Genomic DNA, 72,089 nt, shown 5'->3' with positions numbered 1-72,089 from the left:
AGTGAAAAGAAAGGCCATCTGTACCCCAATGTTTATAGCAGCAATGGCCACGGTCGCCAAACTGTGGAAAGAACCAAGATGCCCTTCAACGGATGAATGGATAAGGAAGATGTGGTCCATATACACTATGGAGTATTATGCCTCCATCAGAAAGGACAAACACCCAACTTTTGTAGCAACATGGACGGAACTGGAAGAGATTATGCTGAGTGAAATAAGTCAAGCAGAGAGAGTCAAGTATCATATGGTTTCACTTATTTGTGAAGCAGAACAAATAATATGGAGGACAAGGGTAGATGGAGAGGAGAAGGGAGTTGAGGGAAATGGAAGGGGAGGTGAACCATGAGAGACTATGGACTCTGAAAAACAACCTGAGGGTTTTGAAGGGGAGGGGGGTGGGAGGTTGGGGGAACCAGGTGGTGGCTATTAGGGAGGGCACAGATTGCATGGAGCACTGGGTGTGGTGAAAAAACAATGAATACTGTTACGCTGAAAATAAATAAAAAATTTTAAAAAAAAGGTAACATGATTTCAATAAAAACGTATCTATCAATAATCACTCTCAATGTGAATGGCCTAAATGTGCGCATAAAACAACACAGGGTTGCAGATTGGATAAAACGACAGGACCCATCCATATGTTGTCTACAAGAGACCCATTTGAACCTAAATATACATCCAGACTGAAAGTGAAGGGATGGAGAAGCATCTTTCATGCCAATGGGCCTCAAAAGAAGGCCAGGGCAGCGATTCTCATATCAGATAAATTAGATTTTAAACTAAAGACTGTAGTCAGAGATACAGAAGGACACTACATAATTCTTAAAGGGATTATCCACCAAGATGATCTAACAATTGTAAATATCTATGCCCCCAATATGGGAGCAGCCAATTACATAAGAAAACTATTAATCAAGATAAAGAGTCATATTGATATGAATACCTTAATAGTAGGAGATCTTAACATGCCTCTCTCAGAAATAGACAGATCATCGAAGCAGAAAATCAATAAAGTAACAAGAGCATTGAATGACACATTGGGCCAGGTGGACCTCATAGATATATACAGAATATTCCACCCTAAAACAACAGAATACTCATTCTTCTCAAGTGCACCTGGAACATTCTCCAGAATAGACCACACACTGGGTCACAAATCAGGACTCAACTGATACCAAAAGACTGAGATTATTCCCTGTATATTCTCAGACCACAATGCTTTGAAACTGGAGCTCAATCACAAGGAAAAGTTTGGAAGGAACTCAAACACCTGGAAGCTAAAGTCCACCTTCCTTAAGAATGCTTGGATCAACCAGGAGATCAAAGAAGAACTTAAACAATTTATGGAAACCAATGAGAAAAAAGACACTTTGGCCCAAAACCTATGGAATACAGCAAAGGCGGTCATAAGGGGGAAATACATAGCCATCCAAGCCTCCCTCAAAAAAATTGAAAAATCCAGAATACACCAGCTGTCTCTACACCTTAAAGAACTGGAGAATCAACAACAAATCAAACCAACTCCACACATAAGAAGGAAATAATCAAGATTAGAGCAGAGTTCAATGAGGTAGAAACCAGAGATACAGTAGAACGTATCAGTGAAACTAGAAGCTGGTTTTTTGAAAGAATCAATAAGATCAATAAACCATTGGCCACACTAATCCAAAAGAAAAGAGAGAAAGCCCAAATTAATAAAATTATGAATGAAAAGGCAGAGATCACAACTAACACCAAGGAAGTAGAAACAATCATCAGAAGCTATTATCAACAGTTATATGCCAACAAGCTAAGCAACCTAGATGAAATGGATGCATTCCTCTAAAACTATAAACTCCCAAAATTGAACCAGGAAGAAATTGACAACCTGAATAGACCGATGCCTAGTAAAGAGATTGAAGCAGTGATCAAAAGCCTCCCAAAAAACAAGAGCCCAGGACCTGACGGATTCCCTGGGGAATTCTACCAAACTTTCAAAGAAGAAATAACACCTATTCTCCTGAAGCTGTTTCAGAAAATTGAAGCAGAAGGAAAACTTCCAGACTCTTTTTATGAAGCCAGCGTTACCCTGATCCCCAAACCAGGCAAAGACCCTACCAAAAAGGAGAATTTCAGACCAATATCACTGATGAATATGGATGCTAAGATTCTCAACAAGATCCTAGCAAACAGGATCCAACAGCACATTAAAAAGATTATCCACCATGACCAGGTGGGATTCATCCCTGGGTTACAAGGATGGTTCAACATTCGCAAATCAATCAATGTGATAGAACAAATCAAAAAGAGAAGAGAGAAGAACCACATGGTCCTCTCCATTGATGCAGAAAAAAGCATTTGACAAAATCCAGCATCTGTTCCTGATTAAAACGCTTCAAAGTATAGGGATAGAGGGAACATTCCTGAACTTCATCAAATCTATCTATGAAAGACCCACAGCAAATATCATCCTCAATGGAAAAAGCTTGCAGCCTTCCCGTTGAGATCAGGAACACGACAAGGATGCCCACTCTCACCACTCTTGTTCAACATAGTATTAGAAGTCCTAGCAATAGCAATCATACAACAAAGAGAAATAAAAGGTATCCAAATTGGCAAGGAAGAAGTCAAACTCTCTCTCTTTGCAGATGACATGATTCTTTATATGGAAAACCCGAAAGACTCCTCCCCCAAACTTCTAGAACTCATACAGCAATTCAGTAACGTGGCAGGATACAAAGTCAATGTCCATAAATCAGTGGCTTTCTTATACACTAACAATGAAAATACAGAAAGGAAAATTAGAGAATCGATTCCATTTACTATAGCACCAAGAACCATAAGATACCTCGGAATAAACCTAACCAAAGAGGTTAAGGATCTGTACTCGAGGAACTACAGAACACTCCTAAAAGAAATTGAAGACACAAAAAGATGGAAGGCCATTCCATGCTCTTGGATCAGAAGAATAAACACTGTTAAAATGTCTATACTTCCCAGAGCAATCTATACTTTTAATGCCATTCCGATCAAAATTCCACCGGTATTTTTCAAAGAGCTGGAGCAAATAATCCTAAAATTTGTATGGAATCAGAAGAGACCCCAAATTGCTAAGGAAATGTTGAAAAACAAAAATAAAACTGGCGGCATCACGTTACCTGATTTCAAGCTTTACTACAAAGCTGTGATCACCAAGACAGCATGGTACTGGCATAAAAACAGACACATAGACTAGTGAAACAGAGTACAGAGCCCAGATATGGACCCTCAACTCTATGGTCAAATAATCTTCGACAAAACAGGAAAAAATATCCAGTGGAAAAAAGACAGTCTCTTCAATAAATGGTGCTGGGAAAACTGGACAGCTATATGTACAAGAATGAAACTTGACCATTCTCTTACACCATACACAAAGATAAACTCGAAATGCATAAAAGACCTCAACGTGAGACAGGAATCCATCAGAATCCTCGAGGAGAACATAGGCAGTAACCTCTTCGATATCAGCCACAGCAACTTCTTTCAAGATATGTCTCCAAAGGCGAAGGAAACAAAAGTGAAAATGAGCTTTTGGGACTTCATCAAGATCAAAGCTTCTGCACAGCAAAGAAAACAGTCAGCAAAACAAAGAGGCAACCCACGGAATGGGAGAAGATATTTGCAAATGACAGTATAGACAAAAGGTTGATATCCAGGATCTATAAAGAACTCCTCAAACTCAACACACAGAAAACAGACAATCATATCAAAAAATGGGCAGAAGATATGAACAGACACTTCTCCAATGAAGACATACAAATGACTATCAGACACATGAAAAAATGTTCATCATCACTAGCCATCAGGGAGATTCCAATTAAAACCACATTGAGATACCACCTTACACCAGTTAGAATGGCCAAGATTAGCAAGCCAGGAAACAACGTGTGTTGGAGAGGATGTGGAGAAGGGGGAACCCTCTTACACTGTTGGTGGGAATGCAAGTTGGTGCAGCCACTTTGGAGAACAGTGTGGAGATTCCTCAAGAAGTTAAAAATAGAGCTTCCCTATGACCCTGCAATTGCACTACTGGGTATTTACCCCAAAGATACAGATGTAGTGAAAAGAAGGGCCACCTGTACCCCAATGTTTATAGCAGCAATGGCCACGGTCGCCAAACTGTGGAAAGAACCAAGATGCCCTTCAACGGATGAATGGATAAGGAAGATGTGGTCCATATACACTATGGAGTATTATGCCTCCACCAGAAAGGACAAACACCCAACTTTTGTAGCAACATGGACGGAACTGGAAGAGATTATGCTGAGTGAAATAAGTCAAGCAGAGAGAGTCAAGTATCATATGGTTTCACTTATTTGTGAAGCAGAACAAATAATATGGAGGACAAGGGTAGATGGAGAGGAGAAGGGAGTTGAGGGAAATGGAAGGGGAGGTGAACCATGAGAGACTATGGACTCTGAAAAACAACCTGAGGGTTTTGAAGGGGTGGGGGGTGGGAGGTTGGGGGAACCAGGTGGTGGGTACTAGGGAGGGCACGGATTGCATGGAGCACCGGCTGTGGTGAAAAAACAATGAATACTGTTATGCTGAAAATAAAAAAATAAAAAAATAAACTAAATAGAAATTAAAAGGAAAAAAAAAAGATTTTATTTATTTGTCAGAGAGAGAGAAAGTGAGCACAAGCAGAGGGAGCAGCAGGCAGAGGGAGAAGCAGGCTCCCTGCCAAGCAAGGAGCCCAATGTGGGACTCAACCCCAGGACCCAATGATCATGATCTGAGCCACCCAGTCATCCCAGATATATTTTCTTTTTTATCAGTATCATAATTTTGTGCTTCCTCTTTGTCCTACTTATTCATGGGCTTTCCCCCCTCCTTTCTAGCTTTTTCTGTATCTATTTTTCCAATCTATGTTTTCTTCCCTAATTTTTGAAGTTATATTTTCCATCCTGTCAGCATTTACTTTAGAATTTGATGCACATGTACTCAAATTATCAGTGTCTGAAATTGATCATTAGCTTTACACTCTTCCAAAACAGTCTATGGTCTCCCAAAGTATACACTTTTGTGATGAAGTTTAAGTCTATTGACCAAAGATGAGGGCAGGGGCCCCTGTGGTCACTGTGGTGTGAATATATCAAAGCATACATTAGCTGAAAATAAAACACTTTATTCTTTCTAATGATAAAAATAAATGATGTTCAACAATCACACAAAAGTGGAAAACCACATATGTAAACTGAAAATTTATCAAGTTAGTCACTTAAATATTATTACATTACAATCTTAAATTACCAGTTTGAACATGTATTATTGTATTAGAAACATGTGCATAACATTTGTTTTTCTACAAAATATAATATAAAATCATATTATGAAATACTTTTGACTTTTCACCACTTAATGTATTATGGAATATTACCTATATCAGTATTTGAAGAATTCTCTTATTTATATTTAATGACTGTACAAGCTTTACTGTAGGAAGACATAATAATTCATTTAATTATTTAATATACTGATAGTTAAATTGTTCTTTTTACTTTTTTAAACAAAACATTCACTGGTCACTTGAAAAATTAGGAAGTTATGAATACTTATGTTTATAGTTACATTGAGGAACCAGGGTTGTATCATTTTCATTTTCTATAGGATATATTCTAGTATCTTTTCAATTATTTGTAATGAGTATGGATACTTATAACTATAAAAAAGATATTTCCCAAAATCAGCATCTGTCACAATCTTATTCAAATACAATATATCACTTATTTTCATAAATGTTTTAGTCTTTATTGTTTATTCATTCTTTTCAAAAAATATAGCAGAGAAGAAATTATTATGGTTAAAATAATTTTAAACATTCTTTGGGAATAAAGATGTGTTTTATTATGCATAGAACAAGAGCAAATTTAATCTATAGAGACTGCATTACATTGCCTTTTACTTTCTTAAGTGGAGAAAGTAGTTTACATATTAAAGTTAGAGTAAACATCCTGTCTGATGATGCGATGTTGAGATCTGCTTTCTAGATTCTGTCTCATTCCAGCCGTCTGCTCATCATCTGACCTGTGCCGTCTGAACTAAACTATGGAACCAGACACATCAGCACCGTCCAGCCCCTATCTTGATCGTCACCCTTCACCAGTGGAAGTTCACGAAATAAATACAGGTAAAATCAGATACTGCCGTTATTGCTAAGTAGTCCCTTTATTTAACGAGAAAATAATATTGTAAATAACAAAGTTCATAGCCAGATACTTCGGAGGAGGAGTTGAAAATATTTTCTCTGTATGAGTCAACTTAAGATTTTCCAATTGAAGATGATTTAAATTTCAGACAATCATCATTTGATAAGTAAATATTTACAATGGCATTAGAGTTAATATCATTCAAAAAAAAGTTACTGACTTGGTGGCTGAGTTCTACTTCACTTGTACAAAGGCGTACATGCAATATATTGCAAAGAGAATTTATCTACCAAATGAAAATGAGATGAATTTTTTCATGCTCTTTTAATTCAGATTAAATTCAACTATAAGGAGTGGCAAGATAGACATTTAGGTTAAGTTTTATGTTTCTACTCTTGCTTCTGCAACCAGTCTTACTCTTAATGCTACTCCCCGTTATATTCTTACAATTACTATTCTACACTGCTCCTATTAGTACTTCTATAATAGTAAGACCTATTACATGATTTTTTTCATCATATACCTTTGTACATGATTGTTTCAAACACTATACTATTGACTTTATATACGTTTAGTTAATTGCCACGATATATCTATGAATGAATACTGTTACCTTTATTTTATTAAGAAACTAAGAATTAAAAAAGAAAAAGAATTGTGATATTTCACAAAGCAGCTACATGATTGAGCAAATTTTAATACTTTCTCATAAACATAAAATGGGGTAATTTTTGTTCATAATTTTTAGCATGCTTTTCCATTATATGTCTATGTATCAGATATGTATATACACATACATATATTAATTATATATAAATAGTGGTTATGAATTTTTCTTACATATTTTCTAGAGTTTTGTGACAAAAATGTAATGTACTCAGAAGTCAAAGTACGTAGCTCTTCAAATATTAAGAGAAAAACAACTAAGAATTCGAAGATAAATGGTAAAAAACATTTAAAATTCTAGATTCTCCTTTTTTGCTTGAATATTTTAATGACCCAATTATAAAAACAAGTATTTTTGGACAAACCTCTGAATTAGAGTTCATTTCCCATATCAACACTTTTTAAATGGTCATAGTGAGAGGAGGGCTATATTGAGAGCCAACGACAATGAACAATTGATGGCCACATGGCTTAGAATAATGTACCACAGCCAGAGAATAATAATTTAAAAAAATGTTTCATATATACCTAATCAGGTATATATGAAATTAAATTAGTCTTGCAAATTGTCCCTTTATAGTATTTCTATTAAAAAATGAAACTTGTGAGATATCTCATGATAAATGGACTTTTATCAAAACTGTCACAGAACATCAGTCTAGACCAATAGCTAATGCAAGAATTTTATTCTTAATCTAGATCTACTATAAAAAGAAAGAAGTCATTTTTTAAAAATTCTGAATAGGATTTCTGGAGTATTCATTTGTAGTTTGCAAAAGACTTCTTTAATAGGTCAACTTGTTAGTCCATAGCCCATTCCTATATAAAAATGTTCATATATTCTCTGACTGTCTCTAAATCTGCAAAATAAGTTTGAGAGTTCCCCCTCTCAGGCTGGGGTTTATTGTCCACAACTTGGTCCTCTCATAAGCTTAGCTTTCAGTTCAATTCAAGTGAGTTGAGTATTCTTGCCTAAAATTCTTTCTAATCCCAACTGCAGAATCTTATTTCCATCGATCATCATAGTAGCTCATTTCTCTCTCTTTGGACAGAGTCTCCATGGTGCCTTGCTGCAATAATATTTGCCTGCCTTTATCTTATTTTTCTGGGACTAGCTGCGGTTATGACAGCTAAGGGTAAGCATTTTTTAAAGCTATTTCATTAATTTGTTTTAAATTACTAGAATATAGTTTTAAAGGCCTTTAAATTGATTGCAAGAATTTCCTGAAGATATTTTCTTACATTATATATTTTGATTATATGAGTATTTTATCAAGTCAGTGGTTTGTTGAATTATCAATAGCAAAGGCCCAAGTGATCTTATCAAAGATGTCAGTGAATGGTTGGGTATTTTTTTTTAAAGATTTTATTTATTTATTTGACAGAGAGAGAGATCACAAGTAGGCAGAGAGACAGGCAGAGAGAGAGGGGGAAGCAGGCTTCCCGCTGAGCAGAGAGCCCGATGAGGAGAGAGCCCAATGAGGGGCTCGATCCCAGGACCCCGAGATCATGACCTGAGCTGACGGCAGAGGCTTTAACCCACTGAGCCACCTAGGCGCCCCAAATAGTTGGGTATTCTAATAAAAGTGGAAAATAATAGCAGCATTCTATATTTTGTAATATCATAATGATATTAGATTCACCAACTGTGAGATGTAATAAAAAGTGAAAACAGTTATAGAATTATAGGTAATATTAGCAGGCCAGAAATGTGAAATTTTTCATCAAATGTAGAAAATAAGATAAATAAGATTTATAAGTCAGAGAAAACAGCAACTCAAAACACATAGCAAAGAAATTTATTTAAAAAGCATAATTACACCTAAAACAATTATAATCTCAAAGTGAATTGTTTCATAATAAAGCAGAATATATAACTTTTAATAATAAACATGAAAAACTTGTTTAAATGTATGATTTCCTGCAAAGACACATGATAAAAAGGTCCAAGATAATGTAGAAAGATTGAATAAAATAACTATATTCTATAGATAAATATATTCTATATTCTGTAGATAAATAATCAGTGATGTACCTCCAAGTATATACCTGACTGATAACTTTTAAAGGACGAATTTGAAAATATCTTAATAACTAATGTGACTCCTAAATAAACTGGTTATAAACTGACAAAAAAGAAAAGTGCCACCCAGGTCAGGAAGAGAAGCATAGCACTATTCCAAATTATCTCCATTCACAGGAAAATATTTTAGGACAACACCCCTGACAAACATTGGTGTAAAAAATCCTACATACAAGAGCTAACATAATCCACTAAAAGGATACTATGTGACAACCAAATTCTGGTTAAAATCAGGGATGAGTTTGTACATTTATCAAGAAATTTGTCATATTGAGGAGAAAGAGAAATACCTACAAGTAGAAGGAAATGTATTTAATTTGATTCATAAGATGAATAGTATCTTTCATAGTAAAAATTTAGACTCATTTTCAATAGAATCAGGAAGATAAGGATGACTGATAGAACTACTATCTTTCAACATTTCTTTGATGTCCTGGCAAAAGAAAAGCAAAATACAGAAGAAACTATTTAGATATAATATAAATATTACAAAGGAAATACTGAAATTATCTCCAGATGATGTGCATTCTTACCCAGATATTACAAAAAAACTATTGAAAAATATCAGGATAAAAGAACACTTCAATAAGGAAGCTAGATACAAAGTTAATTAGTGTTACTATGTACAAGCAAGAACTAAGGTCCAATATCTAGGTCCTGATTTTAAGTCTCTTACTAAGATTTCTTCTGAGATATCTTTAAAAACAACTAGCACACTATATTTCCAAACAGACTATCTCCCAACCTGGATCCTTACCAACATCAAGGAAAAAATCAGATACTTTAATACTACTATCTTTCTTGGTGCTTGATGTCTAGTGAAAAGAACCTAGGAGTCATCTTCTCTGTTTCTAACTGCCACGAATTATCTCAACGTAGTGAATTAATACACTTCTCTACATTTGCATTACTACCCATCTAATCCAAGACAATCTCTTTCCTCCCTTACCCTCTCCCTCCCTGTCTTTCTCCCTTCCTCTCTCTTTCTACTCTGTAAGCTGCCAAGTGATCTAACTACATTCACTCATGACTTCTAATCAATTTCCAGAGTAACCTCCTCAAAATATAAATTTATAAACTCATTATACTTTTACTATTAGCTTCTTAATATTCTAAATTCAATATAATCTAAAAATCCTTAACATGGGTTATAAAGCCCATTTTATCCTTTGCGTTTGAATATTATATTAACACTAAGTGAACTTAATGTTCTTAGTGTACTTAGTGAACACTTGATTAAATAAATAAGCAAATTTTGATTTAATTAATTTATTTCTTATTTATTTTAATTAATTTATTTATATATGTTAAGTATATGTTTAATATTTTTAATTTATTATTTAATTTAATAAATGAATTTGATTAAATAAACAAATAAAACACTTGATTAAATAAATTCATATACCTAATAAAGTATATGAGATTATAATACTTATACTAATAAATATATGAGATTATAATACTAAAAGGCATCAAGAAGGGCGTTAATGAATTGAGTAACTATTAAATGTTCCTTGGTAGGAAGATTAATAGTGTGAAAATGATAATACTCGTCTAAATTCATCTAAGATTTATGTGATTCCAATGCAAATATATTATCATGATAAATAAATTAATTAATATTATACATAGAAGTAAAAGTGTATAAGATTAACACAATACCGATTGAAATATATTGACAAGAAAGGTAGGGATCTAGCTTTATCAGTTATCAAAATAGTCTATAAAGCTATTAAGCTATAAGTAACATTATAGTTCTGGTATAAAATAAATATATCAAAATAAGAGAAAACAACCTAATGATAAAATCACATGCATGCTCATACCTGTGGCATATATATATTTAGTATATAATACAGTAGGCTTTTCAAAATGACATATTTAACAATAGGTTTGGGTTAATATATGGACAGTAAACCCCCCTGTATACATTTTTTTTCTCATATACATTTGATGTATGAAATTATCAAGCTTATTTTGAAAAAAAATAAGGTTGAAGTATACATGCATACATAAAAACAATACACCTATATAAATTCACACAAAGAAATCAGGAAGATATACAATGATCCATTAATATGGAAACAATTATTACTATGAAAGCAAGCAATAGCCTATTTATATGGAAGATGGAAATATTAAAGAGTAGACATGTAAACAATTTGAAAACAATCAGACCGATATGTATAAAGTTATTTACAGTAATTGTCTTACTTCAGTAAGTGGTATTGCGATTGTGAAAGGGACTCATTTCTACTCTTTGCAGTGTATACAGCTTCTCACATTTTTTGTAAAATAAAATAAATTCATGTATTACTTGTATAAAAGAGAAAATAATTCAAAAAGAAAAACTCTATATTCTAGAAATGAAGAAGTTGTATTTGGGTATGACAGACATAGGGTAGTAAATATAAAAATAAGGTGTAACTAGGATTCTGATGGGTACTCATCTAAGATACGTACTTTTAAAGCCTGTTTTAAAATTATCACTAAGTATAGAAGACTATTTTTTTTAAAATATATTTTATTTATTTATTTCACAGAGATCACAAGTAGGCAGAGAGGCAGGCAGAGAGGGAGGGGGAAGCAGGCTCCCCGCAGAGCAGAGAGCCGGATGCGGGGCTCAATTCCAGGACCCTGAGATCATGACCCGAGCCGAAGGCAGAGGCTTTAACCCACTGAGCCACCCAGGTGCCCCTATAGAAGACTATTTTATTGTGAGGACCAAGCTGTGCTTTGTAGTAATTGCACATATTATTTTGATCAGCATATCCCAGAAAATTCATGAAAACACCAACATGATTTAGGTATGGAATACTAACTTGTGAATGAAATAAAAAAAATGAATATGTGAAATATCCTAATAAACACAGCTTTTTCTTCTGTTTTACTTTAGTTAACTTTGGCTTAATAAGCGAGAGAGAAGAGAAAAGCAGTTGCACTAGCAGAAGTATTTCCCTGTGTCAAATAGCTAATCTTATCAGTGAATTACCAATCAGGAGGAAAATCTTCCAGGATACTTAGGCTTTAGTATATAAACGAACTACACATGAATAAACATATGGCAGAAATGGAGGGACAACTTTGTAAACAAACAAGAATGTGCTTGGTGGAAAATTTAGTTAAGCATGGCTTGCTTATTCAATTGATAAGATTTAGCTTAATTATTTGGCTTCTCACTTTAAACAAGAAAGAAAAGTTGTAGGTCTGTATTCAACTAACATCACATTAGTGACTAGCAGCGTCTTTCACAAGAGAATATGTGTAAAATATGTAATAGTTCAGTTTAGGAAACAAATATGAAAGATGCGAGATTGAGGGAATGGAAAGTTGATGATAATACTTTCTTCTTTATCCATTGAACTGACATAGGAAAAATACTCAGCTTTAATACTCTAAGTGGTCTGATGAGGGAATGACCCGCGATATTTATTACATTAATTCCCACGTGTCTGGAAATGCATTTAGGACTGAAGCTGATAATATGGTCCAGAGAACGTTAAGTCATGGCAATATAATAATGCACGTGACTAAGTTGAAGCCCCATGTCCAGCAAGTTTCATGTTTTTGTAACTGAACTGGAATCAAATCTGGGTAAGGCGAGCATGCAGGAAGATTTTCTCTATAATTTGTGTGAAGTCTCCAAAATCTGTTAGAAGTAACCATAAGCCATTCGGACTAAAATACATTTAAGGTAGGAACATTCCATTCACTCTTATTATTATTATTATTATTATTATTTTTAATTCAAGTCATGCCATCTGGAACGCCAGATCCTTCAAAATAAAACAAAGCACATCAATGTGAAATAATGCTGGTGAAAAGTTTCATATTTGGAGATAGTTTGACATGGAGCTGTGAAGAAAAATGATAACAATTTTGTAAACTTTTCATTTTAGTGAGTTTGAATTTTAACATTTAAACAATTGATAGTCTCTGCAGATGGTTGAAAAGGTAGCAGGGGCACCTGGGTGGCTCAGTTGATTAAGCAGCTGCCTTCGGCTCAGGTCATGATTCCAGGGCCCTGGAATCAGCCCCACATGGGGCTCCCTGCTCAGCGGAGAGCCTGCTTCTGTCTCTCCCTCCACCTGCCACTCTGCTCACTTATACTCTCTATCTCTCTGTCAAATAAATAAATAAAAATCTTTAAAAAAAAAAAAAAAAGAAGGAAAGAAAGGGTAGCAGAATTCAAGCTATGCATGGGAGATGTTAACCCTAGGGGCATTTTGAAGAAAATAGTGACAAGGAAGCACTAGAAGGAGAGATAGAAACAGTGTAGAGTATTATAATAGCTCAATACAAAAATAATGAAAATCTGAATAGGAAAAAGATTATGATACTGTGAAGAAGGGAACAGGTACATGAAGCAATGTCGTGATAGAATAAATAGTACTTTGTGGCTGACTGGATGTGGGCTATGTCAAAGGTGTTTGCTTCAAATACAGCTTAGGTCATTATGTCCTGACTGTCCAGATTTACTAACTACTTAGAATGGCATCAATCAGATGTAGAAACTTAAAATTATCGAAGCACCAGTCATTAACCTGTAAGTATGTGCCGTAAGGAAAAGTTCATACTTTAAGATCAGCTACTTGCCAATGATAATTCATAATTCATTCCTCAGTTAATAATAAAAAATGAATGGATAAGTGTATTGAAGAAATGCTAGATTTCTATTTTATTTGCAACACTGTTTGAAAATGATAATAATCTTAAAATATAATTTCCTTTGCAAATTTTATGAATTTCAGTTCGTTGTCTAGAAGGGATTCTGATGACAGAGGAAAACCTTAAGCAAAATGGCACTACATACTGCAAAATAATATAGCAAAGCAGAGGTATGTATTGGATTGCAATGGAAATCTTGGCATCACATATAAACTGTTTAAATCCAGATGTATATATGCAATTAATAAATATAACATCAAAGTTAGATGACCATGGCATAATTGTCAGGAAAAAAGTCTCAGAAAACTCTTGAAATTAGGGAGCATAATTGAAAATAATAATACAAAAATTATAATACATTGAACAAACATGGTGATGAAGTTATCCTCATGCATGCACTTTTTGTTTTTCAAGGGAATTGGTCTTTCTGTGAAGAAAATTGACATTTTATTTCTGCTGAAAAATAAAATCTTGGCAACAAGGAAATTGTTTTGAAGTACTGAGCTCCAGTCTTATCAAGGAAAGGGCAAAGAAGAATTGGAAGTGTATGGCATGATATTAATTTCCATATTTTCTTATATAGAAGAAAGTTATAAATAGATTTTTTAATATGTTGTGTGCTTTCAAGCATGCTCAGCTCAACATATTATAAGCAGAGATCTCAAACTGGAAATGCTAAAAAATGGACTTAAAATGTTTGTGTGATTTAAAAATTTAAAATATTTAAATTAAAATTTTAAATATATTTGCATGTATACTAAGATATATACTTTATATATACTAATATAAAAATTTCAGATCTTAGTAAATAAATGGGGGGAACAGAAATCACATAAGGCATATAAACTAAAGGGAGTCTGGTCATAATTGCAACTAAAAAATAGCTAATATTTATTCATTGCTTCTAATATTCCTAGTAATACTTGATTGATTATGTATATTAAAGCAGGTAATCCTATGAGATATCATTACTGTTGTCGTATTATAAAGAAACGGAAGCCCAGTGAGGATGAGAAATTTTTCCAAGATTATGTAGCTAGTAAGAATTAGAAACAAAATTTAAGCCATGATAATCTCACTCTAGAGATCATCATTAGCCAAATCATTATGCTGTGTTAATCCCATAACAAAAAATCGTATTAAACCAAGTAGTAAGAATATTGTTTTTATTGGAAATAGTCAAATCTGCTTCTACAAGCAGATTTACATTTTTCTCCCGTGGATGTATCTTTCAGAAAGGAACAAATAAGAAAAAGAACTTTCAAGAATCAAATATCATAATGGTTGTCCATGAGCAGTGACATTTTATACTAATTATTCCTTGGAATATGAAAAAAAAAGATTAATAAAAGGGATTTTTCCCCTAGTAGACACTAGCAAGCCTGAAGAATATCGACCTCTGTTATTTTTAGTTCTTCTCCAATATGTGGCTGTTGCCCTTATATTGTTGCTTCTTTTGCACTGTATTCAGGTTCTGTTACTGTCTTTAATAAAGACTTCAGTCTACACTCGTGACGGTAAATCTGTGGCATATATGCTGACAATTTCTATATGGTGCTCTTGGGAATGCACGTCCATAATTAAAACACTCTTCCTTACTGAGGCTAAACTCCACTTTGAGTAATCCTCAACAAAGCACACCTCAGTGTTCCCTAGTTGCGATGTTCTCATCTCATCTACACATTATGCTTTAAACTGAAGTTGTATACAACAAACATCAGTGAACTCCCTCAAGAAAAACACATAAAAATGTATATAGAGAGTAATGAGTTTGCTAAGGTAATGTCTCCTAAAGGTCTATTATCTCAAAATTCGCTTTTGTAAATCAGTTTACCTCTAACTTAGAGTAAAAGAGAGAATGTCTGTGACTATTCCAGAACTGACAGAAGACATCAAATTATATATTGACAAAGTCTTATGAACCCCAGGAAGGTGAACAAAGTGGGTATCATGTAAATTGCTGAAAATCAAAGACAGGAAAAGGTTGAAAAGCAGTCAGAGGAAAATAGAATTTACCTTCAAATGAGCAATTGGCAGCCAACTTTTAAAGGCAAAGATGGTGCAAGTGTGGCTCAGTTGGTTAAGCGTCTGCATTCAGCTCAGGTCATGATCCCAGGGTCCTGGGATCAAGTCCCATGTTGGGCTCCCTTCTCAGCAACAAATCTGCTTCTTTCTTTCTCTCTGTCCCTCCTCCCCACTCCTTCTCTCCTTCTCTCAAATAAATAATTTTTTAAAAAATAATAAATAAATAACATGAAAGCCACATACTTATTGGAAGACAAGTGCCATGCTAAAATTCTATTTCCAGAGGAAATTTCTAAAAATATAAGAATCATATGGGTACATAATTATATTTCATAGATGAAATAAAGGTAATTAAAGACAGAGAAAGAAGAATTTATGACCTTAGGTCTGCACTAAGAATATAAACTATAACGTGTTCTTTAGGTATAAGACAATTATTCCAAATGGAACCTTGAAGATTCAGGATAAAGCGCAGTGAAATAGGTAAATGTGGGTATAATTTGAAACAGCGATTATATAAAACCATAATATTTAATGTCTATGGTTTAAAATTGCATAAAATTACAGTACATTGCAAGTTGAGGCATCTGGGTGACTCAGTCGGTTTAACATCTGACTCTTGATTTTGGTTCAGGTCACGATCTCAGGGTCATGAGGTTGAGCTCTGCATCAGGCTCTTTTGCAGTATTTCCTCCCTTTGAGACATAATTGTTTTCTAAAGAGCAGTTTGTCTCTATGTGGAACTGGTAGCAATTGACTCTTCCAACAGTTTCAATGGCTGAGATCTGAAGCATACTTATTATCTTAATTTCTATTTTCAATAGATCTTCTGAGCCAGGATTCTGTAGTCGCCAGACATAATTCCTGTTATCATTTTATCACTGACTATCCTATTTAGGCTGAATGCCTCACCTTTGTTCCCTCAAAAGAAGATGCTTCTCACCCCAAAGTTGTTGGACAGAATTTGCTCCACTCCCAAAAGGCCATTATTTTGGAAAAGAGTCGTTTATGTCTCATGATGGAAAAAAAATTATCTAGTAATTCAATAGGACAAACACCACAAATGACTCATGAAACAAGGCACAAGAAAACTAATGATAATACATGGTATCACAGCCTTTGGTCAGACCAAAGAAAGATGAACTTGGGCTGAGCATCACTGAACACACTATAGATTGCACAACAGGAAAGGACTTCTGATTTCCTTCAGATTCATGTGTTTATAGAGGGAATGAGAGCGGCAGGGATCATCTGACCTGAGCTAGATTCACCAAGTCATCTAGCAAGTTAAAAACTTCTTTCTCCACAACCATAAAAATACTTATAATGTAAGGTAGAGAAAGATTTTAAAAAGTATTTTGGTCACAGATAAAAAATATATCTATATATACATCACAAAAAATTGGAGGGAGTTGGAGTGATGTCAACAAAAAAGCAGACTAGGAAGTTTGAGGCCCTTGTTTCCCCCATAAAAAATATTGAAAGTGATGATTAAAGACCAGCTAAAATTACTGTATAAGTGCTCTAGGAAACAGTCAAAGACCTTCAGAATGTCCAATTAAAAAAAAAAAAGCCACATTCAAAACAGTAGGACATTTTGTGGCATTTTTGCTTGCCATTGTTCCACAGTCTCCCTGATAAAGCATGGCCTTGGTCTGGTGGGAGTGGCAACTCAGACATTGAGCTCAAAATTTCAACCTCCTGGGCTTATCTTTTTCCTTTATCACTTTGGCCAGTGACATTAGGAGCAACCGGTCAACATCATTATAATTAACAGTTTCCCAAAGTGTTTGAAAGTATCATGTACAGAGTTACTCAGCACCTTGATTCTTCTAAGTCATTGCTTAGAAATCTCCAATGCAGATATTTTGCATATCTCTATCACCTGACCATGGACTATCAGTGCTCTCCTTATTACTAAAAATACTATCCAGGCATCTTTAAACTGAATCAGGTTACAGAACCAAATCTAGTAACCCCAAAACCAATTCAGAAAAACTCATCCTTAAAATCCTATTCCTCTAGAACCACACTTGCTACCAGAATCTGTATTAGTCAGTGTTCTCCAGAAAAACATAATAGGATAGTATTATCACAAAGTAGGATAGAACCAGTAGGATGGGAATTGGCTTATGATATCACAGAACCTGAAACCTGCAAGCTGGAGAAGTGAGATCCATCTAAGATCTTGTCATGATCTGCCATCTACAAGCTGGAGACCCAGGAGAGACAGTGGGTGTAGTTCTAGTCCAAGTATGAAAACATACACACCAGATGAGCCAATAATGTAAATCTCAGGCTAAGGCCAAAAGAAGACCAATGTTCCATCTGAAATAGGCAGGCAGGAGAGGAATGAGTCCTTTCTTCTTCCACTCGTTGTTCTAACCAGGACCTCACGAGACAGGATGATAACCATCCGCAATTTGGAAGGAAATCTACTTTACAGAGCTCACAGATTCATATGCTAAACTCATCCAGAAATTCACCTTCCCAGATATACCCAGAAATAATGTTTAATCTGGCACGCCATGACCCAATCAAGTTGGCACATAAAATTAAACATCACAAACCCTCAAGAAATACTAGCAAACCAAATTCAGTGGTATATTAAAAAGATTATACACCATTGTCCATGTAAGATTTATTCATGGAAAGCAAGAATGGGTCTACATGTGAAAATCAATTAACATGACACATCAAATTAACAGACTGAAGGGAGGAAAAAAAAAACATGATCATCTCAATTTATGCAAAAAAAAAGTCATTTGACAAAATTCTACATCCCTTCATGATGAAGAAGTTGACAAACTAGAAATAGAAGGAAATACATGAAAATTCATATATGAAAAGCCCACAGCTAATAAACTCAAAGCTTTTCCTTTAAGACTCAAAACAAGAGAAAGATGCCCATTTTTGCCACTTCTATTTACCATAGTGTGGGGAAGTTCTAGCTCAAACATTTAGGGAGAAAGAAAAAGAGAGGGAGAAGGCATCCAAAAAAGAAAAAAAAAAAAGGTCACTGGAAAAAAAGATATAATAGATGACATGATCTTATATAGAGAAAACCAAAGATCTTCCACCCCCAACACACACAACACACACACAGAACTGTAAGACCTAATAAAGAAACTTAGTGAATTGCATAATACAAACTCAAAATACAAAATTGGGATGTGTTTCTGTATACTAGCAATGAATAATCTGAAACAGAAATTAAGAAAGAAGTCATATTTACCAATAGAATCAAAAAGAATAAGATACTTAGGAATAAACATAAGCAAGGAGGTAAAAGATTTATATAGAGAGAATTATAAAACATCACTGAAACAAAGACATAAACAATTGGAAAGGTATCCTGTTTATGTTTATGGATAAGAAAACTTAACACTTAACAACTCACTCTGAATTTATAGAGATTGTATTGAATCTGTGGCTTACTTTGTATGAGTGAGTTGTTTTTTGTTTTTTGGGTCTTTTGTTTTTTGGGTTTTTTTTTTTTTTGGTAAAAAATAGAAAAAGCTATCCTAAAACTCATATCGAATCTCAAGATGCCTTGCCCACTTTTAATTTGGAATATTTTTCTGCTACTGAGTTGTAGGAGTTCTTTATACATTTTGGGTATTAACTCCTTGCCAGATTGTGGTTTGCAAATATTTTAATAAGATTGATAAATCCCTGCCCAGACTTATCAAAAAGAAAAGAGAAAGGACCCAAATAAATAAAACCATGAATGAAAGAGGAGAGATCATAATCAACACTGAAGAAATACAAACAATTATAAGAACATATTATAAGCAACAATATGCCAACAAATTGGGCAGTCTAGAAGAAATGGATGCATTCCTAGAGACATATAAACTACCAAAATTGAAACAGGAAGAAATAGAAAACCTGAACACCTGAACCAGCAAGGAAATTGAAGCAGTAATCAAAAAATCTCCCAACAAACAAGAATCCAGAGCTGGATGGCTTCCCAGGGGAATTCTACCAAATATATATATATGTGTATATATATATATACATATATATATATTTAAGATTTTATTTATTTGTTTGACAGGGAGAGAGCAACAGGGGGAGAGTGAATAGAAACAGGGGAAGTGGGAGAGGGAAAAGCAGGCTTCCCCCTGAGCAGGGAGCCCGATGTGGGGCTCCGGGGATCATGACCTGAGCCAAAGGCAGACACTTAATGACTGAGCCACCCAGGTGCCCCCTACCAAACTTCTAAAGAAGAACTAATAACTATTCTTCCGAAAATGTTGGGAAGAAAACTTCCAAACTCATTGTATGAGGCCAGCATTACCTTGATCCCCAAACCAGACAAGGACTCCACCATAAAGGAGAATTACAGACCAATCATTTGGAATCAATCAACCTATCATTCTTCAGACATTATGCATTAGTTCAATACACTCAGTGAGTTCAATACAGTGTGTCCAACATGGATGGCTAACAAATCATACGGTACAGTAGAGAATACTTCTGATTGCAGAGTCATTGCTGCTTGAAACATTTAATACCTACACAGGTCTTATGAGGACGAGGTGAAGGGAACAGAAATTTCTGTTTTATGTTTTTTGTTAATTTTCTTTTATTTTTTTCAGTGTTCCAAGATTCATTGTTTACGCACCACACCCAGGGCTCTGATTAAAAGAACAAGAAGCAACTGAAAAATACACTAGGAATCAAAGCAGTGCACCTGGCCAAGGAACAGAAGATAAAACTTAAGGAGGAGAAGAGACCCAAAACTGAGGTGTGCAAGCCTGAATGTGGGTGGTCATTATCACTTTAACACCATTGTTTGTGTTGTTATCATTCTGTTTAAGAGTGACCACAAGAAACAATGCTAAATTCAGAATGACAGCATTTACCCACTAAGAGAGGAGGATGGAAAAATAAAGAACCAAACACAGAAAACAACAGCTGGTGTCTGAGAACTGATTGGTTGTATGGGGGTGGGGGGGGGGGAACCACACACTTTGGAATGTTAGGTGCAGAGTCATTAATATGGTCTGAAATGCCTAAAACTTTCTTCTGATGTAGATCTTGTTTAGCTTTACAGACCCAAGACACCTTACATTATTACCCTAAATACTCATTCTAAGAGTATTATCTGATTTTGAAGCCGCTTCTTACTGGCGTGTTTCAACATATAATGGATGAATAATCAGGGGTTGTAGCAAATGTGAATTGAAGGTGACATTTTAAAAGTTAACTGATAAATTAATAGCCAAGCCTTATCGAAGTTAAGTAGGAAAGTTTGGGACAATGCAAAATGAGAGAAGATGCCTCTGGCTTTCTCTTCATCTATGAGCAAACCCAGGATAGGCTCTCAATAGGAAATGTAGAGATTACAATAGGGGCTTTGGATGATTTTTAATATGTTAAAATTTGGGGGCCAAAAAAATAAGCAGTGCTTTTGCCTTTGCTCACCCTTTATTAGCTTCCAGCACCATTCAGAGGGACTGGAATAAGACCGTCTAAAACGGAAAGCAGAAAGTTATCACACCTTGGAACTTGACACAGCCTTGAGAAGAGAGCTTGAGGAGATGGGGATGTTTCCTTCTAGGCTGACAGTCCAATTCACCAGCATAGAAATAGGCTGAGACTCAGAGTGGAAGTTTAAACCCCAAGGAACCTGAGCATGATGGACAAGGTCTATACAACAAGGAATCCCAAAAGTTGGCTTGTACAAAACATGAAGACTGACACCCTCTTCATTTCCGAAGAGTTGAGAGCCAAAAAGACAGAGCAGCGGCAGCTCTTCTGAGTTCAGATGCAACCACAAAGAAAGTCATTGAGTCAAGGAGGTCATTATAACCACCGTGACACAGCCCCACGCCCCTGCCCAGCAGAGTTCAAAGTAAATGGCCTTTCTGGGTGAAAGGCGCTGTCACATCCCACAGTCAAGACACCCACTCACCACGTATATGTGATACATGTGGGAGGAGACTCATTATTTGTTCTTTGTAGAAAATCAAGTGTGAAATGATTTTATCCATTTTCAAGTTTTTTCAAGGTTGCTTCTCAATAAATAAAAGATCTCTTTTTTTTTTTTTCAATTTTCTATGCTGGTTCCAAGCTCTCTCTTTAACTTTCTTGGAAGTGTTTCGATGTTGTGATTAAGAGCACAACTTTGGCATCAGAGAAGGCAAACTATTAATTCCATTTGTGCATTCAAACTTGTATATTTTTGGTCCAGCTGACCTCACTAATTCAATATTTCCATATTGGTAAAAAGAAGAGAAAAAGAGTACCTTTATCAAAGGGTTCTTCTAGGTATTAATGAAATAACATGAACTATTGCTACTGTCCTTTGTTTAATTCAATACCTTTTTTTTTCCTTTTGCGTAAGTTTTACTACATTTTTTTTTTCTTTCTGGGAACATTTTATATAGTAAGGGCCTCAGGATTTGCCATCAAGAATTGCCTCAGTTGTCAAATGTAAGAAATGTTACCAGCTCCAATTTCTCCCCCTTTATGCCCAATTTAGAACTTTCTCCACTAGTTTGGTGATGTTAATGGTTCCATGCTTAAAGATACGCTTACTTTATGGCAAGGATAATAAGAGTATACATTCTCAGTCATGTATGTCTTACTATATGTGAATTTATACCTGATAATTAGTGATGCAAATGGCATTCAAAATTAGTATTTTCAAGTATGAAAGTGTTAAAAAGTTTTCTATTGTAACATAACAATAACGATGTTCTATTAAAGTTCATGTTTCAAATAAATTTGTATCTTCAATAAGAAAATATATTTAAATATCATAATTCATTTCAAAAATAAAACATATATAAAATAAAATCTTAAAGTAGTTGATTACTGTCAGTAAAGTAAATGGAATGTATTTATTGTCATCAGAATTGTTCTCAACAGAATATTGACCTCCGCGCTCCTAAAAACAAGAATCTTACAGCATTTCTTAAAAGAGTGCCCTCTACTGTCTGTAAAGATTTTCTTCCTAGCTTGTGACACTCATTATTCAAGCTTTATGCTAATAATTACTTGATCTGTGAAAATTTTGTCAAAGTTGTCTGTAAAAATTTCATAGAAAAAAAAGAGGTTTTATATTCCATTCTTGAATGGTGCTTAAGCAGTCTGTTGACAAAAATATACAGGACAACCAATGTGTATAACTTATTTGAAGTATGGACACTATTACCAGCAATGATGAAGGTCAAGTTATGTGCACACAATTACAAAGAGAGAACATATTTCTTCTGCCCCACAGTGATTATAAGACTCCAGATATTTTAAGAGGTATCCTGATTTCACTCAGGAAACAAACTGAGGGTTGCTGGAGTGGAGGGGGGTGGGAGGGATGGGAGGTTGGGTGATGGACACACTGGGGAGGGTATGTGCTATGGTGAGCACTTTGAATTGTGTAAGATTGATGAATCACAGACCTGTACCCCTGAAACAAATAATACATTATATGTTAATAAAAAGAAAAAAAAAGTGGTATCCCAATTTCAGAGAAAAACAACATATCTTATAGAATGTACAAAAAATTGTACATTCTATAAATGATTTGATAAATGTAATGTTCTTTCCTTATTTCATTTAGTCAACCAGGATGACTATGCATAATACCCAAAGTTTGGTTCTATGAATGAATCAACTATATTTAAAAAGCCAAGGAGTATACAGAATATAGATCATTTCTAAGTTTTCTTTTCTGTTTTTCTATACTTTTACCTTTAAAGAGAATATATTCATATTAAATTCACAAACTGTAATCTTTATTAAACACCAGCAAATACACTTTGGGGATATCCAAAGTCTATAGGGCAAATTCAATTTAGGAGATGGCATGGAAGGCTTTTTCAACAAGCCACAGATTGTTTCCTACATTATTTCTGAAGCAGTCAGGGAGCAGTTTAAGCTGGTGACATAGGACTATCCTGAGCTCAGCTCCTCCCATGGACACACTAGATCTACAGCTACATATGGAGCAATCCCTTCTGAAAAAGAACCAAAAATTAGCTGATGGTCTCTCTTCCAATCAGCCTGAAACTAGGTGCTAACTGAGATCCCTCCCTTGGAACACTGACAGGTCTTCCCACATCCTCAACAACAGGGATCAATCAAGACTAAATCAATAAAATGAAGTTGAAATTGTTGGGGGGGGACTAAATCAAGCTGCTTAAACAATCACAAAAGTTGGAGAGCAGATCAAGAGCGAGGGCAAGGTCGAACAGCAAGATTTACCTCCTCCACAAGACCACTCTTTTGAGACCGGGAGGGTAGTTGTTTCACCTAACAGTTGGAAACAAATACAGAATCACATCAAATGAGGAAATAAGAGTATGTCCCAAATAAAAAAACAAAACTTCAGAAAAGACCTTAATGGAACGGAGGTAAGTAATCTAAGTGATAAATGATAGACTTCAAGGTTATGGTTAAAAAGATGCTCACCAAACTTGGAAAAGAATGGATGAACACTGGAGAATTTCTGCAAAGAGATTAAAGAGGGTGTGTAATATGATGGGCACTGGGTGATATACTCAACTAATGAGTCATTGAACATTATATAAAAAACTAATGATGTACTCTACCTTAACTAATTGAATTTAAGTTAAAAAAATACAAGTGGGTACTCTATGGTGACTAACGTGACATAATAAAACATAACATAACAAAACAAAACAAAAAAAAATAAAATAAAATAAAATAAAGAAGATGAAGCCATAAGAGAGGGAGCCAAACCATAAGAGACTCTTAATCTCAGGAAAAAAACTGAGGGTTGCTGGAGGGGAGAGGGTGGTAGGAATGGGGTGGCTGGGTGATGGATATTGGGGAGGGTATGTGCCATGGGGAGCGCTGTGACTGTGTAACACTGATGATGCACAGACCTACAGCCCTAAAACAAATAATACATTATATGTTAATAAAAAATTTATGAAATACAATAAAATACAGATTTTAAAAAGTAAAATACAAGGAGATAAATATAAGAAAGTACCAAACAGAAGTCACTGAGCTAAAGAATACAATAACTGAACTGCAAAACTACACTAGAGGGTTCCAACAGCAGGCTGGATGAAGCAGTCGGGGTGAGGCAAGAGGGGTGATTTGAACACTCCAGTGACTGTATGTCAGGCCCACCTCTTCTACATCATTTTACTACAACGCATTATGACTGGTGTGTGTTTATTACTTTTTCTGCTGGACTGAGCTCTTAAAAAAGAGATACCATATGTTGCCATAATTTTACCCCCTTGGTCATTTTATGTTTACTGGAACATTGTAAACATAAAACTCATCTATATTGAATGGAAAATTCCTTACCATATCTTCATTCAGACTATAGTGACAACTTTGCACTTACATCTTTCCAGTAGAGTTTCCTCCTTACACACCTGTAGACACACATACACATAACTGAAAGAGGGAGCAACGTACAGTTGAGGGGGGGAAAAAAAGTTAACTTCAAATAAATTCTAAGGAAATCACAAATTTGGCCCACTCAATAGCAATACAATAATAAGGTGAAATGTATTATGTCAAAAAGTCTCACAAAATTCTATGTAAAGAAAGGGAGAGTTGATTATTTTTCAAGTAAGTATATACTCCTTAAAGGACAGAACACCTGGGAAGAAAGAAACTGGGAAATAAGTCATGCAATGAAAACGTGTCAACACGTCTAAAACTACTTTGGTTCTAGCCAAGGTTTCATTATATGCCCAAATTTATATTTTGGCTCAATGAGAACAGGTAGATAGTACGTGGACAAGTATATGTACAGCAACTGATGATTAAATATTCAATATACATGTAATATGTACATGCTTGTTTATACAGCCAAGTGCAACCAGAAAGCTCCAAAATTGCTGGGATAATTGAGGCGAAAAGAAACTGGATTTTAATGTAATTATGCATATTGCCTTTCTGTGTGCCTATCAACCTGGAGTGCAACAAACATTTCTTAGACGATGAATTTACAATTTACTGACTTGCAATTTACTAGCTTGATGAAGTTGAGCATGTTAATGTTTACCTCTCAGTGTCTTCATATGTAAAATACAGAGAGCGAAAGTGATCTACCTCATTCTATCATGACAAAGATCATCTGAACTGATGCAGGCAAATGCTTAATACAAAGCCAGGCACACAGGGAACATCAATCAGCGTTAACTATCACTGGAGGTTATATTTAAATTAAACCAATGCGATTAAAATTTTGCTGAAAGAGCATGGACTCCTTCAATGTAATTGACTTTCTTGGTAATCTGTCCTTTTCCATCATCTTTATTTGTGGGTTTGTTTCTGGTCTCTGGTGCTTGAGACCCCATAAACTGACTGAGAGTGGTAAGTAAGTGGATGATTTGCTGAGCCTGAGGGGTACTAATTGAATAATTAAGTTCTAGTTTTTAGTCCTGAAGTTGTTCCCTGATCTTTCTTCAGGCATTTGCATGTTTGTTTGTTTGTTTTCTTAACACTCAAGTTTTAACAGCAAAATCATAGACTACAAAGTTTTATGAAACAGATTTTCCCTTAAATCTCCTGGCTTGGGGAACCAAGTTCAGAACCATTTCCCCGATGCTTAGTTAATTGTTGGAGCTTCTGGCCACAGAGTAGTAACTTAATTGCCACAATTGTTTGACTCCGTCAGTGTGAGAAAACTGAAGCCCACCAACAGCTCACCCAGAGCAGTGGTTTTCTGCAAGATGCCACAGCGGCAGGGGAGCGCTTTGAAGTTCTCGCCTGAGGTATTGACACCTTATTTTAGCTGCACATACTTACAGTAAGTGATTAGTGAATCACATGTTTATCAAAATCAACACGGAAACACTGTATTTTGAAATCATGTTCTTCTCAGCTCTGGTTTATAAACCCTCTTCTGATGAGAATTCCTAACAGACCAACGTTCCTCGTGATAGCATCCAGAAGGGCACATCTCTTCTCCTGGGGGGATGTCTCACTCTGTGAGGTTGTCACTCAACAGTGTCAAGCACTGATAAGGAAAATGGCCATGCCCAGATCTCACACATTGTTCCACATCCTTCATTTGATTTGAGTAACTGATTCTTTATCCACCAGAGAGTGTGGACTGGATAACATTTTGGCTGGTTTGTGAGAAGAGGGATTGAATGTGTTTTCTTGTTTCTGTTCAAAGATGAGGTTGAGGCAAGTGAAAATTACTTTGTGTAATGTGTTTTAGTTCATATTTATGGATGATTTTGTTAATGTCACTATAAAACAAAACTGTAAACTTATTCTACACTAGTAAAAGAAAATCAGCACAGCACTGACATTCCAAATGCAGCTGCAAATACGACGGTGGATCCTCTAGAGGATGTATCAAAATGGGGAGTTGAACAAGGAATTAAAGTCATCACTTTTCTCCCATTTTCTCATTGCTTCCATTTGACTAGAGGTTGTGAGATGATCACTCTTCCAGACTATAGGTCTCTGCCCCTCCCCAACCCATCACCTCCCTCACACTCTCTCTCAAAAAGAAAATAAATAAATAAATAAATTCTTTTCCACAACAGAAGGTTAAAGAATACAGAAACACATTTCTCTCCATTGGTCACTGGGTACAGAGAACATGTTTGAGGGGTGCTCAGCTATATGGCGTAGCACACAACACCATCATGACAGGCATCTGAGCAACAAGAGTGAGGGGAAAAGACACTCAGAAAGTAGAAACAAGCATTCTAGAACACCTTGAAGCTTCACCCTGAAGCTTCACCCTTGGTAATTTTCTTCTAGAGCAAATTAGTGGTGAAGCTCAGCAAAGAAATTCAGCCTTAGGCAGAAGGTGTTAAGAAAGAGAAGATGGAGCAGAAAGACCCAATTACAAGTGGAAAACAGGGGCGCCTGGGTGGCTCAGTGGGTTGGTCCTCTGCCTTCACCTCAGGTCATGATCTCAGGGTCCTGGGGATCGAGCGCGCAGGGCTTTCTCATCAGCAGGGAGCCTGCTTCCCTTCCTTTCTCTCTGCCCCACTGCTTACTTGTGATCTCTGCCTGCCAAGTAAATAAATAAAATCTTAAAAAAAAAAAAAGTGGAATACATAATATTAGAAATGATATCGGTTGTGTATTTTCCAAGTGGCAAACACTTTTCATGTAGTAAAATACTTAACCCCCACAAATACTCTAAGAAGCAGATGCCCTAGTTATCCCCATTTGTCAGATGGAACACACCGAAATGCTGAGAGGATGTATAGGTATATTTTGCCCAAAGTTTTACAGCTAGTAAGTGGAAGAGCTGGGATTTGAACACAAGCAGCTTGGCTTTGGAACCTTCATACATAACCTCAACTATACCAGCTGTGGTCTCCATAGAAGAGGTTGGACCCAGCTGGCAGACCCCTCAGTACTCCTCTCTGACTGTATATTTCCCATTCCAGAGCCTTGGATCAGGGTGTCTAATGGCATGTCCAGAGCTGATCAGAGCCTCCATGGTCAATTCGCAGGGTAGATAAATGGCACACAAGAAACACCGGTGGTGGATTGCTTCCATGACTATGTGATTTCACAGTGTTCATGGAAGCAAATTAATTCACTGAAAATTGACAAAATTAAAATAAAAGCTTTATTACAGAAGTTGCATCACAGTAATGGAGAAGGTCAGGGAGATGGTGGATCAGCTAGCACCATCGGAACCCATGATGGCACTGCCAAATGGACGAGAAATGGGGGAGCTGAATTGGCATCACCTCCAGAGAGCAGGTCATGACTTTAGGGTCTTTTGCGTGGACAGAGAAAGGAATTCTCCAGTTATCTCCATAGTACCCCGGGGCTCTTAGAACTCACATGCCTAGACACTGGTTATTTAAGTGCCTCTGTTTAAGACCAAGCTTGCTTGCTATATAACACACGTTCTTTGAGTGTGTTAGCTGTCCTGTACTCCCCTGCCTGTCCTTGGCCATTGGCCCAGAAGAAGCCTATTTTAGGCACATGCTACTAAATAAGTATTTCTGGATCTTGTTCAATTATGCTAAAAGTGAAGTGACAAGCTACAGCAAAAACAACAGGAATAAAATAACAGAAAGTCTTTGGCAATGACTCATCTGCCTGGTCAGGCATTCCAGAGTCCCTGAGCTTCTTGAACAATAATGAGGGAGTGCCCGAGACTCATTTTCGAAGTTCTGAACGCCTGAACAGGGGGGTGAACTGTAAAATTCTCAGGCCCAGAGACCACGAATGTGAATTTCAAACCACTCATTGTTACCCTTTGTCAGATGTAAAGAAAGGGAAAGGTCACTATAATCATATGTTAAGGTTAGAAAATCCCCCTAATTTTGACCCCAAAAGGACTGGCTCTGTCTAATTTCAATAAATTTCAACTCATCACTAACGTTGGTTAAACAAATGTACGCTAGATTATTTTGGTTCTCGGCTACAATGTATCTTGTTCTGTGGTATGTATTCTACATAGATAAATCATTAGGTCAATTAATTGTTCTCCTTTTTCATATATTCATCTTATTTAAAAGATATATCTATTAAATTTCTTTCTCATTGAGATTCAAGTGAAATTATCCGCTTAGGTTAAATTCAAGAGTGTAAACTCTTACTATTTGTTTCTCAATTCATATAAAGAAAATTTTAAAAGGGAGCATTCCTCCTAAAGAGATATTGTTACTTATTTAATGAATATTTACTGTTTGCTTGTCAGCATAGTACTTAGTAGGCACAAATTAAATATTCATGTAACAATGTATGAATGAAAAACAGACATGGCCTCTGTCTTCAGGGAGACTATATTATTCCTAATGAAAGAAATTACAGGGGTGCCTGTGTGGCTCAGTCAGTTAAGTGTCTGACTGTTGGTTTCAGCTGAGGTCATGATTTTTAGGGTCCTGGAATTGAGCCCATGCTGGCTTCCCGCTCAGTGCAGAGTCTGCTTCTCTCTCTCGCTCTCGCTCTCTCTCGCTCTCTCTCTCTCTCTCACCCTCTCTCTGCTCATTCTCTCTAAGATAAATAAATAAATCTTTTAAAAAAATTACAAAATCTAAGTTAAAGGCAAAAAAAAAAATACATGTTCCAATCAGTGTTATAAATGAAGCAAAAAAGAGTTTGACCTTCAGAGCAATAGTAGCGGGAAAGGACAATCACTAATTGGGTGATCAGAGATTGTAATAATTAAGCTAAGACAAAATGTAAGAATGAGGGGGACATGCAGAGAGCCAGGAGAGAGCAATTCAGCAAAACATACCAGCATGTGCAGAGTCCTTAGACAGGAAATTGCTTAGTCTATTTCCAGAAACAGATGCAAGACCGCTGTGGTTTAAGATTAATTAACGAGAGGGCAATTGTCATATAATGCATGCTGTTGGAGAGATAAGCAGAGGGCTACAGCTGTATACATGAGATCTCTTTAGATTTGGACATTGTGAAGAACATTACTTAGGTTTATAGTTTGTGACTGCAGAAGTCTTTTTATTTTTGTTGTTGTTGTTTGCCTTTTTTTTTTTCTTTTTTAAGGCAATACCAAAATGTGGTTCTGGTCTTTTTATCTTTACACGAAAGCTCAATTTCTAAACAAACAAGGAGTAGAGGACCTTTGGGGAAAAAGATACAAAAATGTTTCTTTTTCCTTTCTCTTCTTTCCCAGCCTCACCCTCTGCCAGCCACCTTAGCATTGGAAATTCTTCATTAACTTGTAACCCTCGATAGGTGGGGGAAATGAGGGCAAAGTCCGTTCCAGAAGACATTTAAAAGAATTTGTAATTGGCACCCGCTTTTTGAATTGTCACGATAGCCTACAAAAAAAAAAACTTCACATTTTGCAGAGGCAAATACTTTCAGAGGTGTAAACATCAGAGATGAAACCAAGCGTTTTGCTTTACCCCTTATAAATCTTTCTTTGGTCTTCCACTTTTTTCCTACCTCTTACATAGCTCAAACAAAACCACTGAGGGAACAAATTAATGTGACATTATTTCCTTTTTATTAGGCCTCTATTTCCTTCAGCCATTGAGTTCTTAGCTATACGTTACTGTTAATTTTTTCAGCAGAAGCATTTCCATGTGTTTGAGATAAGAGTGTTAGTATTTATCCAGATTCTGAAAGAGATACCAAAGTTGGAATAACAATGAAAAATGGATACTGCACCTCCCTCCCTTGGGAAAAGATTTATTTTAAAAGTTGACAGTAAATGAGCAAGATGATCTCTCATATTTCTGTCTAGTGCTAAGATTATATGGCCTTTGATTACAGTAAAGTGGCACATTCTCTTATTAGTGACAAATGGGAAATGATAGCCTCCACCTTTGGCGAGTGACTGCATTGTTATTAAGTGGATCTGGCCTGCCACCTTGTGGCCATAAGTGTTCAATACATATAAGCACTTGTCAAGTGTTTCAGAAACCTAGACCCCCTAGCTGTGATAGAGTTGGTGATCAAGATACCTTGCGAGTTAGTTCATCTAAGATCACACTAGCATCAAAGCCACTGCTGACAGAAAACAGGTGGCTTATTTTCTTAAAGATGTGCAAGAAGCCTCATGCCTATAGCCTCTACTCATCTGCAGCAGAAATCAAATTCACTAACTAAAATTGTCTTAAGGTCTGCAGCACCGCAAGACTTGGAGAAGGAAATGGATCCTTCTCCATCCAGGAAAAATAAGATCTGGCAAGAATTCTGTCTGTTGCATAGAAGAAAAATTAAGCAAATTCAGGAGAGAATATCCTAGTTTCAGAACTGATACTGATGTGTTGTTCATCAAAAGCAGCCCAATAAATTGCTCATAACCCTAACTGGAGATCACTTGAGGGGCTTGTAAAAAGTAAAGATGCTTAGACTCTCCCCCCGTCCTTCCCAGGAGTAATGGTGAAGTGGGGCCCTGGTATCAGTGGTTTTTAAATGCTTGCCACTTATGCTAATGGGTAACCAGAAATGGAAACACCATATCCCTTAACCCCATTCAGTAGGATGGATGATATAAAGCCACAGGTCATTTTGTTCCATGAGATACAAACAAAACCCCTTATATTACAGCAGATTATCACACACCAATATTATCTGAGTTTTTTAAAAGGGTTAGACAATGAAAAGAAACCCAAAATAAATTTTTTTAGAACTTCCTTGGAGACACTCCAAGCAATCTGTTCTACAAAGAAAGTATCCCAAATGAGTCTCCTGGTCTTCATTCCTTTGGGGCCCTAGATACTGTATTGTGGACATTATTATACTAATTGTGAATTTCTTTCATTCTCTGGCAAACGTGACACTTAACCTAGAGGTTCCTGAGATTCTATCTACATACATAAAGCCTTGTTTAAAATGCAGCTTTCTGTATTTACCCCTCAGAAATTCACATTAGTAAGTTTGGAGTAATAAGGAGAAATCTCTCTTTACTTAACAAGCAATCCAGAGACGGATCTCAGAGAGGCATGGCTTAGCCATATTGCAACTTACTAATTTACCAAGGGCTTGGGAGTGTATAAGATAAGGTAAGAGATGTTTTTATGTTTCATTTCTACTACAGTAGTTTTCAAAGTGTGGTCCTTAGACCAGTAACATCAGCACCACCTGGGAACTTCTTGCAGAAACACAAATTTTGGGTGCCTTGGGGACTCAGTCCTTAAGCATCTGCCTTTGGCTCAGGTCATGATCCCAGGGTACTGGGATCCAGCCCTGCATCGCGCTCCCTGCTCAGCCCAGTGGGACTCGTGCTTCTCCTTCTCCCACTACCCCTTGCTTGTGTTTCCTCTCTAGCTGTGTCTGTCTCTGTCACATATATAAATAAAATCTTTAAAAATAAAAAAAATTCAAATCCTAGTCCCCCTCTAGACTTATGGAATCAGAAACTCATGGTGAGGCCCCCAAAATGTATTTTAACCAGCCCTTTCAGTGATTCTGATATATTCTTAAATTTGGGAACGACTAGCCAAACTATCCCATCCTCCTTTATGGCTTTTTGGTGTAGCTTCTCCTTGTTCTTTGAATTTTTTTTCTCATCCTCCTAACACATCGTTAGGAAGGAAGCATGTGTATGAACATGCTGTGTATGAACATGTGAGGAAATGTATCATATTTGAAATCACAAGACCTGGATGGGAATCCTACCTCTTGTCAATTACTAGGAATAAAAGCATGCATAAATTGTTTTAATCTCAGAGTGATTTCCTCATTAAACATTAGAAAGGAAGGGAACATTTATCCAGCAGAGTCAAGAATTTTGCTTGAAGCATAAACTCCTTTGTCAGCTGCAATTGGCATTACTTGTAATTTAATAAATGAGAAAACCGAGACAAAGATGACGCAGAAAGGTGAACGTGCTTGCCTAACCCAGACCCATGAGACACAAACCCTTTGGCAGTGTTTCTTTATCTCCAGAATGTGGACAAAGACTCTGTGAGTTTGTGGTTAAGGGTTAAATAAGGTGCTGGAATTTGAAAAGGTTCATAAAAGGTAAATATTATGTTTGTATATTTATCTTAGTAGTGTCGTAGGTTGGGTGGAATCAGCACACTCAGATCTTCCGCTGAGAAAAATCAATAGCTAATAAAAGAAAAGATGAAACCGAGGCTCCAGCCGGCCAGGCGACTGGGTGACTTGACGACCCAGAATTCTCTCCTGACTCAGGCATCCCAGGTGACCCGGAGCGGAACACGTGCAGTTCTGCTGGGCAAAGGGGGAGGCTAGAGGACTTGCCTAGAGAGGAGCACAGAGATGCCATTTCTGTCTTTTGCCCTGAAGGGTCTAGAACAACCAGTACAAAGAACAGTCTTCAATTTCCAGATGAGCCTTCCTGATGAGAATCCTGCAGCTATTTTCAGAAGCTTTGAAAAAAAATAATAATAATACTTTCTGCCTGCTGCTCTCTCTACTGAATGTCATGCTGAGGTCCAAAGCAGATGAGTGCTAGATGTGCTAGACAGGCCAGCACTGCCTGCAGGACATGTGACAAGTGTCCTTCTGGGCTGTAGTTAACAGGATTGGATCCCTGCGAGAAAGACTTGCAGCTGTGTCTCACCAGAAAAAGCCAAGGGTCTTCTCCATCATCCTAAGAGGAAATAACAGAGCCATACAAACTTCTGTCGGCACTGTTGCAAATGCTACCTTTTTTTTCTTTTTCCTATTGGGTGTTCCCTGATATACTATTCTTGCAAATGACTGAATTTCTAATTTTATGCTTCGAGAAGACAAGGGAGTAAAACCAGATGATAAAACCCATGGTTAATATTTTGACTCTTCATGTTTGTTTGAGGGACAAATTATGAAGAACAAGTAGGATCTGTGTAAGTACTTGAATATCTTGTAAAGAAATGTGTATCTCTCTATATTTAAGCCTATTGGTTCTGCTTCTTCAGAGAAACGTGACTAATATAGAGGGATAGATACCTTAGATGAATCTTTGGAAGGTCTTGGGCACTTTGGTGGCTCAGTCAGTTATCTGCCTTCAGCTAAGGTCCTGATCCCAGGGTCCTGGGATGGAACTCCGCATGGGGGTCCCCGCTTAGAGGGAAGCCTGCTTCTCCCTCTCCCACTCCCCCAGCTTGTGTTCCCTCTCTCACTGTGTCTCTCTCTGTCAAATAAATAAAATCTTTAAAAGAGTAAAACAAAATAAAGATTCATGATATTGATTCCAGCTCGATCAAGCTGAAAAATGGTCTAGCTATTCTGTTCCACGTCTATGTTTTACTGCGTGCTGTGGAAAAGACCCACAGTCCTGAGGATAAATGGAAGCTAAGTGGCAGCTACTGTTGTCAAGAAAATAAATCCTCAAGGAGAGTTTAACAGAAAGGAAAAAAAAAAGAAAAAAAACAAAAAAACCCAAAAACCCTGTCTGTGGTGTTTCCACCGTCTAAGAGCTGTCTTTACAGACACGCAGCTAAATATAGGTGGCTTCATTTTGAATCATGCCATATCCGGTAATTGTCAATGAACGCCAATAAAACAACGAAAACCTAAATTGTTCTGCCAGCTAGCCTCTTATTGTCATTATAGATAAAATATATTCCAAATAGGCAATAATGCTATTTAGTGGTTTGCAAAGGACTTATTCAGTATTAACAACCTAAGATGTAATTATTGCTATAGCTGAGAGAAAAGGAAGTCAGAATTTCATGTGAATGGAAGACAGATTGGCCCCTGTCCGAGACCTAGTGAAGTGGCAGCACTGAGATTCAAGCCGTATTTCCGGGCTCCAGATCTCCTAGTAAATTCCAAGGGGCTCCCAGAGTTCCTTGAGTGGCCCTTTTCTAATCTGCGCTTTTAGGGTTAATTTGGTTCTTAACAAAATTACCTAGTCCTGGAACTGAGACCTTCTGTGTTATCAGAAGCTACTGTTCTTTCACGACTTTTGAGCATAAATTATATGTCAGCATGGTTCTCCCCAGTTCATGTGAATCAGTGAAGAAAACAAAGTTGCTGCCTTTGTGGAACTTACTATCTAGTGAGAAGACGTGAATAAAAAAAAAGTTAAAGTGCAGTCAGTTAAGCACCAGACTTTTGATTTCAGTTCAGGTCCAGATCTCAGGGTCATGAGGTCAAGCCCCACCTCAGGCTCCAGGCTGAGCACAGAGTTTGCTCAGAGTTTCTCCTTCTCCCTCTGCCCTTCCCCTCCCCCACCCCATTCCTCCACTCCCATTTGTGTGTGCATGTGCTCTTTCTAAAACAAATCTTGAAAAAAAAAAAAAAAAAGTAATCTGTGTCAGGTGAAGAAACAAGCATGGTCGGAATGAGTGGGAGAGCAGCGAGTAGGTGCAGATTGCTAAAATACATCTCAGCGTGGTCCTGAGATGACAGGGGAAAAAGACTTAGAGGGAGTTAGCTAATGTCAGCCCTTAAAATACAGCTTACTTGCAGCTTCTGAACGCCCAGCAGGAGGCAACCAGCACACTTTCACTGAATTATCTGGGATAATATTGAACCTACTTAGAAGTGCAAAAAATAGAAAATGCACTTCAGCCCTCCACTCAAGATCTCAAGATCACTTTATTCAAGTTTAAGGTGCTTTAGTACCTCTCAAACAAAGTCATAAAGATCTTCAACACCCTGCCAGGTTGCAAACAGAACGGTCAAAATAAATGGTCCAACACGCTGCTGGACCCACGCCAGAATGACCTGGGGCTTCTTAGTCACAGTTCGAACAATGGCATATTGAATTGTCATCCTGACCCCTTCTAGGGGTGTTCATTTCCCGCTACTTCAAACCTGGAAAATAATCTGCACGTATTTTTATGAAGTACCGAAGTGCCCACAACTATAATATAGTAATAGAAAGTGGGAAAAAATGGTCCTATGATATACAGGCGATCAGGCTCACATCACCACAGCCTGTCACATCCTTTGCAACAGGGACTCTCTTATTTGTGTTTCTGAGTTTTTGGTTTTTATTATTATTATTATTATTATTATTATTATTTTTAAACATGTACCAAAGTGAGAAAAACAAGCTCCATGGCCCCGAGTTACCCACAAGACCATGTGCTGCAGTCCAGAGCTGACTGAACTTCACACCTCACACAGGTGTGAGAGAGGGGCGGGTGAAGAGGTGTGTGGCAGGCAAGGGACAGGAAGGACATACTTGGTTACTCAGGGCTGCACTGAAGGGACAACCTGGCCTTAGAGCCACCTCGGCCAAAATGGTCCAGTTTCTGAAGATAATTGGTGGTTTCATACATGGGGTTAAAAAACAAAAACAAAAACAACAATGAATGCTCAGAGTTTGTTCAAATCTATCAGAGTAAAAAAAGATCCAAAAGAAAACACAGCTATGAATAGTTGATCAACACAGAATGGAATCAATGTACTAACTCGTTTCTTTCCCAGAAGTAACTGGCTTTGTTCTTTACAGCAGACTTGATTCCATACATGTACATTTCAAGTGTGTATCACCACCCCCAGCCCAGACACAACATATCAAAATCATCCCATACCTGCATTTGCTTAATGATAAAAAGATGCAGAACGACTTAATAAATGTAGTATTTCCATAGCAACCGGCAATAAAACACTGTGTTCGAAGGTAACAGCCAGAGGACTGTGCAGCAACCACTTTGGGGACACCGTTCACATGTGGCCACAAAGGCGTACCTGGGAGTGACGCGAGGCAGTGCCCATGCTTCCCTAGCCACCACTATGCTTTTAAGTGCACAGTGCTTTAAAGGAAGAGGACAAGTCTGCACTGAGGAAGAAAAAAATGGAACAAAGCCGTCCACTCTGCCATTCCGAAGCGGCATTTTTTCTCGATGTCCCCCACACAGAGCTGTACTGGGGCATGCTATGTTGGATGGCACAGGTGTTCTCTTGATGGGAGTAGAAACTTCCTTTTTTTTTTTTTTTTTTTTTAAACTTAGTATAAGGAGTAGAACCATACGTTTTGTCCACTGGGAAACTTGTGACAGTGAAGTAAGGAACCATTAATAAATCAGGACAATGGGCATGAACCAAGGCTATCCTTGGGAAAGCGAGATCCAGGCCCGGCCGACATACTAGCATGAGACCTTTCTACCAGAATACAACAAAGGACTCACTCAGCTCTGCTGCTAAGTCACACTGGCCTCCAAGGAAAGAGTGGGCTTTTGACACACCATTCAACCGTGATCTCCAGAAGGAAGCATCAGAGTAAGTCAATATTACCTGTGACATGAGGCCAAGGTTAATGAAAAGGATATTTCCTAATATGTTTTTAGTTCAAGACTGACACAACGGCCTGAGGATACAAAGTGGCTTTCAAGCCTCATTAGCAGAAAACACAGGAGACAGGCTTGGAAGATACTGTTCACAAAAGAGCATCATACCCAAATCACAGGATTCAAGTATCTGGTATGGCTCTGACCTTAGCTAAGTTCTGCAACTTTATGGGGACACTTGCATGGCTCAGTCAAGCAAATGTCTATCTTTGGCTCAGGTCCTGATCTGAGGATCCTGGAATAGAGTCCCACTTCATGCTCCCTGCTCAGCAGGGAGTCTGCTTCTCCCTCTGCCTGCTGCTCCCTCTCTTTGTGCCCTGACAAAATGTTTTTAAAAAAAGTTATTCAACTTTATGGATCTATAAAACTAGAAGGCTGATCTAAAATAGTGTGAAACGTCCCACCCAAGGGGCATTCCCCCACCAGGAGTATCCAGAGGTAAGGACGACAGAAATAAAAAGCCGCCTCGGGGAGAACCTCCAAACTCAAGTTTGGCTTAGCAATGACTGGTCTCCTGTGCTACGGGGACTGTCTCCAACATGCAGGGAGCTGGGATCTGCCATGCATGTTAGCTTCTAAACATTCACCTAATCTCATTCCTAACTACTGGGTTAAGTCTACTCATTGCAGAATAGTTTGTATTGTCAACTCAAATATTAGCTTCTACTTGACTGTATCAGAAACACCCCCCTGAGGTTTTTCTGTCAGTACCAACAAGGTGTTCATTTTTAAGGCTTTGATGTCAAAAACCCAAATTCCTGTGAGCTTTCCATAATTCTCTGCTTGCTGGGCTTCAGCTTCTTCCTTCTCTCAAACCTGACTTAACTTTTTCCATCAGTGCACTGGGCATGGTTTGGTGGTGGGTGGAATCCCGCCATGGGTCTTTTGTAACCACCTGTTTCTCTCCATCCGGTGACTGTGATATTGTCCATAAGTCTGCAGAGACAGACACCGCTTGGACAATGGCTTGCAAGAGATTAAAGAGGATTAGAAATAGCTTTTAAGATTAAAAAAGGAGTTTCTACTACTTCCTTGGTTTTTCATTGTCTCATAACTTGCACCCTCACTGCCCACCTACCTTTTGGTCCCAAATGAATAAATGAGAGACTCATATGGTCAGAAGACATCAAGCTTGTTCTAACCCCAGAAGCCTTACCTCTGTGCCATTTATTCCTCTGGGAGATGGTGGCCTCATGACCGAGATGTGAGAGAACAGGTTTGGCTGGGACTCAGACTAAAACCAGGTAGAAAGAGCAATGCCTCTCCACCTTGAGCATGCACCAGAAATCAGGAGCTGGTTAACAGCACAGATGCCTCCGCTGAGATTCTGAGTCCGCTAAACCTGGAACGAGGCCCAGATATCTGCACTTCAATGAGCACACCCCTGCCTTACCCCTTATAGTCTCACCCAGGCAGTGTTCCAGCCTCAGCTTGGAGAAACACAGAAAGCAATGACAAGGCATTATCTGTGGAGCAGAGAATCACACACACGTCACCCAGGCACCAGGCACACTGCCCCACCACACTCACCTCTGAACTTTAAAGGCTAAGTAAACCTGTCTGTGTCTGACCACACGGGAGCATTCACTTCTAACAGCCGCCCTCACTCAAAGCTTTCTGCTCCTAGTCCACATGCCATCTACTCACATGTACAGTCCAAAAAAGCAACATTTCTGAACACACAGTTGGTTTTCAAGGTATGCAATTATTTTATTTCCTTGGCCTGACAGCATAAACTTCATTACACAAAAATCTGCAGCTGACAGAACGGACACAGATTTCTCCCACAGGAAGGACCCTTTTCATTAGCAGAGATGAACTGAAATGTCATGTCTTGAGTGCGATTCCTGCTCCCCACCCCCACCCACACAACCCCGAAAGTGAAAATAATCAGAATCCTTAGAATCCCTGTGTGAAGTATTACATCATCCCCTCACACCTGTCTAACTAGCAGCTGCAGTACATGAAAACCTAAATCAGGAGGCAGCTGGCCATCACTTAGCAATTCTGTGTGCCTGGGACTGAGGGACAGCAACAAGGGAGCAAGAATCCAGGCTGAGTGAGAGGCACAGACAACCTGTCTCACCTCATAACTGCCCCTTCCACACATAAGACATCTCTGTCCCTATACATGGAGCGAAGTTTGGGAAATGCTGAAGGAGTGGTTTTAGCCCATAACTGGAAATGGCTGTGGCTCACTGCAGTCCCACAGAGGTGTGGGATAAGGGGCACCAGAGAGAGAGAGAGCAGGTTAGACAGAGATGCTCAACTTAGTCAATTCCAGTTTAATGCTACCAAAACTATCTTCAAAACCGTACCGTCCCTCATGCCTGGCCCCCATCTTCCAGTGCTGAGTGCGCCATCTCAATGTCTGCCTAATGTCTATCAGCATCACTGGGTGGCACTGTGATGTCTGGCTGTGGGATTATGAATGGGATGGGGGGGGGGCGTGGAGATAGGTCAGGGTCACAATGCTCTAATTACAATGGGCTTCTTTTGGTCCCTAGGAATGATCTACTACCAGTAGTCCTAAAACATTCTCATCCCCTTTCCCTACCTATCTTGTGCAAATGTCAAAAATAGAATCTCTGCCCAAAGAGGAAGGAGAGCAGGAAGTTACTGGTGGTCCACAATCATCTCTGGCCCCAACTTGCCCGCCTCCTGCCTCTTCTGTGAAGTCACACAAAAATTAATTCACAGGAAGGTTGTGAAATTAAATCATCTTCATTCCTCTATCAAAGCCAATCCAACACCTCTGTCCTGACAAGCTTTCTCCCTGGGCTGAGGAAGCAGCAAAAAATATCAACTGAGCGTGTGAAAATATGATGACGGTGTGTGCGGTATAGTGTTTCCAGATGTCTTCCCCTCTGTCTCCTCCATGGTGGGAGCCCTCCCTCTCTTTCCCCAAGTCCCACACACACCCCTCCCCCTACCCCCAAGTCCAGGTGCTCCCATCTGCTGGGCTTCCACCACTCACTTCCCATAGACACTCTCGTCACTGTAGGCCACATACAGAAAATAGTCTTCCTCGTGGTTGTCCTGAGGGAAGAGACAAGAGGAAAACATCACATTCATTATCTTCAGGATTCTAAGCCTCACACAAGGTAGGTAGGTATGCAAGGCATCACTAGCCTCCACTGAGAAAAGAATAAAGAATACGCAGAAGTGACTGGAATTCAACTTTTGAGTTCACAAAGAATCTTCAAGGAGAACATCAGTACATACAGATTATCAGAGATAAGAACATGACCCTTAAGAAAGCTCATTCCAGCAAGGGAACACAGATACAAAAATATATATATATACTACAATATACACTAACAGAGAATATATGCTATAGAATAAAAATGAGATTAAGAGATTATTAGAACAAGTTTACACATCTCACAGGGCACAATAAGAAGAAGTACCATATGAAATCCTTTAAGGAATAACACAGCCACAAAATTGGGTGATAGAGCATGAGCAAGTCCTTTACAATAGTTTTTTCTTTAGATTCTGAACAGTGTACCGATTAAAACAAATGAAGTCAGCAAATTATTGTCTCCAACTCAGTTTATCTGTTAAGACAAATGAAACAATTTAAAGGCTTCACCTTGTACTTTAAAATTTCATTTTATTTGGAATTTGCAATCAGAAACAATTTCTTGCTGTTTCAATAAAGACAATCCAAGATGACAACCCTAGAATAAGGCAAAACTGAGAATTTAAAAAGAATCAATCTAGTAGGCTGCTCAATCCCTAGAGGGCAAGTGACATCTAACCGCCCACAGCTGTACACTGCAGTGTGTAAGAGGATACAGGGAAGTAACACCTCTTGCCCTACTTCCTAGGGGTGTTATCAGCAGACCCTGGAACAAAGGCTGGAGAACACAAGCCTGCATGGTATTGTTGTGACCAGGACACTTACCTCATACAGCTGGCCCATGGTAGCGCTAGTGGGAGGGATAGTGTTGTTGACAAAGAAGAATAAGGCGTCCTCGGGCCTCAGGTGGATCCTCTTCCGGATTAAGAAGTAGAACTGGCCAACTGGAAAAAGGAAGAAGGTTTCAGTAAAGGATTACGTAAGGGGAAGGGTTGAGGGGGATGGATGGGACGGACACAGGACTCTACTGCACCTGCGCCCTTTAAAGTAGCAACTTTAAAGTAGTAAACAGAATCTCAGCAGAATCAAATACTGTCCTGTAACTTTAGAAATGGAATTACAGCTCAAAGAAGCCTCTATATTCCCTGATGTGCCACCAAGAAGTTTACCCTTCAACCCTTTCCCGCTTTACTCAATTTCAGACATCATGTCAGTACCTCCACTCAAAGCCCGAGGAGACTCTGAGGGAATCCTATGTACAGCCAGACCATCATTGTCTAAATGGGATCTGAAAGGCACTTCCATCCCCATTCCCACCTTATGACAAACAAGTTATAGCAAGAGCTCTACTGGACTCCAGTAATCTCAGCATGGTCACTCATCCCAAAGTCTGGGCAGTAAGTGGAGTTCGGTTCAACACTGCACCTTCTATCGAACATACTGAAAAAGTTCTCGAACACTGACATTCAAATCTAACAACTCTGGGGCAAACACATCTTCAAAATCTTTCCAGGGTTTTCTGGATTCACTGGTTATTACATTAAGAATCATTAAGGTGAAGAATATAGTCTTTGTAACCCCCAACAGTATCTACAAAACATATTCCCACAAACAGTAGCTTAAGGAGACAGAGTATTCAGCTGAGAATCTCTAAAATGTGATCCTCCCTCTGACTTTCCTTTTGGAGTAAACTGTTAGCACAGTAACAAAGCAGATTCTAAAACACAGGCATCTGGTCATTGCTTTCAATGTTGCGCCTTCTGCTGTATCTAAATCACACAAGCCACTGTGATGGGAAATGAGTAAGGTAACTGGCAAAGGAGAACTGTTTGAGTCCCCTCTCTCGGGAGAATCCCACCCACTTTCTTCAACTCTACTTCCTCTCAATCCCACAATTTCACACACACAGGAGGGACCAAAGAGGCTCTTCCATGGGAAGGAGGGTCTGAGGAGGGAGAAAGCATTACCGGTGAGGTCAGAGGGCACCAGGTACTTCCTTTTGTCCAGATCAGGCACCCTGGCCTTGGGAGCCTTCTCCACAATCACCTGGGAGAGAGGAGGGGGAGAATGAAAAATACAGGACTCAATCTAATATTTTTCCTTCCACATTCTACAGTTACCCTATTTGAGGTACGTTTGTCTAGACCCAATAAAATGTTCCCAGTTTTCATCCCCCTTTACCTCTTAGAAAACCTATGGGAACATGGGCTTCCATAGTAAGGTTATAGTTCTATTACTGCAATAAGAAGAGAATAGAAGGAGAGTGCCAAAATGTAAACAGAACCTTGAGTTTAAATAATTACAAGCTACCTGTCAGGTACAGATCTGTACTTCCCGGTATTTAATGAGAGCATAAAGAGGACTGTGGAATGTTCAGGAATAGCATAGAGGACATTAGAAGCAGAAAGGGAAAAATGAAGGGGAGGAATCAGGGGGAGATGAACCATGAGAGACTATGGACTCCAGGAAACAAACTGAGGGTTGCAGAGGGGAGGAGGATGAGGGGATGGGTAAATCTGGTGATGGGGATTAAGGAGGGATGGACTGCATGGAGCACTGGGTGTTATACGCAAACAATGAATCATGGAACACTACATCAAAAACTAACGATGTACTGTATGGTGACTAACATAACACAATAAAAAGAGGGGGAGGTGGGGGAAAAAAGGGAAAAAGAAAAAAAAAAAAGAGGACTGTGCATTTCTTCCAAAGCTCCCGAGTACCTACTAGTTTTATTCTTTCTAGTGAATGCTGCTTATTAAAGGTATAGATAAAATGTGGTTTCAATTTTATACTTTATTAAAATTTTCAAGAGTGACTGCCAAAAAATGTTCTAGACACATTTTAAGTGAAAGAAAGTACCAAATCATACTTAAGAGTATGAGATCCTGTATTATGATGTCACTTCCAATAACCCATTTATCAACATTGATTAGGTGTTAGTATTTTAAAGGGATTTCGATGTCTACATTAAATATTTCTAGATTACTTCAAATTTTACAGATCATATATTTCTGTTAACAAAAAAGAAAAAAAATATATACAAAAATTAAAGATTTTAGGCATAAAATTTTAAATATTCATTTAATAACATTTATATTTATGGAATAATTACAAAAATATGCTTAGCATTTATAGCTTACATAATAGAAATCATAAACATTTAAAATGTTTTGTTAAACCATTAGCTTTAGATTTTTAGTTTAGAAAATACAATCATTCCTATCAAACACATGGAGAGTTACAGAAGTAGAAGTAACACTAGGCAAGTATCCTGAGGAACTGTGTGAGCTTCAACAGGTCACTTAACTTCTCTGAGCCACAGCATTCCAGTAAGACAGTAACTCTCCAACACATCTTTTATTGTTGGGGTTAATGTAGAGGATGGAATCAGCCATAATACCTGGCTTGCTAAAATGTTAACGTGGAGGCTGCTGAGGACAAAGGGGGTTTCTGAGACGGGTGTAGGCCTTGCCTTCGGAATGCCGGGCCTGGGACCACTCGGCCACTAGAATGCCGAATGCCGCGGGGAGTTCCCTGAAGCTTTCTTAGTCCCAACAGCCACCCTGAGATCGAACAGATGTATGCACTGTCCCTTAGGCTAAATTTAGAAGAACTCGTAGAACATGCAGATTAGCATAGCGTATCCTTCCTGTAAACAGATCCTCCTAGGTTCAGTAAGACCCCTAGTCACACATCCTGTGCTTGAGAAACAGTGATAAGGATTTGTGACTATCCTGAAGGACCAACAAAATCAGGAGCAAAGAAGAGCAAAGGGTCTTCCTCCTGGGAGTACTGACCCCTTTGCCTTCTCTTCTCTTTCAGAACGAAGTCTGGAACAAACATTCCTCTTGTCAGTACAGGGATTGTGGGCTATTCCTGGCATTTTACAGTCATGGCACTGCTACAATAACCTTGATCCATGAAATTTTAAGTGAAAATGATTTGTAAATTATAAAGAATTATCTTAATATATGAATTGACTAAAATATATATATATATATATATATGAATTGACTTAAAGGGAGGGACTTGGGGCTTGAAGCTCTTAAGTGAAACACATTAAAATAGTAAAAAACATTATTTTGTTTCTGGACAAAAAGAATACTGAACCAGGAAGACCAGAGGAACATGATCCCACTAAAAATTTAAAAATGAAAACTGGAGAAAAAAATACATGAATCAGAAATTTAAAAGAAAAAGTAAGAAGAGGTTCAGGGAGAGATCAGTGAAAGCCCAACAATGAGGATGGACAGAAGGTAGCAGGTTACTAAAATAAAAGGGAAAAGAGAGGGAGCCTAGCACTGTCTCAAAGGAACCCTGAGAGCTGCCAGCTCCCATCAGTAGGAAGCGATGGAAACAGCAAAAAGAGAGCAAAAAAAAAAAAAAAAAAAAAGCTGGGGGGGGGGGGGATAAAATATACTGCAAGTAAGACATCCAGATAGGAGGGCAGGATTTGGAGAGGAACAGGAAGGGGTTGGGTAATCATTAAGGCCTTGGCTTACCAGCAAATATTTGAGGTTTCCAAGAATCCCACCTCTACCCGTGGGCCCTGGGCTAGATCCCTTTCCTTTTCAGTTCTAAGGTTTTTCTTCTGTGCAATGTGGTCAATATTCCACAGGGCCTTTGACAAAGTTTAAAGGCTAGACAATCTGTTCCTAAATTTCCTGCAGTGTTCCAGGTTTTCAATACATTGTAGCTATTAGGATACTTTAAGATCTCAAGAAAACCTCCCAAGTTACCAGCCCTCTGTTCTTTTCCATGATAGCTAAGAGGTAAGTTGAGGCCAAACGAAATTGAGTTATGTGAGCAGTCAGGGTACTTGACTGCTTTGGTAATACCAATGGTCTAGTTGGAAGGAGCTTTAGAAATCACTTATGCTTAAGCCTCTTTTCTGTAAACTGGACACTTTAGTACAGCAAGGTTAAGGATCCTGCACAGAACTAGAACAAAAATCTCCCAACTCAGAGCAGAGAGATCTTCTTCCTGCATCACAACTACAAAGGTGGTTACAGGCTGAGCACCGGAGCAGCAGCTGGGAGGCTTATAAATTAAAATCCAACTGGAGGAACCATGAGATCTGAGTGATGATTCTAACAGCTTACAAATTATCGCACAGGTAAAACACTTTTTACATCAAACAATAAGCAGGAAAATAGGGAGGATGAGTTGAAACATTCTGGGTGAATTCATGTAAACGACTGAGATGGGAAGGTCTCAGTTGTGAAGAAACACATGGGAATTCTAACTAGATTTAGAAACAGGTACATTTCAAAGTCTGTGACTTAGGCAGAGCTACTGGAACAGAGCCTCATATTTAAGAGAATTCTGAGTAAACGGTAGTCCATGATGTTTTCTGGCATCATATGACTCACATTTTGAGGGCTGTGATGTTTTTTTTCTTGATTCCCAATACCTAACAGTGTGAGGTACACAGTGCCTCCTTAATTAATTGTTTTCTAGAACTGTATTAGAAATTGAGAAACAATACGGCATGGAGAATCCAACAACCAGAGCTGGAATCTCAGCTCTGCCACACACCAGCCCACAGGAAACCTTTAGGAATACTTGATTTCTCTGAGCTACAGATCCTTCATCTGTAGAATGGGATTATAATGGTGTGAGGATTGAACTGAATAAAGTCAGAGCATGTACAATACTGCCAGATACAGAGTTAACTATAAATCAATGAAAGCTATCATTTTAAAATGTTCTAAGAAAGTAGGATTGCTATCCCTACAATTGGGGGAACTTCTGAAGCAGTCACCCAAAGTCCAGAGATTAAACAAGTAGAAGGATCATTTAGTTAGTGGGTAACTGGGCTAGCTCTCCTTTTTACCAGAACACCCTTGTGTGCAATTTCGGGTGAATGGAATAGCCCTAAGGTCTGGCTTCCTTATAAAGCACTGCAGGGGATTTCTACTGCTGGCAGAAGGCCCAAGTGGCTTCCAGTAGCTGTAATACCATGAGAATCAGGTAAGGATTGGAGAAGAGTTCCCAAGAGTACCCCCCCCGCCCCCGCAGGTCAAGAACTGACACCAGATAATCACAATTACTTTACCTGTACATAATATGTAATCTTTATCCTAATAACCCCGCCTGAATATATCACAGTCTGAAAGTCTCTGCTCCTCCATCTTCAAAACCTAAGGGCTGTTGTTCCCCCCACCACACTTAAAAGTCTTCTGCCTTCCAATCCGGATGCGTAGCCTACATTACAGAAAACCAGGCAAGTGGTGGGGGAGGGGGTGACGGGAAAAGCGCCCGGATGCAGAAAGCTACCTTAATGTTTCCTCTGTTCCTCCTGACTACCCGCACTCATTTTAACCACATAAACTAGCTTCCAAAACGTCAAGAAAAAGGCCTCAGTCCTCGTTATTGCGTCCAGGTATAATCTAATAGAATGAGTACCGGAGAGAGGCTGGCTGCATCCACAAATGCCTCCGGAGCCAAGAATGATGAGGCAATCAGGCTGTTGCGCAGAGAACGTGACCTTGTTTTCTGGGCCAGGCCTGTCTTGTGTCGCCCCCCTCCCAGCCCCCCCAACACATACTTTTCTAATTCTTACGGAATAAAAGAAAGGATCCCCTGGTTTCTGAATCTTTCCCTCCCAAACCCAATGTTATGAGGGCCAAAGTCAACTTAAGGGAGAAGCCCCTAAGGCAGAAATGGATGGACGCAAACCTCATCGCATCAAGTTATTTCCAGAAGGTTTTCCCTGGGGTCTTAAAGCGAACAAATACAGGGTCCCAACCCGATCCTTCTCTCACAAAAGGGCCACATTTTGAACACATCGCAACCTGCACATCCTCTGAAGACTGCTGAGTCACTCAAACGTAGGCTCCGCTCTGAAGATGCAGTCAGCTCTAAAGATGACGGGCCCTGGGGAGATGCGTTTTGAAAAATCTGCAGTAAGAACATCCATTCCACGGGCTCTCCTAGCAGTGAAGGGCGTTCAGGGCTCAGTCATCACAGAGACCACCCTTCTTCCTGTGCCTAAGGGCAGCCATCATGACTCCCCCCGTCCCCACAACCCCCGCTCATCCTCCTCCCTCCGTCTCCCCGTTTCCCCTTGCACTCACAGGGACCCTGTCCGGATATTTCTTCCGGATCTTTTCTCCTTCCTTTTTCCGATACTCAAAGGGATGGTCCTCCTTATACTGGAACTTCATGATGGACCGCAGGGTTTCTAAGATCCCCGGACGGGGCCTGCCTTCCTCGCTGATGGTTGCGTGTCTCCCGTCTCCCTTCCCTCCGCCAAATTTCGGGAGGTATGAGAACCGCCTCAGAAATGTCAGCTCCCGTAGCAACGCTGCTTGGCAGAGCTCTCAGAAGAGATGTCGGGGCCCCTCGGACGCAGGACTGACTGGGTCAGGTAGAGAAATCCCGGCGACTTTTCCCAAAAGCCGGGAGCACAAAAACAACACGGTGGCGCGTTGGCATTGTGACGTCATGACGTCCCGCCTCCCCACCCCGCCCCCAGCGTTTGGACCGCGCCGGGTGGGGGGAAGGAACGAACGCGATCTATTTTCGAGAAGTTCTCTTTCAAACTAAACTTTCCTGTATCCAGTTTGTTGCAAACATGAAAAAAATTTTATCTCGAATTCTTATTGTGGCTGTGATATTAAAAAGGGCTTGAGTGCAAAAAATACGTTATAAAGATATGTTCTTCCCTCCTTCTCGCTGTTTCTTGGTTTGATCCAAAAACAAACACAGAGGGCGAAAATCCAGCTTTTTCCTGCTTATTGGGATCTCGAGTGTAGGGAAGGAAGGAATGGGGGGGTCCTGTAATTCCTTTGGCCAGTACAGAACTGCCGGGTGCTTGCATTTTGCCCTGTGCTCCTTCCGTCGCGCCGCCCGCTCCCGGGATGCTAGGCTGGCTCCCTTCGACCCTGACCCCTCCTTCACCACGCTGGCGTCATTTTGTTTGGGTCCTTGCTGCAATTTGCTCCTAGAGCAGCAGCAAAAACAAAGCATGACTCAGGAATTTGAGGAGATGCACTAGGTGAAGGGCAAGCGACGTAATCAAGGTCTGGAGAAATGATGTCAGTCATGACTGCTAAGGGCTTCGCTCATGTTCCAATATAGAAATGATTCACTTTCTCCTAACTCAGAAGTTGGGCCTGTCTCCTGTAAAAGAAAATATCAAGGTTAACTCCATACTCCTTAAACATTTCTGTTTTCTGCAAAAATTCACCAAAGGATGGTACTATTTGTGAAGTCTCCCTAAGGTGAAAATAAAGTGCCACCCGAAGAGCTGGTGGAAAACTGGTGGGCTAGGTGACATCGTTGCCTCTCTCAGACCCTCTCCTCTCCTAAGAATCTAAGGCCTTTCCAACCACTGCTAATTGCAGTGATTCCAGGGACTTGTAGGGCGAGAGCAGCAAAGACGGTAAAAGATACAGAAGAGACAGGAAGGACCGCTTTAGTCTGATCGAGTCCTGGGAGCTCTGAAATATACAATGGCAGCCCCAGTCACCTATCTTCTTTTATCACGGCGTCAGTGTCTAGTTTAAAAAACAAACCCAAAAAGCTAATATATATATATATTATGTATATGTATATTATGTATATGTATATGTATATGTATATATATATGTATATATATACACACATATATGTGTGTATATATATATTTAATATGCTTACATATTTATGTATGTTTCATCATTATATGTATATATAAGTTTCACCATTGAAAAAAGGAAAATGAAAACCATAGCCTTGCTTCTTGATGTTAATTATTGTTCTCTATGGCATCTTTCAGTCCTTTTTTGCATTAAAATCCAGGAACTATTATGTCACATTATATGTTTACCATTTTTAGTCCTTATTTTCAAGTTGAAGTTATTAGCTCATTTCAGTTTTGACCCAAGATAGCCAAGATCTCCTAAAGGAAGTACTTCACAACCAGATGAGAAAGGTAATCATGATGGAGATTAATATTTTGAGGGTGTGGTTCTCTGATCAAATCATAGCTCGTTAAAAATGCTGATTTTAACTTTTATTTCAAAAAATTCCTAAGCACAAGGCAACTTATATGTGAAAAATAGTTTGAAGATAAAATTTAATTAGTATTATTAACTCAAAGTTTCAAACAAGCTAATCTTAGAATACACAATTTGGTATCTTCCAAAGTTTGCTCTCTACCTTTATTATCAGCATAACATTTAAAATATTATGCAAACAGTAATTTTACAAATTAACACATTTAATCAGATAAAATATCCAACATTCATTCTTTTAACCAGAGATTAAAAAAAAAAAAAGCTCACATTTCAGGAATTCTCATTCATTACTGAGAGGAATGGAAAAATGGCATAGCCACTTTGGAAGACAGTTTGGTGGTTTCTTAGAAAACTAAACATACTCTTACAATATGATCCAACAATCATCCTCCTTAGTATTTATGCAAAGAAACTTAAAACTCTGTCCACATGAAAACCTACACACAGATGTTTATAGAAGCTTTATTCATAATTGCCAAAACCTGGAAGCAATCAAGATGCTTTTTGGTAAGTGAATGTGTAAACTGTAGTTCATCCAGACAATGTAATATTATCAGTACCAAAAGAGAATGAACTATCAAGACATGAAAATATCTTAAATACATATATCTAAGTGAAAGAAGTCAATCTAAAAGGCTAAATAGTGTATGATTCCAACCATATATGACCTTCTGAAAAAGGCAAAATTATGGAGACAATAAAAAGTTCAGTGGTTGCCAAGGGTTGGGGGTCGGGTGGGTGACTCAGTGGAAAATAATGAACATTCTCCTACAATGATCATCCTACAATGATGGATACATGTCGTTAAACGTTTGTTCAAATGAGTATAACGTATGACACCAAAACTGAATCCTAATATAAACTTTGGATTTGGGATGATTATGATGTGTCAGTGTAGGTTCCTCAGTTATAACAAATATATCATTCTGGTGGAGAATACCAATTATAGGAGAGATTATAGGGGGAGTAGGTGTATGGGAAATCTCTCTATCTTCCTCCTAATTTTGCTGTGAACCTAAAACTGCTCCAAAAATAATAAGGTCCTGGGGCGTCTGGGTGGCTCAGTCAGTTAAATGTCTGCCTTTGGCTCAGGTCGTTATCCCAGGATCCCGGGATTGAGCCCTGCATGGAGCCCGGCGAGAAGCCCTGCATCCAGCCCCACATCCAGGCCTGCATCCAGCTCCGCATCAAGCCTCCCATGAAGCTGCATCTGGCTCCTGCTTAGCAGGGAGCCCGTTTCTCTATCTGCCCCTCCCCTCTGCTTGTGATCTCTCTCTCTCTCAAATAAATAAAATCTTAAAAAGAAAATAAATAATAGTGTCTTTTTTTTTAAGTCACATTTTCTCGAATATACAATTCAATTTTTTCTTGTAATCTAATTTTTTATATTCTCAAGGGTTAGAATTTTTTTGATCTTTTATGAACATTTTCAAATAGGTAAAAAATTTCAAAAAATAGTATGATGGGGGCGCGTGGGTGGCTCAGTGGGTTAAAGCCTCTGCCTTTGGCTCAGGTCATGATCCCAGGGTCCTGGGATCGAGCCCCGCATCGGGCTCTCTGCTTAGCAGGGAGCCTGCTTGCTCCTCTCTCTCTGCCTGCCTCTCTGTGATTTCCATCTGTCAAATGAATAAGTAAAATCTTTAAAAAAAAATAGTATGATGAACACCTATATACCCACCACCTTGATTTTTTTTCTTGAAAGTAAATACAAACTTCATGACTCTTCACCTCAAAATAGTCAATATAATCTTGCTAAGAATAAGAAATGTTTCAACATAATCATGACACTATTATATCTAAAATAATTACCAATATTTTCCAAAATTAATACAGAGTTTATACTCACATTTTCTCAATTGCTCTTAAAATACTTTTTTATATTTTCCCCTCACACAGTCATCAAAATACAGAAACAGCTGGAATTGACCATATAGGTAGGTCGGATTTCTTTTTTATTCAGGATATTTTTATATTATCACATTTAAACTAATGTGTACCAAAAAACACATGAAAAGATGCTCAATATCACTAATCATTAGGGAAATGCATACTACCTTATACCTGTCAGAAGGGCTAGTATCAAAAAGACGAGAGATAAGTGTTGGTGAGAATGTGGAGAAAGGGACCTGGTGCATCATTGGTGGGAATGTCCCCTGGTGCAGCTGCTATGGAAAACAATATTGAGTTTTCTCAAAAATTAAAAATAGAAATACCATGTGATCCAATAATTCCCCTACTGGCCATTTACCCCAAGAAAATGAAAACACTAATTTGAAGAAATATATGTACCCTTATTTATTGCAGCATTATTTATAATAGCCAAGTTACAGAAGTAACTTAAGTGTCTATCAATAGATAAATGGGTAAAGAAGAGGAGACATATGTGCATACAACAGAATATTATTCAGCTATAAAAAAAGAATGAGATCTTGCCATTTATGACAACATGGATAGACCTAGAAAGTATTACGCTAAAAGGAATAAATCAGACAGAGAAAGACAAATATCATGTGATTCTGGAATTTAGATTTGTATGGAATCAAAAATCCAGAACAAATAAGGAAACAAGAACAGAAACAGAATTATAAATAACAGAGAACAAACTAGTGGTTGCCAGCAGAGAGGGGTTGGAAAGATGAAAAAAATAGGTGAAAGGGATTAAGAGATATAAACTTCCAGTTATAAAATAAATAAGTCACAGGGATGATAAGTACAGCAGAAGGAATAGAATCAATAATATTGTAATAATGGTTATTATGGGGTGCTTGGGTGGTTCAGTTGGTTAAGTATCTGGATCTTGATTTCAGCTCAGTTCACGATCCCGGGTTCGTGAGGCTGACCCACATGTCGAACCCCATGCTGGGCATGGAACCTGCTTAAGAGTCTCTCCCTTCTTCTGCTGCCCCCCCACTCTCTCTCTCCTTAAAAATAATAATAATATTGTATGACAATAATATTGTAATAATGTTGTTTGGTGACCAGTGGTGAGTATACTTAATATGATGATTAGGCTGTAAAGCATAAAATTGCCAAATCACTATGTTGTACCCCTGACCCTAATATAACATTGTATGTCAACTGAACTTTAATAAAAAATAAATTAATAAAACGGAACTCATGTATAAAACCAGAATTTCAGGGTGGGAGGGTGGGGGAACCAGGTGGTGGGTATTGGGGAGGGCACAGATTGCATGGAGCACAAATCTGCCTGATGATGCTCTGTGACTCACAACCTTCTGGAGCCTTCCCCTTCTCTTTTTTCTTCTGCTTAACCACACTTTAAAGTACAGCCTTGGGGCATAACATCCTTGATCTGCTTTGGAGATGCACTATTCTCAAGCCTTTTCCTCCAGGATGGCCTCCCAGCACGTAGTCCCCACTCCCTAGGGCCACAGAAGCAGGTTTCAGGGAGGTGAGACTGCGGAATGTATTACTCATCTGTGGTTGACCAAGACCTTTTTTCTTCATGGAGTCTCACCGTGGGTCTTTCACATAGTGGCTGCAAGTTAGGTAGGCTTTTCCCATAGCAGATGAAGGCTCTCTGAGCAAATTTCGCCCCCCCCCCCAAAATCAGCAGAAAGCACATGGCCGTTGAAACCTCATCTTTTAAGCTCTGATGTGACACTTCTGCCTCATCCTATTCCTCAAGGCAGTCACAATGTCCTGCCCAGGGTCAGAGGGAGAGGACAATCGTACCCTCCTCAGATGGGAAAGTGTTAAAGAATTTATGGACATGCTTGTAAACCACTAATATTACTCAAACCCGTTTTTAATTAGTCTTTAATATCGTCCGAGAGAGAGTGAGAAAGAGAGAGACAGAGAGAGAAAGCTCACTGATACCAGAATAAATGCAATAAAGTCATAGTCATTGCATCAATTCTCTTCTTAATATCATTCAGTGGCCAGAGACTCTCCAAAGTCTTTGGGAAAAGTGGAAATTCCTTAGAAAAATCGACTATTTATGATCTGGTTACTGTTTCTCCCTAAGGCCTCGCGTTCACCCACGGCCTATTTTGCCCTCTGCATTCCAGGCATGCAGACTGACTGACTTAAGCCACTCCTTCCCCTATACTGCCTTTGTTTCTGGCCATTGGATATTCTCAAAGTTCTTCCCATTTTTTTCTGTCTAATTCCTGTAAATCATTCAAGGTTTAGTTCAGGCATCACCTTCCCCAGGAAATTTTTTCATCTCACTTGCCTGGGTTCTCTAACTCTTCAGAGCACTTCCAAAGCCCTGTGTTCTTATCTTGTCTTAGTATTTATAATGATGTACACTAGTTAATACAATGCCCATTACTCCTCATTTGAGGGGGGTGCACATACAGGATATCAGGGGACTCCACCTCCCACACTGAAAACACATAGTTCCCCCAGTGGGGCCCACTAAACTTGATAGCCTTGACTATTTAGAAAGCCCCATGACTTAAACAAGACTAATCAGAATCTTTCCTTAAAGTTTCTCACATATGAACTAAGGGACATGTTAAGAAAAATTCAGAAGAATAACTTTGAAGATATAATTAACTTTATTTGATGATTTTTGAGGCAGGCTATATCCCATCACATCTTAGCAGATAGAACGGAGCTCCAAGGAGCTGTATAAAGTAGAAAGTTTTTATGGCAGAAGGAGGAAGAAAAAGTTTTTTTGCGAAGAGGGGTTAGTGTTAGCAAGGTTGCCTTCCCTTGGGAGAAAGTGGGGGGGTCTATTAGGCAGATTACCTCACTAGTGCTAACCAGGTAGTTCCAGACTGACTGGTGAAAGGTCATATTCCTGGGAGAAGGTGAAACTGCAATTAGGTTACATATTAAGTCTATGGTGATGTGGGCTTAGTACAAGTCACACCATTTGGGGCTTGTCTCTCTCTCTCTCTTTCTCTCTCTCTGTCTTTTTCTTTCCTTTTTTTTTTTTTAAGATTTTATTTGTCAAAGAGAGAGAGCACAAGCAGGGGGTGTGGCAGACAGAGGGAGAACCAGATACCCTGCTGAGCAAGGAGACTGATGTGGGACTTGATCCCAGGACCCAGGGATCATGACCTGAACCAAAGGCAGGTGTTTAACCAACTGAGCCACCAAGGCATCCAGGGCTTGTCACTTTTTTAACAAAGTAAGCTTCTTCTCTGGTGATGAAATTGGATGTTATAAGATCAGAGGCTTACAATAGGCATCGTTTTAGTTTCATGCAGTCCAAATGCACCAGTCAGAGATAAAACAAAGAAAGTGACATTCAGAGACGCAAGGGATATAGAGAGATAAACACAGAATTAGAGGGAGTCCTAATGGCACCTAAATCCTTAGCTCCAGGTCGTCTTTCCCAGTAGAAAAGTGCTATTTGTGCTATTTGTTTTTTGTTTGTTTGTTTGTTTGTTTTTAATTTATTTATTTGGCAGACAGAGATCACAAGTAGGCAGAGAGGCAGGCAGAGAGAGAGAGAGGAAGCAGGCTCCCTGCTGAGCAGAAAGCCGGATGCGGTACTCGATCCCAGGACCCCAAGATGGCGACCTGAGCCGAAGGCAGCGACTTAACCCACTGAGCCACCCAGGCACCCCACTTTGTGCTATTTGATGGCATGTTACTGCTGCCCAGTGAACTAGGGAGACGCCAGGCCTTGGGGCTATCACCCCCCCATCCCAAAGATGTCATGGAATGTTCTTGGTCATGTCACAAGAAAGAATTCAAGAACAGACACAGCACAGTTAACAAGCAACAAAAGTAATAAAATTTATTAAAGCAAAGGTACACTCTTGAGATGCAAGAATAGGGAAGTTCAAGAGAAGAGAGAGAGAGAGAGAGAAAGCTGAGTACCCCGGTGTTTGGGTTTCTATCTTTCATTGGTAGTTGTTAACAGAGGGGTGGAATACTCATTACTTGGGGCAGGGATTTCTTGAAAGAAGGCTTTTGCACCTTTTCTCCCTCATTTGGTCAAGGGTTTCCTATGACCATCTTGGACCTGTCTAGTTTGATTTGGGTCCTTGCAGAGGGCTGCCAGGACAGGCTCTGACTTTCCTGATACCTGGCCCTGGCTTCCACTATGCTGGCCTCCAGTTTTCCTGTTAGAACTGAACTAACTGCCACCTACTCTAACATTACTTGTGTTTATATCCTGAGTGCTTTGGATGCAAAATAAAGACAAAAAGTGTGGAGTAGGTCATAGTCAAGAGAACAAAGGGTAGATTTTTAAATTTAAGATAGCGGACGAAAAATGATATATTTGCTTTTGCTGTCTCTTGAAACTCTCCTAAAGCAACAGTGTCATGGACTGAACTGTATCCCCCCAAAAATGCTGAATTTCTAAGCCCCAGTATCTGTGAATGTGACTTTGGAAATAACGGTCTTTGTAGATGATCAAATTAAGATGAGGCCATTAAGGTAGGCCTTAATCCATTATGACTGATGTCGTTTTTTAAAAAATATTTTATTTATTTATTTGACAGACAGAGATCACAAGTAGGCAGAGAGGCAGGAGGGGTTGGGGGTGGGGGAAGAGCAGGCTCTCTGCTGAGCAGAGATCCGGATGCAATGTTGGGCTCAATCCCAGGACACTGGGATCATGACCTGAGCCAAAGGCAGAGGCTTAACCCCCTGAGCCACCCAGGCACCCCGACTGATGTCATTCTTAAAGAGAAAAATTTAGGTATAGGGAGAGACACGCATAAGGGAAAAAAGTATGTGAAGTCACAGGAATAATGCCATCTGCAAGCCAAAATGCAGGAGTCTACTAGGAGGTAGGAGAGAGGCATGAAATAGTTTTTCTCACAGCCCTCAAAAGGAACCAGCTGTACCTATACCCTGATTTCAGATGTCTGGCCTCCAGAACTGAGAGAATATCTTTCTGTTGTTTAAGCCATCCAGTTTGAGGTACTTAGTTATGGAAGTCTGTGATATTGTGATTTATAATAATAAATATATATTTGGTCTTTTAACTAGTTCCTGTCAGAGCTCCTAAAAACCTTTAGAATTTCTTAAGTGAGGAAAGCAATAAAGGTGTATTTTGTTGTGTTAATGAGTGACTTTTGGAATGCCCCTAGGCAACATAAGAACAGGGGCTGGTCACCGGAGGAACCAACCAAGGGATTAAAGAATTGGAACTTTCAGTCCCACCTACTTCCCCACTTCCGAAGAGAGGAAAGGGGCTGGAATTGAGTTCAGTCACCAATGGCCAATGACTTATTTAATCAGTTGTGCTTAGGTAATGAAGATTCCATAAAAACCCAAAAGGACAGGGTTCTCAGAGCCTCTGGGTTGGCTGAGCTCCTGGACGTCCTGGATGAGTGGTGTGCTTGGAAAGAACACAGAAATTCAGCACCTCTTCCCACATACCCTCCCCTTGCATCAATTCCATAAGTAAAATGTTTCTTGAACGTGTGTGACCCACTGGAGCAAATTAATCACCCAAGGAGGAGGTCTTCGGAACCTCCAAACTACAGAAGCTCAGGTGACAATCTGGATTTGCAACTGGCATCTGAAGTTGGGATTGAGGAGAGCAGTCTTACACAATTGAGCCCTTAACCTGTGTGTTCTGACACCATTTCCAGAAAGATAGAATAAAACTGTATGAGACTTGGCGACATGAGAGACTCCATTTTGAGAAAAGCTCCGTTGTCCTTTCCAAAACTAATGAATTCTTGAAGTGGGCCAAAAGACTCTTGAACTGGGCCAGAAGCAACAATTCTTTTACAAGGAATTGTTTTTAAAAAGTCAACAGGACCAGAGTTATCTTGATGGTAAGACTTGATTGCAGACTTTCTGAAGAGAAGATAGTTAGCTAACGCATACCAGGAATAATTTTGTTTAGCACCAACAGAATAGTCCATCAATGTGCAAACAAAAGCAGCTCAGCCTGTTGGTGCCAATTGACTTATTTTTTCTTTTTTAATCCAGGTCATATAATTGCCCTCTTTCCTTTTTCTGATAAAAACCGCTTGCTTTTATTTTTTTATTTTTATTTTTATTTTTTTAAAGATTTTTGTTTATTTATTTGACAGAGATCACAAGTAGGCAGAGAGGCAGGCAAAAAGACAGGCGGGGAAGCAGGCTCCCTGCTGAGCAGAGAGTCAGATGCGGGGCTCAATTCCAGGACCCTGAGATCATGACCTGAGCCAGAGGCAGAGGCTTTAACCCACTGAGCCACCCAGGCATCCCAACCCCTTGCTTTTATAACCGGACCAATGTGAGTTTGCTCTTCAGTGAGTCGGATACATCAGACAAGTGGTCCCACAAAACAAACTTTACTTGCAACAAATAAGGAGATCACAAGGAATAATTTCCAAAGACTGTGACTCCCTCACAAGGGTGAATGGATTCCTTTTATTTAAGGCTGGGATGAATATTTGGATAAGGAAGCCTTGTCACCATATGTAGAGGTGGGCATAAGGTCTCATGTGTGCCTTAAGGAAACATGCCTCTACAAACATTGTATGTTATATAAATGAGGCTGAGGCTCCTCCTTGTATGGAGATTTTTATTTTTTCATTTTTTTATTTTATTATTATTATTTTTAGTATTATAATGACATAAAGGCAATTTCCAGTCATTCCGGGGTTACCCCATGGTCCATCTGTGCAGCACAAGTTTAGCTCAAAAGGTCTGGGCCAGGGAAGGTCTTGTCAGGGCAGGCAACATCACCTGAGGGATGGCTTCACGTTTTGTTTGCCTGAGTTAAGAGGTGAGCTGGAAAGGAGAGCTTAAGGAAAACACAGGTTAGTGAGTACAAGCGGGTGGGCAGTGAAAGTCAGTCAGGTCTTGGGAACTCGCCAATGACAATTTCACTCCTTCAGTGGGACAATACTTGGGTTTCTACCTGAGGGTCTGCTCCCCAAATTTCAATTCAGAGGCCTCAAATAAAGACCTTTGTTCTTTTTCAGTTTTGCCACTCTTCTCAGATGACTATAGTATCTGAATTGAGTTGAATTTCAAGACACACTGTTGGTGTCAGAGAATTGCTTGGTATGGGGGAAAAACCCAAGCATGGGAGCTGGTGTCAGCATCCTACAGCCCGAGGAAACAAATACAGACTGTAAAGACTGTAAAAGGAAAAAGAAGTCAAAACTCAAAAAGTCAAAAAAAAAAAAAAAAAAAAAGAGAGAGAGAGAGAGAGAGAGGAAATAGAAAACCATTTTAGAGTCTAAAAAAGAAGAGTGACAAATGACCAATAACAGACTTCAGAAAGGAAATCCTTAATTTAATCTGTATGAAAGGCTAAATTTAATTAAAAGGAATAAAGCTTTAATTAAATAAAAGAAGAGCAGCAGATTTTTCAGTTTGGAGTTTGAGGTCTAAGTAATTTGAGTATAAAACCAGTCCAGTCAACTCAGCTCTCTGCAGGGTGTACCCCTTCTCTGGCATTCAGCCTCCAAAGCTGATGATTAATGAATTAAATGCTGCACTTCAGGCATTCAAATAGTTATGATTACTTACCGGTTATTTAACTCCCGATGGACTTTTGTCCCCTTTAAATTGAATTTCTATGATCTACTTTGGTACTTATTGACTTGAATTTTTGACCCTTTTGGAGGAGGGAAAGGGCAATGCCCAGCTTTACCAACTATAGTAATTAGTATTAACATCATGGGGGGACAGCAGGTTCCAAGTTTAGTGTAAGAAGGGGTACAGGAGATGACCCATTGACATACAAACTGGGACTCAAGAAAGGGCTAGACACTTGGAACACTGACAACATTTGTCAAATAAGGACCACAATAACCAAAGGGCAACAGAAACAATTAAAGAATAAGAACAGGAAAAAAAAAAGAAGAAGAAGAAGAAGTACCGAGGTGCTGAAATATAGAGAAGAGGCATAATATTTAGTTGGCCTTATTTCATAATTTTGCTTATAACTAACCTTTTATGAAACACAGGGAAGAAGTATTGTCTTTGGGGTAGTTCGGGACTATAATGGTCTCCTTGTTTTACACATCTCCCCTCTTACTTATGCTCTATCCACAGCCAAACCATTTTAGAAGTTACATGATCTCTTTTCTCTTTTCAGAACTTTACAATGGCTTTCATACAATGGCTTGCATGATAAAGATCAAAGTGCTTCAGCTCCAATGTAATGCCTTCCACACAAAGATGCTAACCTGTCCTTCCAGATTCATTCCCATTATATCACTCCTGGTATTTTTAACATTCTCCATGCTTCACATTCTCATTTTTCCTCTTTATTCACAGACAAAAAGAAAAAAAAATGCTCTTATACTGTATATTCGATGTTTAAAATTTTATCATCCTGTAGGGTTCAACTCAAGTATTACCACGTTCACAATGCCCTTTCCAAACTTTTAATGTTATGAGGAATTCCGAGGTGGCATATAGTGCAATTATGGGTTAACTAAGGTGAAGGTGCCAAGAGAGACACTGGCCAACATCACTCAGAGACAGCATGTAAAATATTTCCCACAATTGAACTCTCAGTGTATCTGGACAGTCCATAAATCACTGTAATTGTTTTCCCAGTCAGTCTGCCAGCTCAAGGGCAAACTTCCTATTCTGGCCTCCTTATTGCCTTCCAGACAATCTGCTTACCCAAGGAAAAGAAAACAAAACTTACTATTTTCAGACTCTGCAATTTTTCTCCTCAACCTCTTAAATTCATTACATAAATTCCATTTTTGCTTTATTTCCTTACTCTCATAATCAAGTATACTCTTAATGTGTAAACTCTTACAGACCACATTTAATAAACTAACTCAATAAGATTCAATACTGTAGTTCCTGACAGATGAAGGGTAGCAGAATTGCCATCTCAAAATATATTTCCTTGGCATAAGGATTATCCTAAACTGATTATTTTTAAAAACAACAGACAGGAGAAATTCTAAAAACTTTGTAAGAGACATTTACATTCATAAGGGAAATCTCTATTTGTAAGGATGTCTCCTCTTTCCCAAGAAAAGGAGGATGACTAAATTTCTAGAAACTCTCAACAATGGAGAAGACCCTGATTTAAATCTGCATAACAACCATACTTTTGATTACTGTGCTTTTCCAGGTAACCTCTCATACACCCCCAACACCACCCAATCTTTTATCTTTAGCTGGAGATGGTATTCAAGATGATGGCTTGGGCCATTTCAGGGAGTTACTCAATTTTCTTGGGTCTCTCCCATGTATACAGGAGGTATACATGTTATTAAACTTCTACGTTTCTCTTGTTAATCTGATTTTTTTTTTTACCCCTGGGGTGTCTCAGCCAAGAACCTAGAAACATAGAGGGAAAATTATTTGTCCCTCTCTACACAAGCCACTGCAAAGCAACCTGTACAGTTCTATTTGCCTCCAAACCACAGATAAAACTAGTCAACATAGCCCAGTCAATCATTTCTCAGACCCATCCGCCCAGCCCAAGAAGGAGAACCTGTATTGCTCTTTTGTAAATCAATATATGTCCATCTTTCAGGTCTCCCTCTTGTATCAAAAGCTTTGTGCTATCAGAGTCAACTCCTTCCACTGTGTAGGTACAGACACCTTCTCCCAGATAGTGATATCCCACTAGACACTACCCCTTACAAGAGTTGTAGTTGGGGCAAGTGAAAAAAAAACTGAAAAATATGGGGGGGGGTGGTTTGTCCAGTGTAATCATCCCAACAAGCCCAAAGTAACCAGTAGAGGGTGGATAGTGCAGCTTCACCCCCGGGCTACAGAAGGTTTCACACATATTTGTGTCATTTGGGCTAAGAAAGAGGTAGGAGAGAATCTCTACCGTTTAAAATCAGAAAGGGGTACCTGGGTTTCTCAGTTGGTTGAGCATCCAACTCTTGATTTCAGCTCAGGTCATGATCTTAGAGTTGTGAGGTGGAGCCGTGCGTTGGACTCTGCACTCAGTGCAGAGTGTGGTTGGTTGTCCCTCTCCCTCTGCTTCTCACCCGGTTCACACTCTCTATCTCCTAAATAAATAAATGAATAAAATCTTTTAAAAGATAAAATCAGAGGAAAGATCTAGAGAAAGACCAAAAGAACCTAGAATTCTGCTGACGAAAAGAAATAACTGTAGTCCTTTTCATCACTACCTGCAGTGTTCCTTTTCAGACTCTCACCATCTTTAACTAGGATTTTTACAGTATGTTCCTAGCTGAAATGAAGACCTGAATTCCTTACACTTCACCCAAGACCTCAGACTTTCACTGGAGTATCTTTCTAAATATTGATCACATTATAAAAGTCTCCCATTAATAAAACATTAAGTAGTCCTCATTGCCTTCAAGTTCAACAACTGAATTACTTAATTTAAGCCTTAACAATATGACATTTTTCTTTAACTCCATGCTCCCATGTTTTGCAATGTATAATTTATTCTAAACTACTGTATAACAAAGGAAGGAAGCCAGTAGTAAGTAAATAATTACAGAATAAAAAAAAAGGGAGAAGAAGGAGGATGATAAAGATGGGGAACTAATTACCTCATTTATACCCATAAACAGGTGACCCTTGAACAACGAAGGGGGAAGGGTTAGGGGTGCTGATCCCCATGCAGTCAAAAATCCATGTTTAACTTTTGACTTCCTCAAAACTTAATTACTAGTAGCTCACTATTGACTGAAAGCCTTATCAATAACATAAATAGTTGATTAACTTGTATTTTCTAAGTTTCTATCTAACATATATCTAATACGCTGTATTCTTACAATAAAGTGAGCTAGAGGAAAAAAAATGTTATTAAGAACATCGTAAGGAATGGGGTGCCTGAGTGGCTCAGTGGGTTAAGCCTCTGCCTTAGCTCAGGTCATGATCCCAGGGTCCTGGGATCAAGTCCCACGTCAGGCTCTCTGCTCAGCTGGGGGCCTGCTTCCCCCTCCCCGTCTGCCTACTTCTCTCCCTACTTGTGATCTCTCTCTCTCTCTCTGTCAAATAAATAAATAAAATCTTAAAAAAAAAAGAAAATCGTAAGGAAGCAAAAATATATTTATAGTATTATACCCTATCAAAAAAAAAATTCACTCATAAGCAGATCCACACAATTCCAACTGATGTTCAAGGGTCAACTGTGTATTATTAAGCTTAAACATAACAAAGATGATTTTATTTAAGTAAAACAAAAACAAAAACAAAAACGAGTTTATCTGGGAACAGAGAAGGAATTACAATTCAGAACAGGAAGCTATGGTGAACTGTAGGGAGGTCTGAAGAGACAAAGGGAAGGTTAGCTTTTATTAGGTTTTAGGAGGAATCTGGGAATAGTTGTTTGAACAAGTTTATAGAAGAGTAAGAGTTTGAGGTTATAACGGTGTCTCATTGTCCACAAGTGGTTGTTACTGTGTCGTTGCTGGGGCAGGGAGGGATCTCCCTTCCTTTTTTAAAAATCAGGAGATGTAGTGTCCTCCCTTGTGAAAATAATTCTTATCTTTCTTTGTCCTGCTGGTTCTGTAGGCTATAATGAGGGGTACATGCTTGAGAGGTCCCATCTCAGGACTTCCCAATTCCATTTGGAATTATTTCCACAATACAAATGGACATTTTAACTTTGGGCTTCTAAACTTGCACCTTCCTATCCAGACCCCACTGTCCCAGATAGGCATATCCAATAATCTCTGCCATTTCCAGTAGATTATTTTATAAATATTGAAATTATGAAGGCCTAATATGAAATTTCTTTTTCTTTTCTTTTTCACAAATTGAGACTTTCCCCATTTAATCTCAAGGAAAACTTTGATTTTTCCCACTGGAACATCTGAACGTTTTTTGCTGCTTTAGTGAAGTAGGCATTACCTTAGATTAACTTCGTGTATGTTTTGTCATGAAATGTCTTTTCCCCATTTTAGAAATCACTACCTTGATTTTTCCCCTAAATCTTGTCTTGTGCAATCTTCCCTAATCAACAGATAGCTACACCTTCCCTAACCCTGATCAACAGCTACACCTTCCATGTGTTGGCTCAGGTCAATTATCAAGGAGTCATTTTTCACTCCTTTCCCTTACTACATACTTTACTCAATCCATCAGCAAATGTGGATGATCCTATCCCCAACATATCTTTAAAATTCCTACATTTGGGGCACCTGGGTGGCTCAGTGGGTTAAAGCCTCTGCCTTCGGCTTAGGTCATGATCTCATCATGGTCCTGGGTTGGAGCCCAGCATCAGGCTCTCTGCTCAGCCGGGAGTCTGCTTCCTCCTCTCTCTTTCTGCCTGTCTCTCTGCCTACTTGTGATCTCTGTCTGTCAAATAAATAAACAAAATCTTTATAAATAAATAAATAAATAAATAAATAAATAAATAAAATCCCTACATTTATCTCTAGTTCCACTTCTAAAAGCACCATGTTAGTCCACAGTCATGGGCTATCCACAATTGCAATCCCTAGCCACAATCACCTCTTGTCTACTCTTCCTTAATATCTCCCATCTAGTCCTCATGCTTTCATACTTGTCCTATTCCAGTCCATTCTTCTATAGATTCAAGAATCTTTGCCTCAAAATTCAAATTGCATTGGGGATGCCAGGGTGGCTCAGTCAGTTAAGCATCTGCCTTTGGCTTAGGTCATGATCCCATGGTCCTGGGATCCGGCCCCGTGTTGAGCTCCCTGCTTGGCGGGGAGCCTGTTTCTCCTTCTCCCTCTGCCTGCCACTGCCCCTGCTTATGCATGCTCTCTCTCTCTCTCTCCCTCTGTCAAATGAATAAGTAAAATCTTAAAAAAAAAAAATTCAAATTGTATCAAGTGACTTATGTTTAAAATTTTCTGGTGGCTTCTCAGTATAAAATACAGTGTAGACTCCTTGCCCCCAAGACTCCTTTCCCCTCTGATTCCATTTGGGGAGTTCTCTCTTTAGTTTATCAGCATCAGCTACTCTTTGTTCAGTTCCTCAAACTTATCAAACTTTCCCTCATCTTTGAAAAGGTCCTTCCCTGACTCTGCTTTTTCCAAGAGTTCTCTGCACTATTCACGATGCTATCATTTAATTTCTGACTTTTTCTTAAGCTCTGTGAGGACCATGAGTCAGAGTCCCTGACTGTCTGGCCCACTCTTTTACCCCCAGCTGCCTCTGCACTATTCCTGGCAGATAATTTTTTTAAACAGTACCTTTTGAACACAGAAACTTTGAATCAATATGATGCAAAACCTAATTGGAAGCGTTATAGTGGGGAGAAGTAAGGACTTTTATTTTAATGAGACTGGAAAGAAGGAGGAAAGAGAAGGTCTTAAGGGCCTATAGCTTTGGGGTAGGAAGTTATCAGAGGGAAAGCTTGATTTCCTTTCTAAATGAGAATAAGTTCCCTGCCTAGAATTAATGAGTAGAAGAGGGAGTATGGGGTTTGAAGGGAGCCCCTGAAAAAATTTAAAAAGATTTTTTTATTTATTTGAGAGGGAATGAGAAAATACAAGTGGAGGGAGGGAGAGAGACAAGCCGACTCTGCACAGAGCCTGGGGTGGGACTCAGTATCACTACTCTGAGATCGTGACCTGAGCCAAAATCAAGAGGCAGTTATTTAACCAACTGAGCCACCCAAGCATCCTGAGAGCCACTGAAATTTGAATAACTAATAAAAGGAGTAGGAGAATGACAAAATAAACTCTAGAAGAAATGACAGGTGGTTCAACAGGTGGTGTTGGGGACCATGATCTTGTCATGACCTCTTTTAGTAGAGTTGAGAGTTTTCTGCAGCACTGCTCACAGCATAGGCTTTGGGGAGAAATCAGCTTCACTGAACCAATGTTTAAAGTGTGAAAGGTGGAAAGGGAGTAAAAAGGCATTTAAAAAAATTGAGAACAGTGGTGGAAGTGATGGCACTGATTAACAGAGATCTTAGAGTAGAGAGAAAGAGATGAAGCCAAATGGCTGCTAATATTCTGCCAAATGAGAGGATTACAGGAATGCAAGTATCCAGGTGTCTGAGGAGAGGGAGAAGTCGAGGAGAGAGGTGGGGCTGAGAGATATCTTCAGAATAAGATACCTACAGGAGGATTTCTTCCAAGATCTTTTTCTACCAAATGATGTTTTAATTTCCTTAAGACTGGGTGTCTTGAAGGACAAAAGAGTCTAGAATATTTTATGGAATGTGTGATAATGAAGTGATTCATTTGGCCAGAGCAAAACAAGGCCACCACAGGGTCATTCAACAATTCAAGCATCTTAACAATTTCCAGAGGCAATTTGATAAATGACTCAGGATAAATTCAGATCACCAGCAGCTTATACTCAGAACATGTTCCCCCTTGGGCTAAGGGAGCATTTCAAGAATGTATTTAATGAGGTGTTATACTAACTAGCCATTCCCTGGGTCTATGTCTCTATGAGTGCTGAAGCTAATTGCTGAATAAACGTGTTTTCTCAAATATTCCTTACCTCTACACAGACCATTTTCAAAGGAATCACATATCTTTAGTTGTTAACCTCTATCAACAAATCTTTATTGATGAAATAAAGTGACTTTCGGTGAGACTTAGTGATAACATAACAGGGTGACTGGCGAAAGGAAAAATAAGACCATAATTCTCTGTAGAATCTAAGCAGAAAGGGGAAAATTTGATGTCAATAGTATGAGTACCAAATACATGTGCATAATACTTTACAAATCTTGTCATTTATATTTAGTTTACTTGATTTACACAACAATCCTGTTTTACAGGTGGGGAAAACTGCTTTAGAGATTTTCAATAATTTATCTAAGGTCACTGGCAAGCCATTTTCCCCCGATACACATCACTTCCTCAATCGTTCAGTAAAATATATTAAATTCTCGTATGTCCAGTAGCACATGGGGTGCACAGTTTAGCACTACACGCTTAGCACTACACGGCAGGAATGTGTCCCGGGCCGGAAGGATCCCCTCCAGGCTGAGTTCCAGGAACTCAGTTGCTCCAGGAACTGGAGAGCAGAGCGAACAGCCATTTCTACCATGTCTCCACTAGGTGGCAGTGAAGGCCACCCCGCTTTAATGTGTCACAAAACAATGCCATTCTTTTAGACTTAAGACTGAGTGTGCATGTGCATGCCTGCACGCGTGTGCGTGTGTGGGTGTGCGCGCGTGCACACACACGTGTGTTTGCTAGGCAGAGGAACTGAAAAATGAATAGAAACTCTTACTGGCCCCTATGCGGTTTCTCACACTGCTAGTGGGTAGGACCAGAGTGAAAGAAAGACCTTGATTATTTGGCTCTTTGATACTATCCTGTGTTCTCTTAGCCCATATCTGTAAGGATGGAGCATGGACGTCCACATAGGTATTGCATGATGTCCAAGAGTATCATTGTCACTCATCATAAAAGGGAATGTTTTCTCAAGAAGAAGAATTCGTGACTTTGGTGCATACCTGTCTGTGGCTGTGCCTACTATTGTGTATTACGATCTATTATTGTGCTATAGCTGGTAGGAGGAAAAAACACTTGCAGTATCCTACGGGTGAAGGAACTCAACAGCTAAAGGAATTCAAGATACTTTTGATGCTTTCTTGGTTCAGTAGTAATCAGCATTGCTAGCGCTTAGTTGCAAACTTTGGCCACTGGATAAAGAATAAGAGTTCCCAATTAGAGCAATTCCATCTTAGAAAATAGATGCGGCTGGAAATGAAGAATTGGAACCCATCCTTTTCACTGAATAATGTTTAGTTGTCATCCTAAATCTTCCAAAAGTTAGGGGGAAAAAAAGTTACATTTGTCTGTCTGGAGCAAAGGCAGAGAAACCCCCACTCCATTTATAAAACCAGAGTTGCCATCAGTTTGAAGGGTGTTCTACCCGAGGAAACTCATCCATTGGAGGCAGCTGCTTCTCCTCTGGCACAGGGGGGAGGTCAGGCGCTTTCTGTCCACACCTGGCCACGGTGAAGCGACTCATGTGGAGAGCTTCTTCGTACCCTGGGAGGGTGTCCAAAGAGGAGGGCAGTTGGCTGAGGGGGCTGTGCGAGTGAGCCACAGCCAGGATTCTTCGAGCTGCAGGACCAAATATTGACTGCAGGGCTAGGGAGGAAAGAAGGAATAGAGCTAGAGTAACTGTGACATCCTCAAAAATCAGGGACTTACAACACACTTGATTCCCCTTCATTTTTAGCGAGTGTCCAAACCATTGTCACTCTCGGCCACAAATGTTATGAAAATGCTGTAAAGCTTGTTTGGAAACCAGCTTCACTCTGCTGAGAGAGCTTGTCTTCTCTGGGGTCCTCAGCTAATCTAAATTGTGACCCCATATCTCACAACCTTGTCCTTCCCTTTTACAGAATCGGGGCCCTTTATGCCAACCCACTGGTAACGCAGACTCCTTAGAAATACTTATTTCTGTCTTATTTATCTTTTCCCAAAGGGCAGTGAGTGAAGCAGGAAAGATGAACAGCAACGTATCCTCTTTTCAAAAGAAATTTCACAATGTTGTGCCACCTGCTGTTCTGACTGGTCTCTCTTCTCCCATTTCAGGAAAGAATATAATATGAAGAAGAGAACAGAAGGACATAAAGGAAGGTGTTTTATAATCATCAAGGTGATGTTAGGCTAACATTTAAATGTATCAACAGATCCACTACAGAACAAAGAATGGAAAGTACACGTGACTAATTTCTTCAAAGATACAAAATAATATATAGGTAATAAAAAATACAGGTTCTCGGGGCGCCTTGGTGGCTCAGTCGGTTAAGCATCTGCCTTGGGCTCAGGTCATGATCCCAGGGTCCTGGGATCCAGCCCCACATCGGGCTCCCTGCTCAGTGGGGGGTCTGCTTCTCCCTCTCCCACTCCCCCTGCTTGTGTTCCTCTCTTGCTATGTCTATCTCTGTCAAATAAATAAATAAAATCTTAAAAAAAAATACAGGTTCTCACAAAATCCAAGACATTTTTGAAAAAGGAATACACTCAGAGCTTAAAATAGTTTTATCAAAATAACTTTATGAACTGGGTAATTCTTCCTGTAAGACATTTCCAATATTTTCTCCAACATTCTACTTCTTTCTTCACTCTATCATTAGACCAATATTTGAGAACACAGCATCAGTGAGAGCCCAGGTCACCACACCACCAGGCTTCCGGAAATTAAAACAACCCTGAGTTCTAGAATCTTTAATACTATTCAATCCATGTTTCTATATTGTTTCATCGTCCTGATCATTCTTTTTATTTGTCTTTTTTTTTTTTTTTTAAGTAGGCTCCTCACCCAGCATGGAGCCCAGTGAGGGACTTGAACCCACAATCCTGGGATGAGATCAAGTGTCTGACTCTTAGCTGAGCCACCCAAGCGCCCCCAATCATACCCTTTTTAAAAAAACTTTATTTATTTATTTGACAGAGAGAGAGAGACAGCAAGAAAGAGCACAGGCAGAGGGAGAGGAAGAAGCAGGCTCCCCGCTGAGCAGGGAGCCTGACTAGGGGCTCAATCCCAGGACTCCAGGGTCATGACCTGAGTGGAAGGCAGACACTTAATCGACTGCCAAACATGCACCTCCTTGATCATCCTTTCAAACCCCCTCTCAGGTTATAATGTCAGAGTACTCACAAGTGATTGTGCTCTGGAGAGTACTGTCATGGTCGAAAGCTATAACTGTCACTTCATAGGGAGGTCGGCCCTCATCTTCCCCATTTTGCTGGCGACTCAGACAGCAGCGGAAGCATGCGGAAGTCAGACCGCACAGGAGAAGCAGTGCCCCGATGACCACCAGCAGCCTGCAGGAAGACCCCCCGCCCCGCCATGAAAGCTCGGTGATCTGGTGTATTTCCCAGTCCTGGCCCTAACTGGTCTTCAGTGTCTACATTTTGACTTTGTTTGACTATTTTACACAATAATCATAAGATTTTAATTCCAACACTTTCACTTCACAGGCATACTTATTTTGTCAGCAAGACTAAATCAGTTCATTAAAACAATAAGAGATCTAATATGGTTTGGAGGGTCTGCTTTCTACTCTATATTCTCCTCTCTGTAGACATTTCTAGAACTGAGAAAATACATAATAACTTTTTGATGTTGGCTGAGGAGATGGTATTGAAATAGGAAATCCTGGCGTATTGTCACATAGTTAAAAATGAAGTAAAGAAACTTGACTCCATGAGATGCTAGGTAAGTAGGCTGGCTGTCTCATACATTTTTTTCCTGACGTCAATATATTTAAAAGCTAAAAATGAAAAGATAAAAATAAAGTTCCTTTGAAATGTCTTTCTGGGTATGATAGCTGAAACTTACCATATATACCAGAGATGTACCCAATCTGTGGTCAGGCAACTATGGAGAAAGAATAAAGTTTTTTTGCAATAAAAACATAGTCAGTGCCTATTGTATTCCATAATCTGGAATATGAGTTACAATATAGTATGCTACTTTGTTATAATAATAGCATTACAACTTATATATATATTTTTAAGTTTGCATTTTAATTCCCATTAGTTAACATACAACAAGTTATACTAACTTCAATAGAACCAGCAGAATCTATTGCAAAATGGGATGCCTTAAGTGTTTAATACTATAGATGGCATTGTGTAAATATTTTTGTAAATCATTTTAAGATAGACTAGTGATTATGAAAGTGGTGCTAATAGAAAATATAACCATGACGACTGTAAACAGTTATGATGACACTTACCAAGAAAGAATTTGGAATGTAAAATTACAAAGTTTGAAAATGGGTATGAAAGTTAAGGTTTGTATATATATTTGAGATCAGTAAAATTCAAACATAAAGAAAATTTCAGTTATAAGCATGAAAGCAATACAATGAAGTTTATAATTTATGTCTTGCAAATTGTTGCAAAAAGGGTCGCCATTATACCATAAAAATTCTCACCATAAAAAAACCCCTAAACTTTCACATCCATTATCAAAACTGATATGCACACCCACTGAAGCCGAATAGGAAGGAGGAAAAATGTAGAAACCAGTTTCACCACGTTAAAAGTTAACTACATTAACTGAATTTTCTCTATAGAGATGACAAAAGTATGGATTGCATGGAAGAAGGAGTATGGGATAAGGTCAGGAGTGGGAAGGGGAGAGGAAGGAAATATTTATCTTTGAAGATGAACAAACTTAATAATACTTTCTGATATATTGAACTGTTGAAATTTATTGAAATTCTCTTTTACATCCTCTCTTTGGTTGCACAGTTGTAGAACATACAGTTTGTTTTTCAATAAACAATGTCTCCTGTAGGTTTCTCACATTCTCCATTTATTTAAAGCCTCTTCTAGTTCTAGAGTTATGATTCTGAGTCTGCTAAAAGTGATTCTTCCCAAGTGGTAGGTGTCTAAAACCTCAGACAGTGTGACAAGCAACCCAGGTCACCACCATTTCCCCTGGGTTTAACAGTCTTGGCCGTTGAGAAACCCTTCCCATGGCTAAATATTTGTTTTCCTTCAGGCTGAGCAAGTGTTTTGCTCCTACTGCTCCTGCCTTCTTAATAATTTACCTCCAAGTGGAATGAACCTCTTCCCCTTTTATGTCCTCTGTATCTGTGTAAAACCTAATAGTGATAGGTTTAGATTAAGGGATTGCAACCTCAACGTGATAGCTGCATGAAGTCTGCAGGAAGTACTGACACGCCCTAAAATACAGAAAATGCTCATCATAGTTCAGATGGTGAGGTTACTTTGGAATTACCCAAACATATCTGCCGGGGATGAGATTTTAAATCCAGTGGGTCCTGATGATTCACTGAGAAGCATGGAAAGGAAAGCCATTCGCAAATTTCTGTGACTGTATGAATTGAGATTAATTCTGTTGTTTTAATGGGAAGATAGGCTTTGGAAAAAATGCTTTCAGTGATGTTATTTTAAGTACTTAGGATGACACAAGGGCCTGTCTTTATTTTTGCATGATCCATCTACCAGACTGGTGGGTTGATGTCCATTTAGTAAAGATAAAGGGAAGTCACAGATATTTGATGACCTCTTGACCTCCTGTTTTGGGCACTAATGTTTTTGTCTATTTCTCCTTCTTCCCAGTTCGGTCTCAGATACTTACTGTTCAGGATTCACGCAGTTCTCCTCACATCTTGCCAGGGGAAGCTGCAGGAAGGGAAATAGTCTCAGACAGGGAAATGTCTCATCTGTTCTGCTCAGCAGCCTGCCATCGGTTCCCCATGACTCTGCCCTGTTAGTTTACTTGGTGAGAGCCGGGAAAATATGAGGACAAGGTCATAGGGTTAGCCCTGTTTGTTTTCATAGCTCCATGCCTGTGGATTATTATATCTGAAGTGGGAGAAACTAGAAGAGCAAATATCTAATCTGTGGGGTGGGGTTTTTGTTTGTTTGTTTGTTTTGGTGGGTAAGCATTACAACTTTTGTGAATGAGAAGCAGAGGCAATATTTAAATCAATTTGTCCTAGAAATGTCCTGATCTATCCCTCAGGATATTGTTATTACCTTCCTAAATCTTTCCCAGTTACAAATTGAATTCTACCCCACTCCTCTTTTCTATTCCCTTAGTTCATCAATAACCCACCCCCCCCAAAAAAAAAGAAGGAGAAGAAGGAGGGGAACAATTTTATTTATTGAATAGCCACTTTATGCCAGTCATGGCATAAAGGTTCAGTATGTCATAAGAAGTTTCAGTATGTCATAACATTTCATCACAATAATCATGTAGGTGGGTATATTTAACCTTATTTTGAAAGGTTACGTGACAGAGGCAAAAGGGTTTAAGTTGACATGAGCAACTGCATGCTCCTATTGATGTAGCCAAAATTCAAATCCAACTCTGTCATATATGTGTGTTGAATGAATTAGTAGAACAAGGATTAAATCTGCTCTAACAACACCTTGCTATTGCTATCAAACCCCTCCTGCTACTGATGATGAAAGCTTCTTCTCCTCCTTTTACCTTGTATTTCAGTTGACTTTTTCCCTCACATAGAGGAACTTTTATTTAGAAACTGCATAT

General features: G+C 38.9%; 2 protein-coding genes across 2 annotated transcripts in view; both read right to left on the bottom strand.

The window, feature by feature from the left end:
- Nucleotides 1–38,903: 38,903 nt before the first annotated feature.
- GABARAPL1 (GABA type A receptor associated protein like 1) lies at nucleotides 38,904–47,760 on the bottom strand. The gene is made up of 4 exons (XM_080811926.1): nucleotides 47,382–47,760; nucleotides 42,267–42,345; nucleotides 41,125–41,243; nucleotides 38,904–40,253 (listed from the first exon to the last, which is right to left on the bottom strand). The coding sequence occupies exons 1-4, from the start codon at nucleotides 47,469–47,471 to the stop codon at nucleotides 40,188–40,190; spliced, it is 354 nt and encodes a 117-aa protein (XP_080668052.1). The 5' UTR covers nucleotides 47,472–47,760; the 3' UTR covers nucleotides 38,904–40,187.
- Nucleotides 47,761–66,950: 19,190 nt separating this feature from the next.
- Nucleotides 66,951–72,089, bottom strand: part of TMEM52B (transmembrane protein 52B) — a gene marked incomplete at both ends in the record, with an annotated part of 7,231 nt that continues 2,092 nt past the window's right edge. Inside the window, 4 exon segments of the mRNA XM_080810215.1 lie at nucleotides 66,951–67,192; nucleotides 68,712–68,878; nucleotides 69,396–69,434; nucleotides 71,172–71,215. Of these exon segments, the coding sequence (XP_080666341.1) occupies nucleotides 66,951–67,192; nucleotides 68,712–68,878; nucleotides 69,396–69,434; nucleotides 71,172–71,215 (492 nt within the window).

The sequence above is a fragment of the Martes martes genome (genome assembly GCF_963455335.1).
Source record: "Martes martes genome assembly, chromosome: 8".
In the NCBI taxonomy this organism is placed as follows: domain Eukaryota; kingdom Metazoa; phylum Chordata; class Mammalia; order Carnivora; family Mustelidae; genus Martes; species Martes martes.
Note: the sequence above shows the minus strand (reverse complement) of the source record. Positions and strands in the feature narration are given on the sequence as shown.

Coding starts and splice junctions, on each gene's coding strand:
- GABARAPL1 (XM_080811926.1), bottom strand. CDS start 47,471: ATGAAGTTCCAGTATAAGGAGGACCATCCCTTTGAGTATCGGAAAAAG. Junction 42,346..47,381: donor AATATCCGGACAGGGTCCCT/GTGAGTGCAAGG, acceptor CCTCTCTCCCAG/GTGATTGTGGAGAAGGCTCC. Junction 41,244..42,266: donor GGTGCCCTCTGACCTCACCG/GTAATGCTTTCT, acceptor TCCTTTTTCCAG/TTGGCCAGTTCTACTTCTTA.